This window comes from Taudactylus pleione, unplaced genomic scaffold (genome assembly GCF_031769625.1).
Source record: "Taudactylus pleione unplaced genomic scaffold, aTauple2 ptg000251l, whole genome shotgun sequence".
Taxonomy (NCBI): domain Eukaryota; kingdom Metazoa; phylum Chordata; class Amphibia; order Anura; family Myobatrachidae; genus Taudactylus; species Taudactylus pleione.
In genome coordinates, this window is record NW_028284653.1 from 6,102,653 (window position 1) to 6,174,741 (window position 72,089).

Here is a 72,089-nt window from a genome sequence, read left to right on the forward strand (position 1 = left end):
AACCCTGAAAAGGCACCACAGACTGCTGCGTCACTGGGGTGGACTAAACATACATAGGCAACCCCATATACTGACCAACAGTCTGAGACCCGGGGGGAGACTACAATAACTGCGGAATACCCGGGGAATGGTCGGCTGGGGCAACGCCCTGGCAGGGATAGCAGTTGGGACCGCTGGACGGTACGCAATAGACACCAGCACCTGTGAAAACATCGCCCAAGGAGGGTCCTGCGACGTAGGGGGATGAGAGGGACCAGGCAATAGCTGGCACCGCCCGCACAGACCATCCTGAGATAAATCCTCCCTCTCCACTCCAGCAGAACAGCGTCTGCAGGAGAGCAACACAGGAGCCAGAGCGCTCAATCTCATTAGACATGACAGGATATATATTTAATGTATATACATCACACAATAGAGAAGTATGGTGTTCAACACCTGCGCACTCACAAGTATGCAACACAACAGCCCCCAATATGGTACTGTGTAGCACCCAACTGTATGTGACTGACCTCACAAATACTTCCCCCACACACCTGCCGGGCCATAGAAGGAAATGGATAGGTATAAGCTGACAGGTGAAATTAGCACAGGCAGGCACTAGCAAGTCACATACCATGCAGAAAGATAATACTCACTGCACCTTTTACTACAATCAACCTTTATATAAGAGAAAGAAAAAGAAGTATCTGCTCACTGATTTTATTAGAATGTTAAGCCCCTATATTATCAAAATTAAATACTTAATAAGTGATGGGGGTGCAGCCCTAATCAACCAGGTTACATTGTATAATTTCGGGAAAAGGAAAAGGGGTTGTTAGACGGGCGCACAAAGAGGATGAATAGTAAATAAAATATAACTTTTATTAATTATTGATTTAAAATATATCCCAATTTATTGGGAAATACACAGTGAAATATAAGGATTAAAACTTTTATTTAGACAAAACAAACATGTATTATAAAATGGTAGGTCCACTAATGAATTAATTAATAATATGGGGTGATTGTATACCTCTTGGAATTAGGAATATATTTATTAATAAATGTTGGGAATATTCAGGCAAAAAATGCAATATTGTTATATTGATATCAAATGACCAGTTTCTCACACAAGATAATATTTTCCACAGTGTGAGCCGCTACGCAACATATTCCAATACAGTGTGATATAAGTACTAATGCCCAACAACAATCATAGTGGAGCTGCCAGTGACGCCGACGCGCGCGTTTCACTGTTAACAGCTTTCTCAAGGCTGAGCTCACACTGTGGAAAATATTATCTTGTGTGAGAAACTGGTTTAAATTGACACACAGTCATCCAGACTGCCATTTAAGAATCAAACCAAAATTTCACTGCTATCAGTATTACTGACAAGCAGTGATTTATAGACACTGTTGCCTTCTAGTAGCAATTAGAGTCTTATACTGTGGAACATATTACTTAATAGGGGATTTTTGTCTCAGACTATTATACAGTCAGCTGAATGTTATTTGTGAAATTATATTGTCAATGAGACATTAACAATTGTTGAACAGTCCAATTATATCACACATAATATGAGACATATATAAGGTTTATGGAACCTGAATCATACTAAACTAATATTTCTTGTAAATAATATTATTGTCTACAGTGATTCATGAATATTGCTGCTATTTAACAGCAATGGATTTAATTTCTGAAACCGCTACTTATACACAATAACTATAGTGGATTGGAATTATAAGTACATCATTAATATATTCAGGCAATACTAGTTAGTAATAGTTGATCATTTAATATCAATATAACAATATTGCATTTTTTGCCTGAATATTCCCAACATTTATTAATAAATATATTCCTAATTCCAAGAGGTATACAATCACCCCATATTATTAATTAATTCATTAGTGGACCTACCATTTTATAATACATGTTTGTTTTGTCTAAATAAAAGTTTTAATCCTTATATTTCACTGTGTATTTCCCAATAAATTGGGATATATTTTAAATCAATAATTAATAAAAGTTATATTTTATTTACTATTCATCCTCTTTGTGCGCCCGTCTAACAACCCCTTTCCCTTTTCCCGAAATTATACTACAATCAACCTCCCAGATTCAATGTCTGGAAGGGCTATAGCGCTGCATACACTGGTCCTGATTCAGAGCCGGACGCTCGCTCTGAATCAGGGCTTTATTTATTTATTTATTTGGAGCGGCCTCCCGGCTGCTCGCATGGCTGTGGGTTGCCACCCACAGCTATTGCGAGCAGCCAGGATGATGGTCGCAATGGTCAAGACCATCGCGACCATCGGGCTTGCGACAAGACCCTTGTGGTAGGGTCTCGTGGCCGCAAGCCCGAGAGCTTCTGGCTCTAATAGAGCCGGAAGCTCTCTCACTGACGTCACTGGTGATGTCAGTGGGGCCGCCCACAAACGGCAGGCATTCGCATGGGAACGCCTCCATTTGTGAAGCCACCCCCCCGCCACGCCTACAAAATGGGGCGAGCTGTCGATCAACATCGACAGCCGCCCTTTTGCAGTGAGCCACGGAGCGAGTGCTTTTTGCAAACTCCGCACATATAGGGCCGTGGTGGGTATCCTCCCGTATATATCCAGCAGAGGCCGCAGGGAGGGGGCGGGACACGCCCCCCGGCCAACAGGACCCGCGGCCAGAAGTAGATGATGGTCGTTCAGTGTATGAACAACCATCATCTGCAGATATATCTGTGCATTGTGTACCCACCTTTACTCTGGTCTTTTAGTTATTATGAAACCCATTTCATGGTTTATTATTCACTATTATTTAATATTCATCCTGCCTTTTTATTACAGCTCTCATTCCTTCACTATCTACAAACTGTAATTTCACAAAGTTTTCAACCAATATTACCGACCCAACACATAACCATTATATTTAGCTGCAACCTGGCCTGCATAATGTCCAACAGCATCTCTCAAACTCCAGTATGTTCCATTCATTCCTAAGCTGCTTACACGCCATGCGACTGTGCAACCCAACGATACATTGCACGTGCCGTACACGCGATCCGGTGTACAAGCTGTATTTTTACATGCTGCATGTAACAGCTACGCATCTTTCATTGCATCCCAGCTGCCGTGCAGAATCGCAGATGGGACAATGTGGTGAATATCAGATAGGGCATACACACTATACGATCCACACGATATATATCATTCTGATCCACTAATATATACTTACTCAATTTATACCACCGTACGCATTAAAGTAAAGCTCATTATAGTTTTGTTTATTCTCAGTATACAGGGTGGTCCATAAGTGTGGAAACACCCTTATAAAAAAGGAAATGAGTAAGGAAATATCAACCCAGTTCGTACACATGAAATGGGATTGAGGGGAAAACTTTTTAGGGTATGTCACGTCACCAGTATGGTGGACATTCTGAGGTCAGTCATCTTGGATGCAACTCAAATTTTTTAAATGGGAAGGTAGTCCTAGGACAAATCAAACAGATGCAGAATATCTTAAGAAAAACAATGATGTTCTTTATTTTAACTTATCTTTATTCATTCTTGAGTTTTAACTGAGTTTTCTTTTGTAGGTATAAACATTAATGACAATGGCACTAACAGAACGTGTTGAAATTGTCTTGACATCTGGAAAAAGCACACGTGCTATTGCAAATGATTTTAACCAACATTACCCGAATAGGCCACCCACTCAATCACAGTGTAGTTGCCAAACTCCTTACCAAATTTAAAGGAACTGAATCAGTTGCAACTATATCAAAAAGTGGATGACCAAAAACTGCTGTGCTGACATTTTCAAACAGCCCACAATGTAGCACTTGTCTTCTGTCTGATGAATGTGGGGTTAGTCATATGGCCATTTTGAAAATTTTGTCTACACATAAATCGCACCCCTACAAGATTCAGATGTTGCAACACCTGACTCAGAATGACCCAGACCATCGGGTTTAGTTTGCACTGGGTAACACAGTCACTTCAAATGAACACTTATTTTCCACACCAGATATTGTTTCGTGATGAGGCAAATTTCTTTGTAAATGAAGTAAACAAACAGAACCACAGGTACTGTTCAGAACTAAATCCCTCACTGGATGGAAGCCTGTAGGGTTGTAGCTCGGCAAAACAGTTGGCATGGTGTGGTTTGTGGGACCATTCTTCATCGATGGAACATTAACAGCTGCATGTTACAAAATGTTGTTAGATTAACAGATTTTTTTTTCTTCATTGTTATCAGAGGATGGGTCATATCGTAATTTCTTCCAGCAAGATGGTCCTTCACCTCATCTTGAACTCATTGTCAGGGAATAGCTTGATGTGCAATTTCCGCAAAGGGGGACTGGTCGTACAGGTCCAGTCCAGTGGCCACCAAGATCCCCAGATTTAACGCTGTTAGATTTCTTTCTGTGGGGTTACCTGAAGGAATGTGTTTATGCTGTGAAGATACAAGAAGATGTGAAGATACATCTGCAACAAATTGTTGAATTTTGTGCTCAGATTCAGCCAGACATGTTGATCAAGGTTCATCGGGAAAGGGAAATGAGAATAGCCTTAACACTGCAACATGGTGGACAACACTTCAAACATACCCTATAAACTTTATGTTAAAACTCAAGAATGAATAAAAGGTACGTTAAAATGAAGAACACCTAGATTTAGGAGGAATGTTTTTTCCTGTTCCTCCTGGAGCATCTAAAAAGACAATGGGCCTGATTCAGAGCCGTTCGCTATTTGTGGTCGTTCGTTCAAAAACAAGGGGTGGCTATTCAAATGATCCGTTCGCAAATTGCAGTCTGTTCCCACCTCTAAGTCTGAACGAGCGAGCAAAACATACGCTCGTTTATTTGATAAAAACGCCCCCTGGCCGCACGCACCATACGTCATGTCCACTATTTATTAGATTAATCGAGTACATCGTACAGCGTATGAACTGCTCGCTATTCTTGTGGTTGGTGTTTTCAACCGCTATTTTGCGAGCAGTTCTGAGTTAAAAAAAACCAAGTGACGTGGTCAATGACGCTGCTGTATTAATTATGCACTCCCTTGAAACGCCCGTTTTGACCTTTAAGCACGCCTGCGTTCGGATCTCCACTCCCCGTTTTCAAGCACCTTCCCCTGTTACCACCCACATACGCCTCATTCTGTCACTCAAAATAGCAGGCCCTCGCTATATTGCGTACCAACGATTTTCGGCCGCACTGACTGGTTCGCGCATGCGTACTAAAAACCGTACGCATGCGCAGATGTGCGAACATCGCTCGAAACGAGCGTACTGCCGCTAGCGAGTGGCTCTGAATGAGGGCCAATATCTCCTGTTTTTCTTGCTACCATAGGATTTGTTATATGCAACTTTAGATCTGACACCAGCCTGGGTTCATTTTCTGTCAGAAATCTCTGCAACATTATAGCTTGTTTCACGTAACATCTCTTTACTAGGACTGGAAGGATTACTACTGTCAGGAGTTGGAAGCCCTAGCTCACAGGTTCTCAAACTCAGTCCACAGGACTCCAAACAATGCATGTTTTCCAGGTCTCCTCACAGAATCACAAGTGAAATAATTAGCTCCACCTGTGGATCTTTAAAATGTCTCAGTGAGTAATGAATACACCTGTTCACCTGCTAGGAGATCTGGAAAACATGAACTGTGTTGGGTCCTGAGGACCAAGTTTGAGAACCTCTGCCCTAGCTGATACAGATAAAGAGAACGGAGATAAGGTACCAGCCAGTCAGCTCCTGTCATTTTTCAAACACAGCTTGTGACATGGCAGTTAGGAGCAGATTGGCTGGTACCTTATCTCCGTTCTCTTTATCTCCTAACATAGCTTAGTAAATAGACCCCACAGCCTCTTGTCTACCATATTTTGAATGTTGTCCTCCAAGCAGATGAGAGCTTGATTGAACAATGCAGCCGTGTATTGTAACCTTAGCTCAGAATTGGCTCATCTTACTTCATAATGAATGTGTTAACAAATTTTCAATTTTAAAGTGAAGCCTGTGTTTACTTAGCAACTGTCAGTGCAGGTGCAGTGTGACAGTTGATCCTCTGACTCACTGCTCCTCTGCCTGCCCCCCATTGGTACATATCAGCCTGTTCCACCAGTGCAGTTTTAGGCACTGGAAGACATTCTAAGCAAACTTGCTTAAACAAATTTCAAATCAGAGACTCCACGGCTTACTTGGTGGGCACCATGTAGACCTTCATCATCCTGACAAACTTCAAACATAGCCAAAGCCCTAATCAAGGTCAAACTACACCACCATGCCAAATTTGGTGGAGCTAGGTACAAAATGCTGGCCGTGCATAAAGGACAGATACACACACACACTCTCGCTTATTATATAGATACATATATATACACATATATATGTGTATATATGTATTATACTGTTAAGCGCATTGGTACATTCGTAACCTTCAATCTGATAAAAGATGGAGACCAGGCAACAGAATAAATATGCAAACCACAATTTGAACCATTCAGTGATATTCCCCATTGCAAATAGACAGATATAGTTTATAAACATAACATTATTTTGAACTATGCAACATAAGAACACACATGACTCACCACAATTAGGCTACTGCTGACAAACAGTTCCCACAATAAACCACGCTGTATTAACCAAGTGTGCCAAAACAAGACTGGATAAGAGAGGGAGGATAGCTTTGTCCGGTCTTTAAAAGTATGCAGGCCATTGGCATGAACCTGCAAATATCACCAGCAAATGCATCTGCAAAATCCACTTTAACTCCAGTCAAAGTTCCTGCTACAGACACAAGCTAGAGCTGTGCTCTTCACACAGATGGAGAGAAGCATACTCGATTCCCTAGACCTGACTCTCTGGGTTGTTTGACCATTAATAGTCTACTATGATGGACTTCAAGTTTTCTCAGTTCTGAAACATTGCTCACAAACAATGAAGACCATAAATTTTGCACCCTAAGGTTACAACTAACCTGCATTAGTTATGGTCACCAAGGCATCTGCGGTTGCAGACACTGAACTTGCATTGTTCTTGTTCCATATCTTACCAATATTCCTCAAAAGTTAGTGTTAATAGCTACCCTATCTTCCCCAGGTCCATAGCTAGATCAACGAAGGAAATTGTTTTCAGGTGAGATTTGATATGTATGGGTAATGCTGTTGAGGATTTTGTAGGTAAGGAGAGAAATTTGATTTGGACTCAGAACACAGAGAGCATCTGCAAAGGGGTGAGGCAGATGGGGAACAAGGAGAGAGAAAGATCACACAAAGGGTAGGCGACAACAAGAGATGAGGAAGATGGGGTGAGAAAATGCTGCCTCTTCACAACAGTTAAGCAGATTTGGCAACTTCTTGCATTTGTTAACCATGCCCACAAACTCGCATGAGGGTGTTCCAGGCAGGTTTCAACTTTATTAGAGATGCCTTGTACCTCCAACACCATTACATTAACCCTGATTTACATTACAGCAGTGATAGCTACCGCATCAGAAATAATTTCAGGGCTAGTGAGTATGGATAAAATGTTATGCTTGCAGGTGACATTTAGTTTTTTCTGTAATTTAGCTACATCATTTCCTAATCTGATGACAGAATTCAAGAAGTTTAGCCAAGCTTCAAAACGTCAAACTTAAATACACAAAATCTGAAGCTTTGAGTGTTTTGGACAGACAAATCAAAATATTATGAACAGTAAACTAAAGCCAGAGATGCCATTGTTAAAATAGAAGAAAAGGTACTGCACTATATGTTAAGAAAAACTGGTAGCAAAAGGCATTCATTAATGACTACATATAACCATAAAGTTCTGTTATTTCATATTGTCTGTTCATTTAAACAAAAAAAAAAATGCTTATTGTTTTTGTTTCTTAAGTTTTAGAAGGATAATAATTCTTAACACCATATCAGTGTCCAGAAAAAAAAGCAACAAAGGATAACTACTTATTCAAATGTTCACATGACAATAAGGGTTTCTAATGCACACTTACGTATTCCTAACCATTAAATGTATAAAACAAGCAGTTTCACAAAATATATATTTCTATCAGAAAAATAATTCTCGGTAACAGATTATTTATTTAACCTCTGGTAAAAATACCAGACTACAGTATAACACAACTGTACATCTAAATATACATTCATTTTGAACAGTTTCATAAAAGCATCACAACTGATACCTAAAGATGTGCTGTAACACAAAGCAAGATTCAGAGAAGCAAAATGGTAAAGGACATTAAATTGTTAGTGCTGTGCATTGAAACATATAAAAATCACTTTGCATTATGGATACATAACGTTATGATTAAGAATGTTTTTGGTTAAAGAAGATCAATGCATGAGTAAAACAATATGTATGCACAGGAACCCAAAATAGATTTACAAAGTCGTCTATACATATTAATGTAATTTGCCAATTATGCATAAAAATAAATCTAATAGTCAATACACGCAAATCATTGGTAATATGGCCTGTATCGAGCCTGATCAGGGTGGTGTGGTCCAGGAATAGGGGCTTGGGTGGGAGGACCCTGCATGCGTGGAGGTGGTGGTGGCCCTCTTGGTGCAGGCCATATGCTTGGGCTCATTCCACCAGGCTGTGTGAAAGGTGGGCTGAGAGTTCCTTGCTCTTCATTAAACTGTGGTAGAGAGTTGGGATTATAATGATGTGGAGGAGGGGCATTTACAGGTAGACCACCATGTTGTGGTGGTGGAGGTCCTGGAGGAGGATGATTCATGTATGGTGGCATTTGAGCAATTATATGTCCAGGAGGTGGTGTAATTGGTGGTGGAGCATTTGTCATTGGTGGTGGGGGTCCTTGGCTGTACACCATGTGAGGTGTACCACCTGCTTGAGGTGGGTGTTGCATTGGATGATTTATCGGGGGTGGTGGTGGAGGGGGTGGTGCATAATGTTGCTGTGGAGGCATAATATGGTGAGGATGGGTTACAACTGGTTGACCAGGATACTCAGGATGATGGAGAGATGGACCAGGTGCCTGAGGAGTTTCTCTAGCCCCAGAATTTGAATCATCTTGAATAGGTACGGTTATTAAATTGCTGTGTTTTCTAGTATTAATTCGGAAAGCATCTTGACTAACGGGGCGTGGTGGTGGTGGTGCCATGGAAATTTCTGCAGGAGACGCTCGCATATCTTCGTGTTGCTGATTAAAGTGCTCCTGAGGCACATGCTGAATTGGGGGTGGGGGCATCAGTATGTGCTGCTTTGGAGGCATGTGGCTCAAATGGTGCTTATCTGGAGGCATTATAAAACGATCAGCCATATCTGCAGGAGGTGGAGCCATAGGAGGATGGATTGGTTCAGGGGGTGGACGATTGGTGGGCTTTGAAGCTCTCATGTGTCGATGATTGATATGTGCCTGCAAGTCTCTTTGCGACAAATACGTTCTCTTGCATCCTTGAACAATGCTGCACATAAAAAGGGATCCACGTGCACACTGCTCAATTCGTTGGACAGGATCGTTACAACTGGAAAAGAAAACATTAATCTCATTTAATATTTTAAAATGTAGATGTCTTGGCAAATGTGCAACCATAAATGCAAACATATTCACAATCCATTCCACAAGAGAGATCTCATCTTATGATTAAGAATAGAATTTATTAATTTATGTAACAAAACAGCAGCTAGCATCTGTTCAGCGCTTATTAATTGGCGATAGCTACGAAAGTTTTACATATAATGGGTAAAGTTTAAAGCAAAGACCCCAGTAGAAGTATTAGGTTGTTTTTTATTTAGAATATAAGCATGTGGAAACTTTGACCGTTATATAATTACATATATACTATCCAATTAGGAAAATTATTTAATTAAAAAAGAAATCCACTTTTGTGCAGAATAATGATATTAAAGGAACTGTATAATCACACACTGAGGAATTTAGAAAATGCAGTGTTTCACTGTATGCAAGTTATTGATACAGCAAGATGTTCACAAACACAACTAAAGAGTTTACTGATATCTGACTGCATTTTGCTTCTAAGTAAAGCAATGTTTTGTTTCTAAACATAAAATTATGCCATTCCAGATCAGAGGCATAAATAACACGTGAGCAAGAATAACAAACAATGTATTAAATGACATAACTTCACAATTTCAGCTAAATGTTTGTTAAATCCCACAAAACCACTGAGAATTGGTATGTGACATGTCTACACTGTCTTCAACACAAAAAGAAAATACAATACACCTGCTTTCTATAGCAAACAATGCTTTGCTATAGACATACAAAGAATTTTCATTATGTATATATTTATTAATTATAGACATATCATATTTAACGGGCAAAATAAGTGTTATAAAAAATTGCATGAGTAAATGTAATTGGACAATAAAACCAAGCAAGTTATTCTTATTGCAATTTTATTTAGCATCTATTATTGCAGATATAATATTGCAATGTGTGGAGAAAATCTAGTCTTCTTTTTAAGTCTGCAAGCAAAAAAAAGACAGATCCAAGTGCACACTAACTATGCTGAACCTACTAATAATACTGCTAAATTGCATCCAAGAGGTTCTTAGCATAATGATGGCCATAATTATGGGCCTGCCCACCGCATCCAGGTGACCTCTGTCAGGCAGGTCCCTAACACTCTTATGGAACAAAATACAGGGCACGGGACCCCCCAGGCCAACCCAGCAGAACCGCCCCATGGGATCACACTAGTGTGATATTTAAACACCTTTTATTATAACCTCCTACTTATGTAGGACTTAACACATAGGCTTTCTTCTTTATTATTCTTTAACCCTCACTTTAAATACACACTAGTGTGATACCATGGGGCGGTTCTGCTGGGTTGGCCCCTATGTATTCTTTTTAAGTCTGTCAGCAACAATGATCTGCAGCTTACAAATAGAGAAAAATCAAATTGCCAAAGAAGTAAATTATAACAAAGCATTACCCTATATAGAGCTAGAGGGTATGCTATTCATAAAAAGGGGTGCGTGGATTATTGTACAGAAAAGAAAAAGTTTTGTTCATTATCATATACAGAATGAAGCCAATTCGCACCAGTTTTTATATATTTTTACATGTTTTCCTATCGTCTCTGCAAGCTTAATTTTTTTATATTAAGTTACAGTTGATTTTTTACAAGCTCTTGCAAAATATTGTCTTGATAAGAGCTTTTTATTTAAAAAATAAAGATTGCAAAATAGACTGCTATGTTTAATATATATTCATACAAAGAGAATCTATAAGAAAAAGGAGTTTACTCAGAACAGAATGGCCAATGTAGCCTCTCGCTGATTACAGTGAAGCTGCAAGTACACAGAGAAAACAGCTAAATGTATTGTATGTTTTATCTTCATGTACTAGGAATGTGTTTGGAGTGTACAGGTTATATCACACTGAGCTCCTCTTTGCACTGAGGCATATAGCCCACAAAATGACTACATCTGATCTGAACAGTCTTAGTCTAGTCTTTTTAAAATACACAATTGTTACAAAGATGAACAACATTAATTAGGCATTCCACCACCAACCCGATGTAAGAAAATCACTATTCTGTCAGACCTACCTCACACGTTTATAGGTGTCAGTACTTTCTTCAACAAGTGTTCTTTTGGGAAGGGGAAAGAGAAACATTATACCACAAAACAAAAAGAAAGAAAATAACGATATGCACATTTTTAGGATCCACTGTGTAAGTGGCATAACAAAAACAGTAATTGCTGGGTACAACATTAAAAATGTTAAAACAAAAATAACCCATGTAATGTTTCTATATGGGATTTGAGAAACATGCTCTAACAAGTGTAAATAAAAAAGGGGAATATATTTTCCAATAATTCAAAGTATGACAAATAAAATATTAAATGTGTGATTGAAAAAATAAGTATCTCAATATGATTTCTAATCTCAATGTAAAGACGTCAATATAAGGGAGGGGAATGCATGGAGTATGTAATAAATATAAAATTCCAAATAAACTAATCTATTGGGGCTAAAATACTAAGTTAAACTCACCCTGGGCAAAGCTTATCTGCCTTTTTCTCATGTAGAAGAGCACAATCATAGCAGAACACATGCTTGCAAGGAATCTGGAATTCAGAAAGACAAATACAAGCAGAACATATACAACAGATTATTTTAGTCATCGGCAGCTTCTTTGAAATTGCAATATACCTGCAATTGCCATGACATTGCTACACATTTTAATGGTGCAATTCATTCTCAGATAACAAAATGCCAAACATTATGAAGTGATATTCAAAGCTGCATATTTCTTCAATGGCAACATAAAATGCACAGGCAGCAAAATTCAGGTAACAGAATTCTTCTTACAAATTGAAATTGCAGCCATTTTCAAATAAGATTAAATGTAAACCAGTGTCTCTAAAACAACTGGCAAAACCAGAAACAAAATGACAGGGCGGAATAGAAAGTGAACATGTTTTATGACCGCCAATGTTTGGGCTTGGTACAGTTACATTTTGGGTTCTGATTAATTAGATCTAGGGGCTATATTTATGAAGTGGCAGCTTTTGTAAGCCGCAGCTTCCAAGCAGGTTTGAAGAGAAAATTTAAAGTCGCACGAACATTAAGGATGGAACATGGCGTGGCTTAACCTTAATTTTAGAGATCACTTCAAACCCACTGAGAAGAGGCAGCTGATTCACAAATATAGCAACAGGCAATTATGCTACTATCTGGGATATTCCTTCATCATAATTTAGGATTGGATATTTATGCTGTAATGTAGGTTACCCTTTCCCCTATACTATCACTAATATGTCCGCTAACATTTCCTTACCAAAGCTGTACTCTCTAACATAAGGTGGACAGACAGTGCTAGTACATGGCATCCAGAAAGTATTCACAGCGCTTCACTTTTTCCACATTTTATTATGTTACAGCCTTATTCCAAAATGGAATAAATTCATTTTTGTCCTCAAAATTCTATACACAATACCCCATTAATGACAACGTGTAAAAAGTTTGAGTTTTTTACAAATTTAATGTAAAAAAAAAAAAAAAAACCTAAGAAATCACATGTACATAAGTATTCATAGCCTTTGCAATGAAGCTCAAAATTGAGCTCAGGTGCAATGTGTTTCCACTAATCATCCTTGAGATGTTCCTACAGCTTAATTGGAGTCCGCCTGTGGTAAATTCAGTTGATTGGACATGATTTTGAAAGGTATACACCTGTCTATATAAGGTCCCACACTTGACAGTGCATGTCAGAGCACAAACCAAGCATGAAGTCCAAGGAATTGTCTGTAGACCTTCGAGTCAGGATTGTCTCGAGGCACAAATCTGGGGAAGTTCCTAGAGTTGGCCGGCTGTCTAAACTGAGCTATCGGGAGAGAAGGGCCCTAGTCAAGGAGGTGACCAGGAACCCGATGGTCACTCTGTCAGAGCTACAGCATTCCTCTGTGGTGAGAGGAGAACCTTCCAGAAGGACAACCATCTCTACAGCAATCCACCAATCAGGCTTCTATGGTAGAGTGGCCAGACGGAAGCCACTCCTTAGTAAAAAGCACATGGCAGCCCACCTGGAGTTTGCCAAAATGCACCTGAAGGACTCTCTGACCATGAGAAACAAAATTCTCTGGTCTGATGAGACAAAGATTGAACTCTTTGGTGTGAATGTCAGGCGTTATGTTTGGAGGAAACCAGGCACCGCTCATCACCAGGCCAATACCATCTCTACAGTGAAGCATGGTAATGGCAGCATCGTGCTGTGGGGATGTTTTTCAGCAGCAGGAACTGGGAGACTAGTCAGGATAGAGGGAAAGATGAATGTAGCAATGTACAGACATATCCTGGATGAAAATCTGCTCTAGAGCACTCTTGACCTCAGACTGGGGTAGCGGTTCATCTTTCAGCAGGACAACGACCCTAAGCACACAGCCAAGATATCAAAGTAGTGACTTCAGGACAACTCTGTGAATGTCCTTGAGTGGCCTAGCCAGAGCCCAGACTTGAATCTGATTGAACATCTCTGGAGAGATCTGAAAATGGCTGTGTACCGACGCTTCCCATCCAACCTGATGGGGCTTGAGAGGTGCTGCAAAAAGGTATAGGCGAAACTTCAAAAATACTTGAGGCTGTAATTGCTGCCAAAGGTGCATCAACAAAGTATTGAGCAAAGGCTGTGAACACTTATGTGCATGTGATTTCTTAGGTTTTTTTTTTTTTTTTATTAAATTTGCAAAAATCTCAAAAAAAAAAAAACTTTACACGTTGTCATTATGGGGTATTGTGTGTAGAATTTTGAGGACAAAAATATGAGATATGGTAAGAACTTACCCTTGTTATCTCTATTTCTACGAAGTCCATAGGGTTCCACAGGATACCTTGGGGTATAGGTGTGACGTCAGTCGCAGGGCACCAAAGAGTTAAGCTTTCAGCCTCCCAGGATGCACTAGGTCCCCCTCCTATACCCCGCCCCCGGGCCAAGGCACCTCAGTTAGTTACCAAGCCATAGGCCGGAGGAGGAGAAGGAAGAGAGAGAACAAAGATCTGGACACATACAAGAATCACATTCTCACCAGAGGGAGACGGAAAACCGGTGACCAGAGCAAAGCCCATCTGCAGCACAGGTGCGACAGGGCGGGAGTCCTGTGGAACCCTATGGACTTCGTAGAAATAGAGATAACAAGGGTAAGTTCTTACCATATCTCATATTTTCTACTTCAGGGTCCATAGGGTATCCACAGGATACCTTGGGGATGTCCCAAAGCAGTATCCTTTAAGGGTGGGGACGCTCCTGTGCAGAAAGGAGAATCCGCCGCCCGAAGGAAGCATCCTGAGAGGCGAAGGTGTCAAACCTGTAATACCTCACGAAGGTATGGACAGAAGACCACGTAGCAGCCTTGCAGATCTGAACTGCCGAGGCACCACGTCGAGCTGCCCACGAAGGACCCACAGACCTAGTGGAATGAGCCTTCAGAGAAGGAGGGACCGGTAGGCCTTCATGAAGATAAGCTTCAGAAATAGCCATACGGATCCAGGCTGCCAAAGTTTGCTTTGAAGCAGGCCAACCCTTTTTACGGAAGCCAAAGAGGACAAACAAAGCGTCCGACTTCCTAAACGAAGAAGTGCGGTCAACATAAGTCCTTAAGGCCCGCACAACATCCAAAGAGGCCTCACACACGGAAAGACCCGGTGAGTTAAAGGCCGGAACAACTATTTCCTCGTTAATATGAAACTGGGAAACAACTTTGGGAAGAAACTCGGGCCGAGTGCGGAGCACTGCCCTGTTCCCATAAAAAACCAAGAAAGGGGGTCTACAAGAAAGAGCCCCTAACTCAGAAACACGTCTGGCCGAAGCAATGGCCAGAAGGAAAACAGTCTTAGCTGTTAGCCATTTAAGATCCACTGAGCCCAGTGGTTCAAACGGCGGTCCTTGGAGAGCCCTCAGGACCACAGCCAAATCCCAAGGCGCCACAGGTGGAACAAAGGGCGGCTGAATGCGGAGAACACCCTGCATAAAGGTGCGCACATCCGGGATTGTAGCAATCCTACGGTGAAACCAGACAGATAGGGCCGAAACCTGTACCTTCAAAGAAGCAAGGCGAAGCCCATGATCTAGTCCCGCTTGCAGGAAGGCGAGAATCCGAGACAGACGAAACTCCCGCGGTGCATAACCTCTCGGTCGACACCACTGGAAGAACGTATGCCACACGCGATGGTATATCCTCGCCGAAGACGGTTTCCGAGCTCGCAACATGGTACGCACCACAGAGCTGGAAAACCCCCGGGACCTCAGCATGGCCGTCTCAACAGCCACGCCGTCAAAGACAGCCGAGTCAGGTCCGGGTGAAGGCAAGGACCCTGAGACAGAAGGTCCGGTCGTAGCGGCAACCGCAGAGGAATGTCCACGGACAGACCCTGAAGGTCTGAGAACCAGTGCCGTCTGGGCCACGCGGGAGCTATCAACAGGAGCGTCCCTCCTTCCTGTTTGAATTTCCGGATTACCCGTGGAAGAAGGGAGACCGGAGGGAACAGGTATGCGAACCGGAACGTCCACCGGACGGACAGAGCATCCACCAGAGACGCCCCTTCGTCTCTTGTGCGAGACCCGTACACCGGCAACTTGTTGTTGTGCCGGGACGCCATGAGGTCGATTTCTGGAAGACCCCACCTGTCCACCAGTAGTTGAAAAACGTCCGGGTGCAGGGACCATTCCCCCGGATGAACGTCCTGGCGACTTAGAAAGTCCGCCTCCCAATTGAGCACTCCCGGGATGAAGACCGCTGATATGGCCGGAAGATTGCGCTCCGCCCAAACCAGGATCCGAGAGACCTCTACGAGAGCCGCCCGACTGCGAGTTCCTCCTTGCCTGTTTATGTAGGCCACGGTGGTAGCGTTGTCCGACTGGACCTGCACCGGGCGACCCTGGAGAAACCGCTGTGCCTGCTGGAGAGCATTGAAGACCGCACGGAGTTCCAAGATATTTATTGGAAGCTCCGCTTCTGTCGGCGTCCACCTGCCCTGGAACAAGTGTGGACCCGAAACTGCTCCCCAGCCCCGAAGACTGGCGTCCGTTGTCAACAGGACCCAATTTGGAACCCAGAACGGACGTCCCTTGTTGAGGTGGGTCGTCTGTAACCACCACGTAAGGGACAGGCGAACCTCCTGGGTGAGCACAATCGTCTGGGACTTCAGAGACTGAGTCAGCCCGTTCCACTTGGACAGGATCAGGTGCTGCAGAGATCTGGAGTGAAACTGGGCGTATTCCACCATGTCGAACACCGACACCATGGAGCCCAGTAACCTCATCGCCGAGTGTAAGGACACCCGGCGGCTGTGCAGACAACTGCGCACCCTTGACTGTAAAGCAGAGATCTTGTCCTCCGTCACGAAGATCCTTTGCTGTCCCGAGTCCAATAAGGCTCCAAGATGCAGAATCCTCCGAGACGGGATTAGAGTGGACTTCTGCCAGTTGATTAGCCAGCCGTGCCGTTGCAGCAGTGCAATGGTCAGGTCCAAGTGGCGTAACAGGAGCTCTGGAGATCCTGCCACCAATAACAGGTCGTCCAAATACGGCAACATGCGGACTCCCTGCAGCCGCAGAGAAGCCGCCATGACCGCCATCACCTTGGTGAAAACACGTGGTGCTGTTGCCAGGCCAAAAGGTAACGCCCGAAACTGGAAGTGGTCGCTGCGGATTGCAAACCTGAGGAACTGTTGATGGCGCCAAAGAATAGGGACATGCAGGTAAGCGTCCTGTATGTCCAATGACACCAAGTAGTCCCCAGGTTCCAGCGCCAGAATGATGGACCGTAGGGTCTCCATCCGAAACTTCGAGACCCGCAAAGACTTGTTGAGTGCTTTGAGGTTGAGAATCGGACGATATGACCCATTGGGTTTCTGTACCAAAAATAGATTTGAATAGAAACCCTGGCCCCTCTGGGAGAATGGAACCGCCACTATAACTCCAGCCTGGAGCATAGTGTGCAATACCTTCCGCAGCTCCGTAGCCTTGTTCCGGTCTGATGGGAGACCCGTGGTGAAGAAGCGAGCCGGGGGTCTGTGCTGGAAGGAGAGGGCGTATCCGTGAGAAACCACCTCCAGAACCCAAGTGTCTGTCGTAGTGGTCGACCAACACTGGGCGAACTGTAGCAGGCGGCCTCCCACCCTGGGATCCCCCAAAGGGAGGCCCGGACCGTCAGGCCGCAGGCTTGTCATCTGGCTTGGGGGCCGGACGTCTGGTACTCCATGCCTGCTTCCGGGGCTTGACCGATTTCTTAGGGCCAGCCTGTCGAGGAAACGACTGTGGTTTGGGCCTGCCCTGGGCCCTAGATGACCGAAAGGACGATGGTCCCGAACCAGAAGGAGCAGCGGCCGACGGGAGACAGGCAGATTTGGCTGCCGCCAGCGTGGCCACAATCTTATCCAGATCCGGACCGAAGAGAACTTCTCCGGTAAACGGCAACGCTTCCAGACCTTTCTTGGAATCTGCGTCCGCCTTCCAGGATCGCAGCCACAAGGTGCGACGAGCAGCTACCGCTGCTGAAGAAATTCTAGACACCAGAGTACTAATGTCTAGAGCCGCCTCGTTGATGTAGGTGGCCGAATCACGGAGATTGCCAATCAACTCCGCCTGATCGGCCGGACAGTCGGATTCAAAAGAAGCCTCTAATGAATCCGCCCAGCGCTCCATCGCTCTGGCAACCCAGCAAATGGCCATAGCCGGCCGTGCTGCCCCCCCTGCAAGGGAATAAGCGGACTTCAGGCAGATTTCTACCTTGCGGTCCGTAGCATCCTTAAGGGAGGACATGGATGGCATCGGCAATGTGGCACTACGGACAAGACGGGTCACGTGAGAATCCACCTGTGGAGGGGATTCCCACTTCGCAAAATAATTATCCGCGAACGGATAAGCCACCGCCAGGCGTCTCTGCGGCTGGTATCTTTTGCCAGGTTGTTTCCACGCCTCCTCTAAATGGTCCACCAACTGACCCGAAAGAGGAAAGACTGTGGCATCGCCCTACACATCTTTGAAAAAGGCATACTTAGATTTAGCCGCTGGGGGAACTTCGTCCTCAATCACCAAGGCTGTGCGGACCGCCCGAATAAGTCCAGGAATATATACTTTGGACTTAGCATCAGCGTCCTTAGTATGGAGAGGTTCCTGATCGTAAGGATCTAGAATCTCCCCATCATCAGACGTCCCTTCGTCATCCTCATAAGGAGCGGACAGAGACGCCACCGGCCTTTTATGAGACCGCATCACAGACTCCCCTTGCAACACATCCGACAAGTGCTGTACAGAACTCGTCAGGGAGTTAACCCACGCTGGCTCCTGAGAACCCGGGAGCGGGGAAATAGGGAGACTGTGGGGTACCACCAATTGTCGTGGGAACCCCTGCATGGGTGACGACACCACAGACTGCTGGGACAAACCCATCGGAGTAAACGCGGGCTGCGGAGCTAACTGGCCCACTAAAGCTGTTAACGCCTGAGCGAAACAAGCCCAGGGCGGCTCCTGTACCGGTGCTGTAACCGTAATAGGCCGCGCCATGGACAAACACTGCCGGCAAAGGCCCTCCGCGCTACCCTCCCCCTCCGCTAACGGTACTTTGCACGTGGTACACTGTAGCCGGAGGGGAAAATCACTTTCAGACATGATGGCACCACGTATGTGACCTCTCTCACCAATTAAGTATTAAATAGGCGAGAGACCACCCTGCAGCACCGCACCGCAAGGGCTTTAGCAGAAAGAACAGGGACAGTAATAAAGCTGACAGTTTAGATGAAGAAAAGATTACAGGCAGCAGCGCTAGCACAGTCACATACAATGCAGAGAAATAACAATTCCTGCACTAACAGCGCTGATCACTCAACTACACAGACACAGGGCCTGGTAGGACACAGCGCTGCATACACAGACCTGACCACAGCGGAGGAGAGGTATGCGGGGGGACCCAGACCACGATGCTTCCGTCCAGCGCTTCCAGCAGCGTTCACCATGCGTTCTGGAGAAGATGGCCGCCGAGGAGCAGAGAGGAGGCTGGCCTGGGGGAGGAGCGCTGCCACAGGACCAGTCGGCAGCATGCAGAGAGGGCTGTGTGCAGCGGGGGAGGCGCCGGCTGTGAGACAGGGAAGGCGCGCTCCCCTGGCATGCATTTAACCCCTGGGACGCCGCAGCGCTACCGCTCTGCTGCGGTCCGCTGTCCCAGGGGGTAGTGGAAGCGCAGGTTGGTCGCCTGGCTCCACGCTGCAGCCAGTCCCCAGGGAGCCCCCTGCCTGGGGACTTAGGACCATGTGATCAGCGGGGACCCACCGCGGGACCCCGCTGCTTACCTCTGTCCCCCTTGAATCCGGCCATGGTCCGGAGCATCTGGGGTCACCGCTAGCTGTGACCCCAGACGCCCACCAGCATCCCCGGATCAGTACCGGCGTTCTGGTACCGGCGGGGTGTAGGGAAGACAGCATGGACGTCAGGACTGACTGTCCATGCTGTACATCCAGTTGTGCAGCCACAGCTGCATGAAGAATAAGCTTCAGGGGCTCTTCTAGCCCCCACTCCAACAGGTGCACCCGACTCCGGCCGGGCACCAAACTAAACTGAGGTGCCTTGGCCCGGGGGCGGGGTATAGGAGGGGGATCTAGTGCATCCTGGGAGGCTGAAAGCTTAACTCTTTGGTGCCCTGCGACTGACGTCACACCTATACCCCAAGGTATCCTGTGGATACCCTATGGACCCTGAAGTAGAAAATGAATTTATTCCATTTTGGAATAAGGCTGTAACATAACAAAACGTGGAAAAAGTGAAGCACTGTGAATACTTTCCGGATGCACTGTATACAGTCAAAATCATAGTTTAACAAATGAACGTTAGAGCCCTAATACCTTTTACTAGGGTATAAGAGTACCTGTCTCAAATGCGCAGTTACAGACTGAAGGGGACAGGAAATGAGCTATAAATGTTTTATTAAGGTTTCTTATTCAACTTGATGTAGCAACGAATACAATAGCTCCCATTCATTAATAAATGCAAGTAAACAGTTCTTTATATAGATTTTTTCAGATCATTTATGACAATTACACAGTATAGTCCCACACTTATTTTGATGATCATTATATATTAATTACAAACATACACTTTTTCCCATGCTGCATATAACCATACCAAAATCCCTGTAAAAGGTTTTAAAGGCAGGAAATTTAAAAACAAATAAAAAATAAAGCCAATTACTTACCATACGCCCATATATCTTGATGGGCAAACCACATTTGTCACAGAAGTGAACAGGCGTATCATCCTTTTCTCCAATAAGGTTGGGCTGTGAAAACATGCATGTTGGCAGATTTACATTAATACACTAAGTTTCACAGATAACAGAGAAGATTCAAGGAGTAATGTATGACATTAAGCGATACATGGAGTTCTGTAACCATATAAAAACACAAACATGAAGGTAAAGTGCTCTTTCAAAAGGTCATTGTTCTTAAAATGCAACTTCTCATAGCTTCATAAAGGAAGGGGTGTATTGTTGTCCTTTACACTAAAGTGCTAAAAGTCATGGGATAGATGCCAAGTATCGTGTAGGATTCCCTCTAGCCCGACGAAGTACAGATATTCGACGTGGTATTGATTCCACAAGTGGACAGACGACCTCTGGAAAGATGTTGACCCATGCCGTCTTGATAGCTTCCTACAACTCCCTGATATTTGTAAGTGCAGGATCTTGGGAATGGACCGCTCCGCCACATCCCATAAATGCTCGATTAGGTTCATGTCGGGCGAACATGATGACCACACCATTCGTCAGAATTATCCTGAATGCTCCTCAAACCAATTCTGGACAACTTGGGGCATTATGACACGGTGCATTATCCTGTTGGAAATTCCATCATTGTGGGGGTATATGAAGTCCATGAAAGGCTGCAAATGGTCATCAAGAAATGCAACATTGCAGTTACCGGTCAATGACGTGTTCAAGAGGACCCAACCCATGCCACGTGAACTCACCCCACACCATTATGGAACCACCACCAGCCTGTACAGTGCCTTGTTGACAATTGGGGTCCAAGGCCTCATGGCGTCTGGTGTTTGCGTCACACCCGAACCCTACCATCATCCCAAAACAACTGGAACCACGATTCATCAGATAATGCCATATGTTGCCAGTCTTCAAGGGTTCAATTAGCGACATCAGGAGCCCAGGTGATGCGCGGTGCCTGGTGTCGTAACAGGGGCACTCTGGTGGGTCTTCAGCTCCCATATCCCATGGAAACTAAATAACGCTACACTGACCTGCTGGATATGCAACTGGTACCACCTGTATTGAAGGTGGATGTGATTTGAGCCAGTGTCACTTGTCAGTTTCCACAAACAATTCTGGATCAACGCCGCTGGTCACAATCATGAAACACCCGTGGCCAGCAACTGCGCTGTCCAGAGTGGTTGGTAATGCCTTCTGAGAGGTATTCCCTGTACACACGCAACACCGTAGATTGAGGAATATTGAATGCCCACACTTCATAAATGGAATGTCCCATCCGTCAGGCACCCACTATCATGCACCATTCGAACTCCGATTCATGACGCCTTGCCATGAGCTAGCCTAGCCCGTTTTCAAACTGACTCACAAGATGTCACATTACAACTAATGCAGGTCTGGGCATTTCTAAGATGCCACAGTATGGTGATGCCACCTACCATTACATTTACACACTGCTAGCCCATGACTTTTGGCACTTCAGCATCTTTTTAAAATATACACTATTTATCCTTGTCACAAAGACATGGATTTACACCTACACATACTGCCTTATATTCAAATGGTTTTACTCCTTGTCCCTGAATACCCTTAATGACAGTGAACCTCCAGTCATGGCACCATGGAAACCACAAATGGCTGCATGTTAAACCCTTAAAACAAATCCAGTGAAAACAGAGATTATTTCTTCTCAAGCCCATTATTCTAAATGGCAGACAACAGTTTACCATCTGTGCGGTAATTTTTAAACATTAACAGGCAGCAAATTTGATCCATATGCTTGATTTTTGCCTTATTTTAGCCCTGTCTAACAATAATGCTTAAAAAAATATATAGAAAATACACCAGCGCTTCAAGAATTATTCAGGCAGCAAAGAACTACATAGGAGAAGTCTCTATTCCTCCAAAAAGTCACAAACATATAGAGATATAATTCTTGCGCCACTAAATGAGGTCAACGAGAGTTCCTTTGTACAATATAGGGAATAAATCCGATAAAGTCAGTCACCAATGTTCCTTGTATAATTCGACTGTCTCAGATCTTCTTATGACCCAGGATAACACTTTCATGAATATTTCAAAAGACCATGTGAACGAGAAGAAATAGAATTTCTGTATGGTGAAGTACTTCCAAAAAAGCTTTATTACAACATAAACATATAAAAACACAATCCACAGGATAGGGTAAAAAATAGCAGTGTACCGAGTTGTAGGGGTGTAGTCTTCTAACACCCAAGCAAGCATAAGATAGTAAAACTCCACTGGTCTCACGGGAATGACTCGTGGACTAGCTTCAGTCTTGGAGACGTCCCCCCATGGTACCAGTCACACACCAACGCGTTCCGACTCACAAATGAGAAGAGTCTTCCTCAGGGTATCCCTGAGGAAGACTCTTATTTGTGAGTCGAAACGCGTTGGTGTGTGACTGGTACCGTGGGGGGACGTCTCCAAGACTGAAGCAAGTCCACGAGTCGAAACGCGTTGGTGTGTGACTGGTACCGTGGGGGGACGTCTCCAAGACTGAAGCAAGTCCATGAGTCATTCCCGGGACACCATTGGAGTTTTACCATCTTATGCTTGCTTGGGTGTTAGAAGACTACACCCCTACAACACGGTACACTGCTATTTTTTACCCTATCCTGTGGATTGTGTTTTTATATGTTGATGTTGTAATAAAGCTTTTTTGGAAGTACTTCACCATACGGAAATTCTATTTCTTCTCATTCACATGGTCTTTTGAAATATTCATGAAAGTGTTATCCTGGGTCATAAGAAGATCTGAGACAGTAGAATTATACAAGGAACATTGGTGACTGACTATCGGATTTATTCCCTATATTGTACAAAGGAACACTCGTTGACCTCATTTAGTGGCGCAAGAATTATCTCTCTATATATTTATGTGACAATAATGCTATTCATTAACTTAACCAAATACCAGTGAAGGAGTTTGTCAAGCAGGGTCTGGGAACTATGAAAGCAGTGTTTATCTTTGGCATGTCAGGCTTCAAAATATGATGACCTATAAAACGTTAATATGTGTACCTAGCATAAGACTGAGGCAAGTTTCTTATGTGGGGGCTATAACATGCAACTATATTTACCTTTTCTGGTGCACAATACATCTAAAGAGGACTAACATCATATGATAAGCAAATTTACATTTTAACTTTGTGAGTCAAACTATTAAATAGAACTTAACATTTTACAAACAGCACTATAGTTTATGTTTTATTTTTCTATATGTTGGGTGTAATGAACAGGATTACAAGGTATAGGCGTCTAACATCTTAAAGATAGATGAAATGTCTTATTTCTACTCATTATAAAGTAAGAGTAGTTAATCCTATTATGTGCTTTAACAGCTATATCTGTAGAAGAATCTTATACACTAATATTTCATTTTCTATTTTTGGACACTATGGGCAGATTCAATTAACCAAAAGCTTGGGTGGTGTGTATTTCCGCAAATTACTGTAGGCAAATTCTGTTCGCAGCTCCACAGGCTGACATGGAAGCTGCTGAGACTCTTTCGAACAGCTTCCGTGCCTAATTGACTCTCCCCATAGGGGTGTTTATATTATTTATTTATTATCGGTTATTTATATAGCGCACACATATTCCGCAGTGCTTTACAGAGAATATTTGGCCATTCACATCAGTCCCTGCCCCAGTGGAGCTTACAATCTATATTCCCTATCACATGTACACGCACTTACACACTAGGGTTAATTTTGTGTTGGGAGCCAATTAACCTACCAGTATAATTTTGGAGTGTGGGAGGAAACCGGACTACCCGGAGGAAACCCACGCAAGCACAGGAGGGGTATACAAACTCCACACAGTTAAGGCCGTGGTGGGAATCGAACTCACGACCACAGTGCTGTGAGGCAGTAATGCTAACCATTACACTGTCTGTGCTGCCCACCGTCTTTAGAGCACTAATCAATGGATCTAATACACCATGGTTTTTTTTTTTATTATTTCATATTTTATGTCACTTATCATGAGATGTACAATTGAAAAAAAAAAAAAACTACCCAGCCCTGAATGTGCCCCAGTGCTGAGACAATAACTGGGGAAATGAGTTTGATTCCCTAATTGTGCTGCCAAATAATGCTATAACAAAAGAATAACTGAACAATTATCAACATAGATCTTAAGGCATCATAGTATTCTTCAGCGCTGGACAGTAGGGAAGAACAAGACATACATAAAACAGAGACATACAAGGAGACAAAATAAATGCAGTGAATATTAACTAATACTTGAAAAAGTGATGCTATTTTCAGAAAGTACCTTAAAATCCCAAAACAGAAGTGTTGGAAATCTTCGTTGACTGCCAAACATATCATTTCCTTTATTATCATACCTTTCTTCTTCATTATAATCAAAACCTTCTTGAAAGAAGAAACAAGTTACAACTGTGTTTAAACATCAGACCAGTACAAGTTACACTTCACAAACATTACATGGTTTTAAATTGAATCTATTCTGGGGTGTAATTTCATTGCATCCAAGAAACACCCAAAGAAGTCTCTATTAATAACACTATTAATGTTTGCTTAAAAGCTTAAGTAAAGCAAACACAGATCTCTATAGGTACATATTAATGTAGCTATGAGACAAAGCATACAATGTATATCAATCTGCTAGTTTATACAATGTGTTTGCTCTATGTAAAAGCTAAAATATATTGCCAAATGAAATCCACATCTACAAATGGATTGTCACTATCATAACAGGATGAAAAGTATGCTATAAATAATACACTACTAATGCACATACTACATTATACCTTCTTCACCTTGCTGAGGCTTTGCAGATATTCTGTTCATATTTCTTGGGGGCCGTGGTGATAGTTTACTTTTGTTTGGGTGTTTTGAAATTAGCTTAATTGGAATTCGTCGTCGTACATCCAATCCACTTAGGGATCCCATACTGTTTGTCCCTTGTAAATCATTGTCTGAAATAAGATACAGTATGATTAGAATCTGATCAAGTATGTTGACACCTCTGCATTTTACGGTCAAAGGACATGGACATCTAAGCATCAGATCCTACATCAGCATGTATGAGCAGGATGCCTACTGTGTGTCATTTCTAGCTTCCAGCATTCTTCAATCATCTGGGTCATTCCGTGTCCAGTGGACCAATTTTGAAAATAGTTCCCACTTGACCATCTTCGATTTTGATGAAATTTTGCATGAAGATTGGTATATATGTAGAACATATATACCAAAGTTTCAGTTCATAGTATACAATAGTAGTGTAGTTGTGGCCCTGGTAGTGGAGGTAGGTGAAACAAACTCCGTTGATGCGGATATCAAAAATCAATGCCTCATGGCTTCCAAAAAAGTACTTTTTTACAGTATGAGGCCAAAAAAATCTGTTTATTAAATTTTTTTCTGGAATTCAGCTGCCCATATCTCCAAAGTAAAACATTATTGTAGTAAGACTTTAGGATAGCTAACTATTCAAGTGGACACCATCACAATCAAAAGATAACAGACTTTAAAGTTACTTAGTTCCTGTGCTAATGTCATCTAAAATTGCTTTCACAAATCGTGCATTACATTTTCCACCATTTTTGAAGTCCAATAGTAAAAAAGTAGCATAACCGATTTTCTTGAAACAATATTCATTAAACAGAGCAGACTTTAAACTACAACATATATTTTTTCTGGATATGTGTTTTGCCTCAGAAGGGAGAAAGCAGGCTTTAAAGTTAGGCCACTTTCAGCTTACGCAGTACTAAATATTATGGACAACGAGGCATGTTTAAATGGCTCTCACTATAAGGCAATGAGAGTTTGAATCTTGTAATTAGGCACAGCTATACAACTGTTAGTGCTCATTTTAAAAATATTTATGTGGACATAATAATAATAATAATAATAATAATAATAAATAATAATAGTCCACGGATACATTTGGCACAGCTTTGATTCACTTTTGTAACTTTCAGCAGGTTCCATTTCTTTCTTACTTCCTAATCTGAAAAGTTTAATTACTGGAAATTAGATTAAAGAATACAAGAGATATGGTAAGAACTTAACTTTGTTATCTCTGTTTCTACGAAGTCCATAGGGTCCACAGGGTTGACCTAGGGGTATAGCTGGATCTGGATCCACGAGCACCACGCAGTTAAAGCTTTCACTGCTCCCAGGATGCACTTGGGTCCGTCCTCCTCTATACCCCGCCCCCGAGCCACAGGCACCTCAGTTGGTAAGCAGCCCAGGCCGGAGGAGGAGACTAAACAGAGAGAAGGAAGACTGGAACACACAAGAAACCATACTCACAGAAATGGGAGACGGAAAACCGGTGACCAGCCACACAGCCCATTTGAAGCCAGGTGCGTCAGGGCGGGCGCCCTGTGGACCCTATGGACTTCGTAGAAACAGAGATAACAAAGGTAAGTTCTTACCATATCTCTTGTTTTCTACTTCAGGGTCCACAGGGTTGACCTTGGGGATGTCCCAAAGCAGTTCAACTAAGGGTGGGGATGCTCCTGAGCAGAAAGGAGAATGCTGCGTCCGAAGGAGGCATCCTGAGAGGCAAAGGTGTCAAACGCATAAAACCTCAAAAATGTCTGAATGGAGGACCAAGTGGCTGCCTTGCACAGCTGAACAGCGGAGGCACCACGTCTAGCAGCCCAAGAAGGACCCACAGACTGAGTGGAATGAGCCTTAACAGAGGCCGGAACAGGTAAACATTCCTGTATATAAGCCTCCCTAATAACAGAACAAAGCCAACGGGCTAACGTTTGTTTGTTGGCAGGCCAACCCCTCTTATGAAAACCAAAGAGGACAAACAAGGAATCGGACTTTCTAACCGAAGCAGTCCGATCAACATAAATTCGTAGAGCACGGACAATGTCCAATGAAGCCTCACCAGCTGAAAGATCAGGTGACTGAAAAGCTGGCACCACCAGTTCCTGATTAATGTGGAACTTAGAGACAACTTTAGGCAAAAACTCAGGACGAGTGCGAAGCACTGCTCTGTCCTGGTGAAAAATTAAGAAGGGGGGGGGACTACAGGAAAGCGCCCCCAACTCAGATACCCTCCTGGCCGAAGCAATTGCCAGGAGAAACACCGTTTTTAGTGTTAACCACTTGAGGTCAATAGACTCAAGAGGTTCAAAAGGAGGTCCTTGCAGGACCCGAAGAACCACCGCCAAGTCCCATGGAGCCACAGGAGGCACAAAGGGAGGTTGAATCTGGAGCACACCTTGGAAAAAGGTGTGAACATCAGGCAAGGTAGCGATCCGTCGTTGGAACCAAACAGACAGAGCCAACACATGAACCTTCAGGGAAGCAAGACGTAAGCCCAGATCAAGACCGGACTGTAGAAATGCCAAAATCCTAGAAACCCTGAACACCTGAGGGTCAAAGTTTCTGGACTCACACCACTGAAAGTAAGTGTGCCACACCCTGTGGTAAATCCGTGCCGAAGCAGGCCTACGCGCCCTCAGCATGGTAGCAATGACAGAGGTAGAAAAACCAGCCACGCCGTCAAAGACAGCCGACCCAGATCCGGGTAAAGGCAGGGCCCCTGAGACAGCAGATCCCGACGCTGAGGCAGAAGGAACAGGGCATCTACGAACAAGCTCCTGAGATCGGAGTACCAAGGACGTCTGGGCCACGCTGGAGCCACCAGAAGAAACGTGCCCCCGTCCTGTTTGATTTTTCTGAGCACCCGAGGCAGCAGGGAGATCGGAGGAAACAGGTACGCTAGGTGAAACGTCCATTTCACAGACAGCGCATCCACTAGGCTTGCGCCTGCATCTCTTGTCCTTGAGCCGTACACGGGCTACTTGCAGTTGTGACGAGAGGCCATCAGGTCAAACTCCGGCAGTCCCCATTTGTCCACGAGAAGTTGAAACACCTCTGGGTGAAGCGACCATTCCCCGGGATGCACGTCGTGACGGCTGAGGAAGTCCGCCTCCCAATTGAGGACTCCCGGGATGAAGACTGCCGAGATCGCCGGAATGTGGCACTCCGCCCAAGCCAAGATCTGAGACACCTCCAACATCGCAGCTCGACTGCGAGTCCCTCCCTGGTGATTTATGTACGCCGCTGTGGTGGGGTTGTCCGATTGCACCTGAACGGCTCTTCCGTGAAGAACGGTGCCTGATGACAGTAGAGCACGGTACACTGCCCGCAGCTCTAGAACGTTTATGGGAAGGATGGCTTCCTCCGCCGACCAACGGCCCTGAAGAGACAACGAGCCTGTCACTGCCCCTCAGCCCCAGAGACTGGCATCTGTCATGAGCAGAACCCAGTCCGGGATCCAAAAGGGGCGGCCCTGGATGAGATGAGCTGACTGAAGCCACCACGCCAGAGACCGGCGCATCTGCGGGGACAACACCAGCATCTGGGATCGGATCCGGTGAGGTAACCCGTTCCATTCCGATAGAATCTGCCCCTGCAGGGGCCTGGAATGGAACTGGGCAAATTCCACCATGTCGAATGCCGACACCATGGACCCCAGGACTCTCATTGCCGAATGGACCGACACCCTGCCACTGCTCAGGCAACGGTGTATCCTCAGTTGTAGGGAGGACACCTTTTCCGGAGTCAAGAAAATCCTTTGTTGACAAGAATCCATAAGTGCTCCCAGATGGGACCAGAGAGGACTTCCTCCAATTTATCAACCACCCGTGCGCCTGAAGACAAACAATGGTCAGGTGGAGATGTCGAAGAAGCACCTCCGGGGAGCTTGCCAGCAGCAGATCGTCCAGGTACGGCAACAGTCGTGTACCCTGACCCCGAAGGTGGGCAGCCATAACTGCCATCACCTTGGTGATCACCCTCGGAGCCGTGGAAAGGCAACGCCCGAAATTGGTAGTGATGGTTCAGGATAGCAAACCTCAGATACCGCTGATGTGCCGGTGCTATGGGCACATGGAGATAGGCGTCCTGGATATCGAGGGAGACCATATATTCCCCGGGTTCCATCGCCAGAATGTTGGAACGTAACGTTTCCATCCTGAACCTGGGAACTCTGAGGTATCTGTTCAGAGACTTCAAATTCAGGATAGGGCGATGAGAACCATTGGGTTTCGGCACCAGAAACAGAGTAGAATAGTACCCCGTCCCGCGCTGAGACTGCGGAACGGGAACAATGACCCGTTTGTAGCAAGGATTCTATAGCTACCTGAATCTGGCCAGCTTTTGTCTTGTCCAGAGAAGGACTCGTGCAGAAAAACTGGTGGGGCGGTCTGAACCGAAGAGACAGGGCATACCCCTGAGAGACTACTCCTCGAACCCAGGCATCCGTGGTGGTATTGTGCCAACACTGGGCGAATTGGAGAAGTCGGCCTCCCACTCTGGGGTCCCCCAGAGAGAGGCCCGTCCCATCAGGCAGCAGGCTTATCCTCCTGCTTGGAAGAAGGGTGCAGAGCACTCCATGCCTGCTTCTTGGGCTTGGGTGCGGCTTTGGTCGCCGAATGTCTCGGGAAGGACTGGCCCTTGGCCTTACCCTGAACCTGAAAGGACCGAAAGGCAGAGCTCCTCACTTTAGCCGGTGCAGAGGCCGAAGGGAGGAAAGCCGACTTGGACTTAGCCAAAGTATCCACTATCTTGTCCAAATCCGGACCAAATAGTAAATCACCATTAAAAGGCAAGGCCTCCAGACCCTTTTTTGAATCTGCATCAGCCCTCCAGGACCTCAGCCACAGGGAGTGTCGAGCAGACACCGCTGCAGCCGACACCCTAGAAGGGAGCAGGCTGGCATCCAAAGACGCTTCCCCGATATAGGAAGCTGCATCCCGCATCTGTCCCACTATCGCTCTCTGGATATCCGGAGCCTCATCAGGAAAGGTATCCTCCAAGGCATTGGCCCATGCCTCAATGGCTTTAGCCACCCAGGAGATAGCCATGGACGGGCGAGCCACCGCCCCGGAAAGAGAATAAATGGACTTTAAACAAGTCTCCACCTTCCTGTCCGTGGGATCCTTCAAAGAGGAGATAGACGGCAATGGCAGAGTCGCGCTTTTGATCAAGCGGGTAACGTGGGAATCCACCGCCGGCGGAGTCTCCCATTTCCTGCAATGAGCTTCAGGAAAAGGATAGTTCGCCGCCAACCTCTTCTGTGGATGGAACCTCTTACTGGGTAATTGCCAGGCCGCCGCCATATGATCCGTTAACTGATCAGACAGGGGAAACACAGTTGAAGTCACCTTGGCCTTTTTAAAATTAGGAAACTTCGACCTAGGAGCCGGCGCATCATCCTCAACATGTAGGATAGCCCGCACCGCCCTAACTAAGGCTGGAACATTAAAGGAGGACTTAGCTTCCACCTCCTGCCCCATGGCATCAGAGTCAGAGTCCTCATGGATTTCTCCATCATCTGAGGACACTTCCGAGTCCGACAACTGCGCAGCTAGTGAACTCACAACCGGACGTTTAGACGCCCTTGGTGGCACATCACTTTGCAACATTGACTGAAACGCCGAGGATGAAGCCGCCAGACTCTGTACGGAGCTGGAGAGAACATCCACCCAAGACGGAGGAGCCGTCGGAGCAAAACTCTGCAAAGGCACTACAGACTGACGCGTCACTGGGGGAGACTGCACATACACAGGCAGTCCCGAGTAAGGACCCACAGTCTGGGCCCCGGGGGGAGACCGCAATATTTGCGGAATACCCGGGGAATGGGGGATGGTGGGCTGAGGCAACGCCCTAGAAGGGACCGATAACCGGTCCGCAATAGACGCCAGCACCTGTGAAAACATCGCCCAAGGAGGGTTCTGTGACACAGGGGGGTTGGAGGGGCCCAGTACCAGCTGGCACCGCCCGCACAGACCATCTTGAGATAAGTCCTCCCCATCAACTCCAGCAGCACAGCGTCTGCAGGAAAATAGCACAGGAGCCACAGAGCGCTCAGTCTCCTCATCAGACATGATACCGTAAATACACAAGAAATACGTATCACCAGAGGAATTACGGTTTTAACACCTGCGCACTCACCAGTATGCGACACAACAGCCCAGATATGGTACTGTGTAGCACACAACAGTATGTGACTGACCCCACAAATACGTGATTTATATAAGTGAGGGTATCAGAAAAACGCCCTTCCCCCCCACCCCTGCGGGCCGTAGGAGAAGGAAAGGGATAGTTATAAGCTGACAGTAAGGAGAATAAGTCACAGACAGGCAGCACTAGCAATAGTCACATACAATGCAGAAAAGTTAGTACTCACTGCACCTTTCACTACAATCAACCGCCCAGATTCAGTGTCTGGGAGGACTATAGTGCTGTGTACACTGTCCTTTAGCAGGGGAGAGGTACGCAGGAGGACCGGTCCACTTGATACCGCCTGGGAGTCTGCGATGCCTGCCAGTGAAGATGGCCGCCAGAGACCTCAGAGGAGGAGTGGCCGATAGATAAGAGCAGCTCAGCAACGCCAGACTGCTAGTTGAAAGGCTCGCTGAGCTGAGGGGAGGAGCCGCTAGACAGTGAAGGCTGCCTCCCCTGGCTAGCAATTAACCCCCGGGTTGCCGGTCCCGCTACCAGCCTGTTACCGTGGTGGTCTAGCGGACACGCGGGGTATTCCTCTATAGAGGGGGAGCCCGCCGCCGCCGCTAGCGCCACCGGTCTGTCCCCAGAGACCGGAGGCTTCTGACTGCATATAAAGTATCCACGGGCCGCCGCACGCGGCGACCCGTGGCTTACCTGATCCCCTTCGCATGCGGCAGCAGTCAAGGGAGTCCCCAGAGCCCGGCTAGTACAGGCTCTGGGGTCCCGCCGCGATCCCCAGAGCTGTACTGGCGTCGCGGCGCCAGCGGGGAGAAGGAGCGGCAGCGTGGACGTCCTAAAGGACAGTCTGATGCTGCCACTCTAATAGTGTAAAAAAAGTAGAAAAAAAATTCTCTTTTAAAATAAAGCTTAGGGACTGCTCCTGCAGCCCCACTGCGACAGGGTGACCCGACTCCGGCCGGGCACCAACTAAAACTGAGGTGCCTGTGGCTTGGGGTATAGAGGAGGACGGACCCAAGTGCATCCTGGGAGCAGTGAAAGCTTTAACTGCGTGGTGCCCGTGGATCCAGATCCAGCTATACCCCAAGGTCAACCCTGTGGACCCCCTATGGACCCTGAAGTAGAAATACATTTTTTAATATACAGTATTGAATACATATTTAAAAAATAACAGGCTATTAATAACAAAACATATCAGTGACACAACATATAACAATATGTACAGCATATACAACAATATACAAAAAAAAGCTATGATTTTCACTAACTTATTGTTACATTAAAGTTTTATTGCAAATTAACAATATAAACTAAATCTTGTCAAAGTAGTCGTGACCGATTTTTTTGATAACTCATCTTAATTTAACGAAAAAATATTAGTCTTTATTAGTCCAAATATGCCTAATTACAAGTTTTGTGAAAGCAATTTTAGATGACATCACAGGAACTAAGTAACTTTAAAGCCTGTTATCTTAGGATGTCATACTAAAATAATGTTTTCCTTTGGAGATGGGGGCAGCTGAATTCCAGAAAAAAATTTACATAACAGATTTGTTGGCCCCATACTGTCAAAAAAGTACTTTTTTGTAAGCCTTGAGGCAGCGATTTTCGATATCAGCTTTAAATGTTGTATAAGCATGTGCACTTTCACAACTTTTGCTCTCATAGATCTGCCACAGCAATAACTTGAATATTGCTGATTGTGCACCGCAGACTCGGTGACAGTTTCACTACCTCTAGGTCCAGGGCCACAACTCCACTACTGTTGCATACTGTGAACAGAAACTTTACCAAACTTAGGGCCTGATTCAGACCCACTCGCGAGCGGCTGTCCGCTCGCAAGTGGGTCGATGGTCTGCACTGAGCATGCGCACGACGGAGGGAGCTCCGTCGTGCGCATGCGCCAGACGCGACGAGCGAAGGACTTTCCTTCGCTCGTTGTGTCTGATCAAAGGGGGCGTGCTGTCGATGTTGATTGACAGCACGCCCCCTTTGGTGGGCGTGCCTCCCTGACGGGGGCGTTCCCAAGGGAAACGCCTACCGTCAGAAGCCGGCCCACTGACATCACTCCGGGCCTTGCGGTTGAAATCCTCAACCACAGGCTCCGGCTCGCAGTGGCAATGGTCGCGATGGTCACGACCATCGCGGCCATCAAACTGCACGCTCGTATAGGCTGTGGGTGGTGACCTACAGCTATACGAGCGTCCAGGAGGACGCTCCATAATCATTCAGAGCGTGCGCTCTGCTCAGAGCGTACGGCTCTGAATGAGGGCCTTAGTTCTACATATATACCAACTTTCATGCAAAATTTCAACAAAATCAGAGATGGTCATGTGGGGCCCCTGGTCCCCTTGACAAGGAATGACTCATCTTTCAAGCATACACTGTCAAAACAATCCGAAAAAAAAGAGGATTTGCACCATCCTGCTTGTCAACCTTCTGCCCATCTTCAAATGTTCTTTACACCCAACATGCAAAAATTTTCAGACCTTGGTATTTTATAAAAGTTTCTGTTGTTTATGTGATCTTTCCAGTATAATATAGGGCTATATAATGTGTGGTGCAGATAATACATAGGCAAACAGTTGAATTAGATCATAAAGATAAAAAAATTTAAAACGTATGTCCCTCCCTACACCACATAAAAAAAACATACAGGTTGTTTTGCCAAGAATGGTGAGAGAGAAATCCCATGATCATCAACCAAGTAACTGTATAACAAATAGTAAAATGTATATTGAATATATGACTCAGACTCAAACAACTGATTGACTGAAATTCAGAGCCTAATTGTACTTCTTGATGCAACTGTTTAGTGTGTATTTATTCTATTACTGTGCTCATTTAGATACTGTTTTCACTTCAAAAATTGTTAATGTATTACTAAAACAAGGTGTAAAAATCTAAAATAAAACATTTACTTAAGAAAACAATTTAATAAAAAAATCCTATTTAAATCCAAAAAATCTGATTTAAATCAAATAAATCCAATTTTTTTATTTTTTTTTAAATTTAGTTTTGTGCAACCCTGCTGCGCAGTGACTGACATCTCCTCTACCAAACTTAGGCTGGACCTGGCCCTGCCCTTGTTGCACGTGGTTGGCAGCCAACAGCATGGTCTTGCTCACCTTGGGACTTGACTGGCTGAAGAGGCCATCCTTGCTTGTGATTGGCAGGGGGCTGCTTTTGGTCCGAGCTGTCTGCTCTACTAGTGCACCTATAATGTCCATGGAGCTGCCTCCAGCCATGACCTCTCTTGCAGTAGCCAGGACTTGGATAAACCTTGAGGTGGTGATGAAGCAGGAGCCGCATTTCACTGCCGACAGCGGATAAGAAATGTGACTGCAGACAGGGTCCTGGGACGGGGAAGCAATCGGGAAGCCGACTGCCTAAATACCGGCAGCCGGCTTCCCGACTGTCATATCCTGGCAAGGGTGAAATGCCGGGCGTCTAGATGTAGACGCCTACATTTCCCAGACGCCGGGAGACCGGCGCCCGGCATCCCGATCGTAGTGATGCCGGGCGCCGCGAGCGGACAGCCGCGGGGGGGGGGGGTTTAGGTCTCCCGGGGGGGGACTTAGGGGCACCCCCCCGGGAGGGTTAGGCTAGGGGGAGGGAGGGTTAGGCACCCCCGTGGGGGACTTAAGGTTAGGCACCCCCCCGGGGACTTAGGTTTAGGCAGCGGGGAAGGGGGTGGTTAGGGTTAGGCACTTACAGGGGGGATTAGGGTTAGGCACTTGGGGGGGAAGTTAGGGTTAGGCACCCCTAAAGAGGGTTAGGGTTAGGTTAGTAGATACTTACCTATCCACAATCGAGATTTCCAGCGCTGTCGGGCTTCCGCTGCTTCTAACTCTGCTCTTTTCGGGCTGCAGCTGACGTGAATCCAACCGCCGGCCGTATTTCATACCCATTCCCTGGGACGTGTGTGTCTTGGCTGGGAGAGTGAAGGCATCTAGTACACCAAGGGTGAGCAAGAACTGCAGCCCACCCCCATTGTCCCGTGTTACATAGTGTGGCTTCCTTGCTTCTCCCTGCACCTCCACAAGCCTGTGTACCTCATGTAACAGGGCAATCCCACAACCCTGTGTGCCACACAGCGCGGGACACCACCACAACCCTGTGTGCCACACAGCACAGGGCATACCCAGAACCCTGTGTGCCACACAGCATGAGGCACATGTTTAGTGCATCTACTGTGGAGCCTCATAAATGGCCACATGTATATTCCAGCTTCATACCTGGATACATGTACAGTGCAGCATCCCAGCACTCACTGTGTTGCCACTGTGCTGGGCACGTGATGCTAATGACATAAAAACTATTGTGGACATGCCCCCAAAGTGACTAGGCACAGGTGTGCCCTCAGGATCAGCACTCTGCCCTAAACAAACTAGGCTATTCCAGGGCAGGGAGTCTATCTGTGTGCTGAAGGGGGCATGGCTGGTCAGAGAGGGAGGGGGCGTGTCATTGTGACACCCCCCCCCCCAATTTGTCACTCATGTCACTTTGCCAATTTTTCAATCTTGGGGGCGTGCCCAGCACTTACAGAAGTGCTGGGCTTCCGCCAAGCTTTATCCTAATGGTGGATAAATGCCGTCACCACAACTTAACCCACGGGTAGGGAAGGCACAATGCAGTTTGATTTAGCGAGGTGACGCAGAAAGGCAGGTCGCATTTTGCCCCTTTCATATAGGGCAGGGCGCAGCGCCCCGCTAAAACAGCCTAACGGGAACACATTTATATATACACACACAGATATGGCGCAACTAATGTGCCCATATCTATGGCATGTATATAGCTATTTAATACAATTATGTTAAAGAAGTGAAACTGCTTATGAGCCAGGATAACTATGGTAATAGCAAAACAGTTTAAGATACTAGGGGGGTCAATCATATTCCGTGCGAAGGGTGCAATGTGCAATTGCAACAGCGATAAAACGCCGGCAATGGACCGGCTCATCGCACCTCGACTCTGAATTCGCTAAACTTTGCTCGCTACCCTATAAGGCCGCAAGCAAAGTTTAATGAATCTGGGCTGCCGTAAAGTGCGCCCACTGCCGCAATGACTCGCACCGGCGAGATCATCGCGGCTAATAGGATTGCCCCCTATTGTGTAGAATAGAACCATTTTTTTCTAATATTCAAGTGTTCGTACAGCCTTCACTTGTTTTATGTTCCACTGATGCACTTAGAACGTTTATATAAATAATCAAGTAACTGACAAAAATACTGTCTAAAGACACATATCCACTACACGACATTTCAGGGCACAGACGCCCCTTTATCACTTCTTCACCTTGATAAAGGGGCATCTGTGCACCGAAACATCGGATATCATGTTGTTGTAAATCAATAGACATTTTTCTATACTGAAACACCGAGTGCCACTGCTTGTTTGTACAGAGCTGGTTCACATTTCTTCCAGAAGGCAACGGTGGACATTGCGTGGATCGTGGCAGTGCAGGACTCGAGGGAGATTTTTATATATATATATATATATATATATATATATATATATATAGCCAATTTGGTCTGGCACTCCTTCAAAACAATGTTGCCCCCGTGCCCTCGGATAGATAGCAGTAACAGACAGCGGCACTAGAGGTCTTGAGAAAGTGGTATAAATGGTGGAATAAATAGTTTACCACTTTCTCAAGACCACCAGTGGCACCGTCTGTTACCGCTATAAAATGTATATGCAGTATATGAGCAGTTATGCTAATAGAGGATTATTATTGCTATGGACCAAGCAAGATGCAAGATTGGGCATATTGTTGTGATGGCCTCAATGATAAGTACATTTTAAGTTATGCAGTTTGTTTTTTTGGATATTTCAATAAACTTGTTTACATTTTTTCTAAAGTGCAGCAGTTCCAGATTCTGGTGTCTACACCGGATCATACTATTGACTTGCTTTAAGTGTGCGAAGCGCGCTGTTTGTATTTTATACTTATTTTATGTTTCCAAAACAAAAAAAAACACACGACAGCTGATACAGTAACTTTTCATCATCACTTAGCAAGTCTAGATCCAAAATTAACCACAGGGATTCTTCTGAAGTACTTTTGACATCCACAGGCTCACAGCTCTCAGATACTTTATTATTCACATCATGAAATGTGTCCGCACGTATAAACAGGCATACAGAAGGCTCCTGGCCATGGCTGCACAGCATTACTAACTGTAATGACAATCAGGAAAACGAAAAGAAGGAAACAGACGATAACACGCCCTGACACCTAATTCCAGACCAATGATTTATGGACTGTGTGGGTCTGGGAAAGTGAGCACCCCAATAACAGGCGCTTATGAGGGTACCTTCAGGCAATGTATTGATTTTAGTAGTGAAGTGTTGTGTCTGCCCGCCCCTTTGCATGGTGATGATCCCTGTCACTAGTTACCCACACATCGTCCTATATTACAGCGAGGCAGTAGCATGCGTCTGAGCCCCAGCAGACAGGACACGGAGCCTAGTGCCGGCTTCCCGGTACCGCGTTGCTGTTAGGGTGTAAGGATCAGACTGTACCCCGGCACTAACAGGAAAGCCCGCCCTATAGAGGCAGCGGCGTAACAGGGCCTCGGCCGGAGCTCAGCACACAACTGCGCAACAGAAATTATAATGACTGGTCTAATTGCCGCCATTGTCCAGCGAGTGTAGGGCCAGGGATGCGCGCGTACGGGCGAAGGATGAGCCAGGGCATCACCCCAACCGTACTCACCGCTGTGATCCATGGTGAGGCCCGGGCGGAAGTCACCGAGCGCTGTGAGGAAGAGGAAAGAGCGAGGCGTCACTGTGACTGGCCAGGCCAATGCGCTTGCTCGGAAGGAGCGTGACCAGCGCGATGAAATGACGTCAGAGAAATCGCGTGCACGATCACACACACAGCTCAGAGTTTTGGGAGAGAGCCAGGGCCTTGCAGGCAGTGGTGCGCGACCACGCGAGGCAGGTATTGCATCAAGGAGTCATGTCGCGATCCCGTCACATGTAGTGTTGCCGTTGCGTGCCTTGTTACTAGTGACACAGCCATTCTCCCACCTACAGATCGTTCTGCTCCTGAACTTCCTGGGTTTAGGGCTTTTTTTTTCTTTATAGCAATGAAAGGGAGAAGAGATAAAGGGGTCTACTTACTAAACCTTGGATGGATAGGATATAAAGGGAACGAGGATAAAGTACCAGTCAATCAGCTCCTGTCATGTCACAGGCTGTGTTTGAATAGTGACAGGAACTGCTTGGTTGGTACTTTATCTTCGTCCGCTTTATCTCCATCCAAGGCTTAGTAAATAGACCCAAAAATACCAACAATCAGCCCCTAACTTTCATGTTACGGCTGCGCTGTGCTGGAAGAATGACAGGAGCTGATTGGTTGGTAGTTAATACATCTACCCCAAAATAACAAACACCTTTCTCACTAACCAGTTAACTGACAATTTTTTTTTACCAAAAACTGCCCAGAGATTGTTTTTCTCAATGTAATGAAGTTTGCAATGTATTTTTATCAATATATTTAAATATTTTATTTAAAAAAAAAAAAACATACCTAGAGGGTGTTTTGCAACCCCCCCCAACCATCTGTGTCCATAGGCCCCCATTATTATTTAATCACCTCCCAGCCCCCATCAGATATAGTCCCCCCAGAGGAAAAGATCCCAGCATTATCACCCCCCCCCCCCCCCTCCCATCACTGAGCACTCTTCTTTTTTTTTTACTATATATATATATAGATATAAACATCGGTATGGATGGCACTCACATGTAGTGAAAAAATGGCTGGTGTCCTCCGGAGAAGCTCCTCAGCGGGGGCTCCAATACATGTACGTACCGGCGGCACTCAGTGCAGATAAATAGCCACTCAGACAGCAGATATGATTGTCATATATATATATATATATATATATATATATATATATATATATATATATATCCCCCCCCAAACAAAAAAGTAATGGTGCATATGATACGATATCGCTGGTAGATCGTTATGCACCCTCCCTGGTTTGCTGGATGATCAATATCGATCATCCAGCACACCACCAACTTACAGACAACTATAGCGATCCGTGATAGTCGATCGCGGGTCCCTATAGTAACTTAATCGAAATCGAGCAAATTGACGGGCATGCACGGCCGATGGACGACACCGCTATCGTCCATACATGGTCGCGCATCGCTGGTCGACGGTAAGTTGGTAGGGACCATTTGAAAGATAACGATATCGATCAAATCGTTCTTTTAAATCGCTACGTGTGTGCGCACCATTAGTGGACATAACTCACACCCCAGTGTCCAAGATGACCACCCCCATTACCCTCCTCCCCAGTGGCATAGCCCCCACTCCCTCACCTTTTTGAACAGCACAGAGGAGTGTGGGGCAGAGGGGGGCTGATCATCAGTCATTCCGATGGCTTTGTTCATATTATGTGACTCTTCCAAGAGCTTTGCAGGACTGCTACTTGGTCTTCGGTAAATACTTTACCAAATTTTATTGATTTTACAACTTTGCATCCAGAGATGTTAGCATTTGCTGAAGGCTATTACACACAGCACAACAGCGTTCTCTCCCTTGAGGACTACTTTGGACATCCACTTGTCTCCATGGAAAGAAAGAGACAACAGGATTTTTGTACTTGCCATTAAATTATTTTCTCTGATTCCATGGGTGACACTTGACATGCTCGTCTGTCCTGTTTGCTGGTAATATTTTTATGTGTTCTACTTTTACTGTTTTTGACTGTCTTCTGGTTTTGTTATGAGACATTGGGGATCATTCAGACCCCGTCGTTAGCGCCGATGCGCTTGGACCGGGTCGATGGCCCCCCACAGAGCATGCGCACGCCGGCGCCATAGTGCGCATGCGTGAGACCCGCTACGACCGACAGCGCCGGTCGTAGCGGGTCTCGATCCAAAGGGGGCGAGCTGTCGATGTTGATTGACAGCTCTCCCCGTTTGGAAGGCGGGCCGGGGGGGTGGCAGCCCAAATGGGGGCGTTCCCATGGGAACGCCTTCCGTTTGGGGGCGGCCTCACTGACATCACTAGTGATGTCAGTGGAGAGCTTCCGGCTCTGACAGAGCCAGAAGCTCTCCGGGGCTTACGACAAGGGAGACCCTACCCTAGGGTCTCGTCGTAAGCCCCGATGGTCTTGACCATCGCGACCATCACCTTAGGCGGTCGTAAGGCTGTGGGTGTTAACCCACAGCCTTACCACCGCAAAGGAGGACGTCTTGAAAATTCAAGACGTCCTCCCCTCATTCAGACCGACCGCACGCTCTGTGCGACCGGCTCTAAATGAGGTCCATTATTCTCTCCTCTTTCTATACTCCTAATCTTCCTCAGTTAGTAAAAAACAAATAAATCCTCACCAGCCAATTAAGGTATAGAGGAGAGGAGCAAAATAAGTTATTTTGAAAGTCCCCAGGGTCCTTTTTCCACCTACTATGCCCCATAGTCTCCAATGGAATCAGAGAAAAGAATTTAACTGTAAGTACTAAGATTCTGTTATTTCAGTCAGGTGTCGTCAAATTGCCTTATATTTTTACATTACCATAAAAATCTTCCAAATGCCCATATATCTGGGAAATGTTCTCCTTTCCATTGTTCTGTGTATCAATGAGGTAGAAGAATGAGTAGTCCTATTCTCATTCCTCCATGGAAATAGACATAAATATATACTCTTGGGGGGTGGGATTCAATTGTTTTGGGTGCAGTGATAATGGGAGTCCCTTGGAGCAATTCAATTGTTTTGGGCACCCATTAATTATCGCGCTTGTCGCTTCCAAAGAGACAGGGTTTAGCAACTATACGAGGCTAAACCCTGTCTCTTTGGAAGTGACAATAGCGGCTAAACCCATCTAAAGTCCTGATTAGGGTGCCAAACAGCAGTTTAAATGCCACAAAATAAAACTTTTCGCACATTTCTGCTCGCCACCTCAGGAGGCCGGCACAAGCAACTGGATCGCCCCATACAGTTATAATATGTAAATCAAGTCTGTCACTAATTTATTTCTTACCAGAACACACACACACTGATAAAAGGTATATCCTTTTGCTTAATCATTTTTAACATTAGACCTTTGTAAACAACTTTAAAGTGTGACCTTCCATGAAAAACCTTTAAAAATGTGATTCTATTACCACTTTTGCGATAGTGGTTCTGTATAGCCACTCCTTTAAATTTGTAATTACAACACGATTCAGACGTGTACACTAATGCCACCGCAGATGCACATTTGTATTTAGTGGCTGTGCGAAAATATGCAAATTGCGCAACCACTGGCATTTGTATTGAACTGCAAATCCAAGTGACTGCGTACAAAGACCCAGCTGGGTCACAGATCAGTCAATTATCTGATCACTTACGCAATGGTCTGGATTATGATCCGATGCTGGGTCTTCGGGCTCCTGTGTACGGTACTGCACAGAGAAGCGGCTGTGCGGTACCGTACAACTAAAATGCAAATGCAGCAGGAGGTGTGTGTGTAGGAAATATACGCCTCCTGCATGCTTCTACGATCCCAGTGCTGCATCCGAAAACACAGCATTGGATCACCATTGCGGCCATCAGTCTACGGGAGGTAGGCTGTATCACCAGACAACTTTTACTCACGGATGGCATCTATCATGTCCTGTTCATTGGATGGGGCAACACAAATTATGAGGAATAAAATTCTAGATAGCCCTCAACTACATTTGAAGTCTGCGCTTTTCACAATTTTTTAGCTCACTGACACAGGGGAAAACAGTGTATAATACAGCAGCACTGCTGAGTCAATTAGGTATATTGTAAAAGTCAGGTGTAGCACATCAGAGTCGGTTTGAGAAAATAAAAATAGTTTCAAATGCCGATGCATCCCAGGAGTGTATAACAGGCTTAAACAGACACTTAAACAAATATTTCTAGACTTGTTAAATGCTAGTATACCCAAAGAGCAAATAGATAGGATCTCTATAAATGAATTGTTCAAACACTGGAAGGGATTAAGAGATAAGGGGAAGTTACAAAGGGGTCCATCAGAGAAGGTGGCAGCTAGAGAGCCCACACCCCCAACACCATCTGCCCCACCTTTGTAACCCACATCAACCTTATGTGACAGGTTGAGAGAGGAGTTACAGGAAATGTTGACACAATATTTCGGGGTAGGGAGGGAAGTACCACAGCCCCTCTGACAGGAAGGTGGATAAAACCAAGCAAGGGGTCACTGCCCATATGTATCAGTGTAAATACATTTTCCAGGGCAATCTAAACCACATAGAACCACAGCATCACTAGACACAGGTGCAGAAGTAACACTCCTCCATGTAACTGAAAAACATATACAGTTGATTGGGTTGATGCGGAAGCATAGGAAGCAATCAGACATGGTGCCTGATGCAATGGTGGACAGCCGCAGATGCGTCAAAAGACGTCTTTATGCTAATGCCACTGCTGATGGTCTATATAGGAAAGGTTCCTGGACTGCACACCTTGAATATATATAATGGGAGGTGCTACCTGATAGAACTAATTGCAGGCACAGAAACAGACAAATCTCAGGTGCACAACTCCAAATTACTGAAAATATATAAATGCAATAACATTTTGCAATCAATAGAGGTTTTTTAGCATAATCATGGCCAAGGTTTTCATTCTTTATATGCGGTTGTGGCTGCTCTTAACTATCTCTTTTACACTGCACTTTTCTTATAATGGTGGTGCCCTGGGGTGGCTTAGCTGGGTTAGTTTGGGGGTGTCTTGTGCTCTGGATTTGAACCCTAGTATGTTAGGGACCTACCCTAAAGAGGTTACCTGGATATGGTGGGTAGGCCCATAACCTTGGCCATGATTATGCTAAAAAGCTCTATTGATTGCAAAATTTTATTGCATTTATATATTATCAGTAATTTGGAGTTGTGCATCTGAGATTTGTTTGTTTCTGTGCCTGCAATTAGTCTCATCAGGTAGCACCTCCCATTATATATATAGCCAGGTTGTGCAGTCCAGGAACCTTTCCTATATACTCCATTTAATGTGCTTTATTGCACACCTGAGGGAAAGGAGACGCCCCCAGTCTGGATTAGCACCCCTTCCTTATTGGTTTAAAAGCATGGAGTCTGGTAATGTATCTGCACTCTAGAATTAGGCACAATTGTAGGTAAGTCCTACAAGTTATATACTGTAGTGCAACTTTGGTTCATTTTTGGGGCGTGGGTCCCGCTGGATTGCTTTGGTTGATCTGTTTCAGGGCACCGCATATAACACATTTTTCTTTTATAACACATTTTAACCCTTCACTGTTTGTTTATTATACATGTACTTCACTTTTTTATTTTCGTTCTTTATATGCAGCTGTGGCTGCTCTTAATTATCTCTTTTACACTGCACTTTTCTTACTATGGCGGTGCCCTGGGGCGGCTTAGCTGGGATAGTTTGGGGGTGTCTTGCGCTCTGGATTTGAACCCTAGTATGTTAGGGACCTACCCTAATGAGGTTACCTGGATATGGTGGGTAGGCCCATAACCTTGGCCATGATTATGCTAAAAACCTCTATTGATTGTAAAATTTTATTGCCGATGGTCTGCCTACTGAGATGCCCACCGACTGAGGGCCTGATTCTGACCCGCTCGCGAGCGCTGAGTGCTCGCAAGGGGGTCGATGGTGCACAAGTGCGCATGCGCACGACGGAGGGAGCGCCGTCGTGCGCATACGCGAGACCCGGCGAGCGACGGGGAAGCCGTCGCTCGGGGTCTCGCACCAAAGGGGGCGTGCTGTCGATGGTGAGTGACAGCACACCCCCTTTGGTGGGCATGCCGGGGGCGTGGCTGCCAGACGAAGCCGTTCCCATGGGAATGCCTACCGTCTGGGTCCGGCCCCACTGACATCACTAGTGATGTCAGTGGGAGTGATTTGGGCTCTGATAGAGCCAAAATCACTCCAGGGCTTGCAGCAGCGAGACCCTACCGCAGAGTCTCGTCGCAAGCCCGATGGTCGCGATGGTCATCTTTTTGGCCGCTCGCATATGCTGTGGGTGGTCACCCACAGCTATGCGAGTGGCCAGGAGGCCGCTCCAAGTTTAGGTAGGAGGGCCCTGATTCAGAGCGAGCGCTCTGGTCAGAGCGTCCAGCTCTGAATCAGGCCCTGAGTCACTAATCAGTCGGACCATTGAAGATTGCACCAAGCCTATAGAGGCAAACAACCTCTGTCCGTACATGATGGCCACTGCGTCAGTGAAACTGCTTCTTTAGATGCACTCTCTGACTGTGACACGCCTGCGTCTGTCTAGCCACCAACCTGCTACCACCCAGAAATGCCCACTGAAAATCACTATCTGCGTCCAGATTCGTTTTAGTTCTGCATTTCAGAGTGGTAACCATCTGAACGGATGCACAGTGCGACTGGGATGCATGTGCATACTGAAAAACGTCCACTTACATCGACACTGTATCCACCTCTGAATCAGGCCCATGGGATGCGAACATTCACTGCAGACTTCAAATCGGCAATGGACCAATATTCAAAGCGCAAGTGTTGGTATCTGAATTATCAGACACCATAGTGTCAGATTCAGAGGTGGACTTAAGTGGCATCAGTGCTGCGTCTTTAGTAGCAGCAGATCTGAGAAGTTATGTTAATGCAGCATCCTGTAAAAAGACTTCCATTTCTGGCTTCTCAAATCCGCTGCATGTGTCCGAAGACCGAGCATCGGATCACCATACAGACCATTGTGTAGGTGATCAGACATCTGCACAACCCTAAGGTTGCCCAGAATGTTCAGCTGCCGAGGCCAGTAAAGCTGCGTCCAATGACGCAGTAACTTTCTTTGGCACGCTCAAGAAATGGCGGCAATGTGCATTTATTTTCTGAAATGCACCCAAATACCACCCCCAAAACATCTGCAGCCTGTCAATCAGGCTCTGGCTTCCCCCACACGGCATCCTGAGCCGCAGTATATGCTATCTACGGCTCCAGCTCATGCGCAGTAAAACAACAATCAGACGCTTGCGACCAAATCAGTCCAGTGTCCAAGGCTCAATTAGGCCCATAATTGGAGTGGATATTTTGCATGGTCAGACTTCATACAAAAAAAGTGTGACTTTCGTGTTTTGGTGTTCTGTAAGATCCTTTACAATGTCTGCATTGAAGGCTATTGTTATGTGACACACAAAGGGTTCTTTTGAGTATATCCCTCCACACCCCCATCCAGTGCTCTTAAAGCAATATCATATACAAGGGGGACTGAAAGAAATTATAGACTGTGCAAGTCTTAATGGAAGCATGAGTTTTTAGGCCAGCTGTGAGTCCTTTCAATGCACCTGTATACCCAGTAAGAAACTGGGTGGTATTTACTGAATGACTATTGACTATAGAGGACTGAACAAAGTAGCTGCTCCCTTGTCAGTAGCCATGCTGATATGGTAAGCATTATGGAGAAAATGTCAGAAACTGCTGGGGAATGGCATAACGTAGTTCACTTAGCCAATGTTTCCTTTTCTATTCGCACTGCACCACCAAACCAAGTTCAGTTTGCCTTTACTTGGGCTGGACAGCAGTACACATTAAACACTATTCTGCTATGCACATTCACCAACAATCTACCACGGTATTGTGGCTAGAGACCTGCAGATGCGGACAGATCTTTCCTGTGCAGTATATCACTATATTGAAGACATTGTGCTGTCAGGAGAAACCGAGGCACAAGTGAAGCAAGATTTGGAACTTTGACTAAGCATCTAACCAAAGGAGGCTGGATGATGAATACAAAAGTACAAGGACATGCATAAAGTGTCAAGTTCCCAGGAATGATTTGGGCTGGACCACTAAAGGTTATACTTCAGCTAGTGATGGACACTATTGCCAATTTCATTACTTTTGCAACTGAAAGAAGTGCAAAAGCTATTGCAAGTGTTTGGTTTCTCGATAGCATTTGTACCACATGTTAGGTATCATCTTCAACCTATATACAGTGTCTAAAGTTAAAGACAATTAGTATGGGGCAAAGAGCAAGATAAGGCCTTACAGGCCACCAAGCAAGCAATAATGGCTCCCAATATTTTAGGCCTTTGTAACCATTTATCCTGGATGTCACTGCTACACAACATGGAATGTCTTGGGAGCAGTGGCAGAAAGTAAAACAAGCAGGTGTACAAGAGATTCCCATTGGGTTCTGGGACAAGTAGTTTTCACCAGTTCATAGAAAATATCATTTTGAAAACAGCTATTAGCTGGATATACAGAATTACAACATGTGAAATCTACCACTAAACAGCAACCCGTGACTGTAAAAACTGACATACCTATTGTTGTCCAGAAGCCTACACTGCAGAAATTGAAGTGGTATCTCAGTGAATGAGGTGGAGTTTCCTCGCAAGAGCCAACAGCAATTAGTTACTGACAGACGTGGAGGTGACCAGGAGGTGCAGAGCGGAAGCATGAACACAGGAAGGGGAACATCCAATACCAGAATATATCCCGGAGGGCTGCGATACACAACGTACAGAAAAAATAAATAGTAACAGTACTACACAACATAGCATTATTATGACTTAAATCAGTAAGCAGATAGAATTGAAACCTATTAGGTCTAATACAGAAACTGAGGTATACCTAACTCCCAAACTAAACTTAAAGATAAGCTGAACCACCTACAGAACTAAACAAACCACATACACCCTACCATGTAAGTGTGGAGAGAAGGGGGGGGGAGAGGATCTGTGTGGAGGAGGGAGGGGGACTACTTGAAACGCTATATGTAACCGGGTCTCCCCTAAAATATCAGACATGTTTGCAGGTGGACCCATAAAACATACAACAAAAATGCCAGAAATTAATGTCCAGGAGACTGCAAAAGAGGCGAAACCAGTAAAGGAGCTAGAGGACACAGGCCCAGAGTGTCAAGGTCCCCCTTGAATTCAGCCTCAGGACACTCCTCCAGTGAGGCAACCGCCTCCAATGGTGTGTTGAAGAAGAGTGTCCTGCCATCAGCAACCACCCGAAGCCTGGCAGGAAACGCATGAAATACAACAGTTGCAGCTCCTGAAGCCATTTCTTTATCTGTTGAAACTGAGAATGACTCTTCTGGACCTCCAGAGCAAAGTCCGGAAACACAGAAACATGGTTCTAAAATTAAAGTGGACCTTGAAGTCGCACCTAATGGAGAATGGCATCTAGGTCTTTATAATGTAGAATTTTGGTTCTAAATGTGCATGTAGGTGATCCATGAGAGGGGGGGAGGCTGCGAGGGAATGCGATGTGCCCGTTCCACTGTGAAGTGTGTAGAGAACGCATCCTTGCTGAAAGTGGTTGACATCCAGCTTTCAAGGAAGGCGCAGGGTGCTGGGAGGAGAAGCAGAAAGACACATGCTGGGGCTGAATGGTCAGGAAATCGGGCACCGCAGGTCACCAAGGACGGATCATCAGAGCCCCTGGACCAATGATAATAGGTCCAGTAGCAGGTACAGAATGATTAATCATGGATGGCTGCAGAATATTAGGAGACATACATCCTACTCCATTGTATACTAGACCAGCCACCTCCCCCCTTCTCCTACGAGCCAACAGCAATTAATATTCCGCTTTCTGGATTGGTGACATTTCAATCAGATAAGTACAGATGTGTCCACATACATCTATCCTGTGTACGCTACAAGTCTCATTACACATAACGTGTGAGAGCCGTGTGAATTGGTAGCACCGAGCGTGTCTTCGTGCAACTTATTTTCCTTCAAACGCGTCTTATCAGCACAGCAATGTGAATAGGACACGCAAGCAGCTTTTGCTGATTAAAATGATATGCAGCATGCCTATATTCTGTGTGTGACTGTGGGTGTGTCTGCATGCAAAACGCTACATCAGTGTATCCGGAGATACAGCGGCCTCATTATCACCTGGGGAGTGTCAGCTGATGAGAGTAGGCATGTCTATGCAAATGAGTGAAAGTTTTTCAATGGAGAGGGTGTATATATTACAAGCACCGCCCCCCAGATTACACGAGGAGCTGCTGCTGGAAGAAACACAGTGAGTTACTCTATCTCTGTAATGGCTTCCTGATGAGGAGAAAGGATTGGTGGGTATATAGCCTATGCTACTCGGAGGACCTCAAGGAACATTTCAGTGAAAACCCAATCAAAATCGGTTCAGTAGTTCTCCAGTTTATCGCGAACATGCAAACAAACGAATATATATAATATAGATGTTGACTGTACCATGACTATCAATAACTGGGCGTGTTCTCTCAGTGGGCTGCTTTGTATGGCACAGTGCAAGTGGCGATTCTACCTTTGTTTTAATTTCTCCATGTTAAGTCAGTGGTATTGTGTTCGTTATTTCGTATCTTTGTGAGTAAATTTTTTTGTGCTGTTTATAAGTACATACGAAGTAATGGCAGATACCAAAATTCTTGGGTATGTAGACCGTCCTGAAAATTTTTGTTATATATACATTAAGTTCACATCAAAAAGTAAAATAAAGCATTTTAGCTCTTTTATAAAGAAGACTTACAGTATAAAATGTACTTTGACCAGGATAAAATCTGGGCACCCCATATTTCTTGCATAACCTGTGCAATTAATCTGACAGAATGGTTGAAAGGAAATCACTGTCATGACCAGAGTTGTTGTACCTGGCAGGTTGCGGTCTCTGCCTTTGCAGGTGCTTAGGCGCGGTCCTACTGGTGGGGGTCCTGGAGGTTGGCACGAGGTGCGCGTAGATGTCCGAAGGGTACAGGCCATGAGGTGACAGGTGAGACTGGCAGCGCTAAGGATTGCTGGGCGCCGCCATCTTGGTTTTGAGCATGCGACCTGAAATGGCCAATCAGGTTGGAGCATCTTGTGCGTACTCTCAGCAGCCTATCATGCACTATCCCATGGTACTTAAGGGTGTTCAGCACACCCTCTAGTTGCCAGTGCAATGTATATACACAACGCAAGCTGTGTGAGTTCTCTGTGCTCCATAGTTTGGTGTGATATTTACAGTCCCAGCAGTGCTCTGTTTCCTGCTCTGTCTCCATCACAGGCTGTTCCCGGATACCCGCATCTACCCAGCTATACCCCGTTACTCACCCCACGGTTTGTGTACACTCCAACATTCTGGACTCAGAACCCACTCCAGAATTTCAGACCTCTGTTCCTCAGTCACACCTCCATTGCATTTTGTTTTCTCTGCCAGACATTTGTTTTCAGCCACACACTTGGACTTTTTTTCTGCCAGTTTATATATCTATCACAATACTCCTATTAAACCTGCTGCATTTCAATACTGCAAACCCATTCCAATTTCTTCTCCTGCATCCACCCTGGGTTCAAAAAATAATCCAAACCTAACAGTTTGCACTGGCCAAATGGATTCGGCCACTGGACAGGAGTCTAGAATGAATTTGCTACAGGGTATTGCCAATCGACTGGAAGGCCTGGAGGCCTCGCAGCAGCAATTGGCACACTTCCTCCAGGAGATGTCTCACAGACAAGGCCTTGCAGGCTTCCCTCGTCACTGTCAGTATTCCAGTGACCACCAATCAGGCCGCACCGATGGTTCCGGTTCCCAGTGTCCCACCTCGTCTGTACTTACTTACGCCCACTAAATTTGATAGCAACGCCAAGATGTGTCGTGGTTTTCTTAACCAGTGCGATGTTCACTTTACCCTTCAACCCTCCATCTTCCCTATGTCTAAAACCAAAGTGGCTTATATTGTGTCCCTGCTGTCCGGACCCGCATTGGACTGGGTTTCCCTAATATGGGAACGAAAACCGAGGGAGAGGGGGTCAGGGAGTAATTCTGAGCACAGGATTAATGAGATTAGATTAATTGTAATTTATGTTATTAAGACAGTCCACGTAAAATATAATTATGCCTCTATATGGGAACTGTGAATCTTCGGTGTGGAGGTGCTCCCCTTGAGAGTAAATATGTTAGTGAACAGACAAAAGAAGGAAAAACTCTCTTTTTGGGGGCACTCTGTATGATTATGTCAGTTATGACAAATAAATACTTAACTTTTAATGAGTATGCATTAAAAAGATTTTTTGATCAACTCAGCCATACAGTTCACATGTGGCTTGATATCCGACATACATATATCAATGTGACAATACATACAATTAACATCAAAACACACGAACATATATAATGGATTTATTCTAGGAAAGCTAAGCGAAAATATTCCAAAATAATAACAGAGAACTATGCGAGGCCAAGGCCCTCAATAAGCATACGATATTCAATGGTACAATGACCGATCAGTATCCATGTTCTCTATATTTATATTTGTCAAAATGCCATCATTATCCTCGGCATTATTGTGGTATCATGATCAATTATAGTGTCAGCAGACATACAAAAATTAATTGATTAAAAAATATAGTAAGCTTAATCTTCAGGTATTGGTGGGCTAATCACCGATCATATAGCCATATATTTAGTGGGCTAATCAATTAAACAGATATTTGTGACTCGTTATGCTCATATACTAAACAACATGCGTATTCAATTAAGTCACATGACATTTGAACATGTAGAACGAGAGCATGCTAGTATGGATTCCTAAAGTCGCCAGATAATAGTATGGGGTACCATAAGAGAATATAGAGTGATATAGATAGTAAATAGAATAGTCTATACCCTTCTAATGGATATATAAACAGCAGCTGCTGCACGTCATCATGTGTGAAAATAGCGGATGGCGTGTGAGCGTACTCTTTAATACCACAGGGGTAGGAATAAGTATATTGGGCATCTGCTATTAGAGCCAGTCAGAAATAGAAGGATCCTGATATAATATGGAGCAGGAACCTACTCTGACCGGACCACAATGAAAGTACCCATAGTGAAAAGAGATAATACTGTGTTGTTATTAATAGGTGTAAATACCATAGTACGTGATTGGGGCTGGTGCTGCTGCCACTCACTTACCTCTAGGGCTGTGGTGAATGGTGAGAAGCCCAGCTCCGTATACAATGATTTAGAAGAAAGTAAGTTCCAGCTACACTTAGACGCTACTGGCTGAGCAGCGCTCTGTCTGCCTTCAGGTGTTGCAGAGCTACCTGCACTCGCCAAGTATGGTGGTCATATAGTGTGTTTGGAGAAAGTAGGGGTGAAAGGTACCTGATTCTGTATCAGAGTGGTTTAGATTGTAGGTGGTTGGATCGCATGCAGAGCCCGCTTGTGTGCTGCTGACACGTGTCCCGCTTGTACTTCGCGGGAATCGAGATCTGAGACGCGCGTTTCGCTTCCGCTTCTTCCGTCAGATGCCGGTAATCAGGACACATGTCCTTTAATCTTAATTTCAGCCTATGGGAGAGCCAGTTTCAGAAACTTAGACTGTAAAACGCCATGTGATTGGTCTTACATACCTCTCTTCTTATTGGTTGATGTGGGGAAAATAGACAGAGGTAGATGTCACAGATTTAATGATCTATCTGATGTAAGGTTCTTCCAATAGATAGAAACAATAGGATGTTTGACTAAAAACTGGAATTAACCCATCCCTGTCCTTAAAGGTAAAAAGATGAACTATTATAGCAAACAATTAGTATGACCGAAATCTAATTATTATTCCCGCAGGATAATATTGTCAAAATGTGGTTTTAGTAATAAAAATTAGGAAAAGGGAAAATTAAACATTAGAAAAATATATATATATATATATAGTGAAAGGATAATAGAGAGAATGAGAATGTCGATAAATAAATAAAAAAATTAATAAAATAATAAAAAAATATATATAAAAATATATATGTAAATATGGACATTAATATAAGGGAAGGTGATCAAATATGATAATAAATATATAGAAATTATATTTATAATAGAGAAGGGTATATATGTGTATATAGGTGAAAATCAAAAATTGTATGAATTTTAAAAAATTGATCAGAGTGAAACTAAAAGTAGTTAATGGTGTAAATTGTGTATAAGATAGTGACATAGTTGGTTAGTGAATTATGTTAATTAAAATAAGGTGATGATTATGTAAATTTGTTTCGCAGTGAATAGTGGAAGATGCAAGGAAAATAATATTGTATAATGTCCTATATTTCATAAAAGGATATAACATTTAATATTGTGAATTTTGATCATTATAAAAAAGGGGTATAATTGATCATTTCATTCAGTCCATAAGGGCTGACCGTGTTCAGTTTGAAAGTCCATTCACATTCTCGCTTGAGTAGCGTATTCGTAAGGTTACCTCCTCTAACTCCTAATCTAACATGTTCTAGACCGAATATTTTTAAATCTTGAGTTGTTCCTTTGTGGCATTTTAGAAAATGTCTAGCCACCGAGGTCAGTTTCTTCATTTTGATGAGATCACTTTGGGCGTTTTTAATATTCCCCGCATGTTCAAGAATTCTCTGCTTGAAGGTGCGAGTGGTCATGCCTACGTATCTGAGGTTACAGCTGCACACCAAACAATAGATAACCCTCCACAGAGACAGCACTGACTAAGGTAGTAAATGATTTGGTCACTGCCAAGGCTAAAGGCCATTACTCACTTCTAATTCTTCTAGATCTCTCTGCTGCTTTTGACACTGTTGACCACTCTCTTCTCGTACAAACATTACAATCCCTAGGTCTTAAGGACACAGCCCTTTCTTGGTTCTCTTCCTACCTATCTGATCGCTCTTTTTCTGTTCGTTTTTCTGATTCTGCCTCCTCTTCGCTACCTCTATCAGTTGGAGTACCGCAAGGCTCTGTCTTAGGTCCTTTGCTATTCTCAATCTATACCACCTCTCTTGGCAAACTAATCCGCTCTTTTGGATTTCAGTACCATCTGTATGCGGATGATACTCAAATCTACCTATCCTCTCCAGATTTATCACCATCTGTATTGGTCCGTGTCACTGAATGTATTTCTGCCATTTCATCTTGGATGTCATCTCGCTACCTGAAACTTAATATTTCTAAAACAGAATTAATTATATTTCCACCAGCCAATAACAGTTACCAATCTGATCTCTTTATCACTGTTGATAACTCAACAATCCACCCCACCCCACAAGCTCGTTGCCTTGGTGTCATCCTTGATTCTGAATTGTCCTTTGTTCCCCACATTCAATCTGTCTCAAAATCATGTTACATACATCTAAAAAACATAAACAAAATTCGACCATATCTCACACAAGACACTGCAAAAACTCTAATCCATGCACTCATTATTTCCCGCATTGACTATTGCAATAGTCTCCTTACTGGTCTTCCCAAAAACAGGCTATCGCCATTACAATCCATTATGAATGCAGCTGCGAGGCTTATCTTCCTTGCCAAACGTTCATCGTCTGCTGCCCCGCTCTGTCAGTTCCTCCATTGGTTGCCGGTTTTCTACCGTATTCAATACAAAATACTGTTACTTACACATAAGGCCATTAACCGAATTACACCAACATACATCTCTTCACTCATCTCAAAATATCTCCCAACCCGACCTCTCCGCTCAGCACAAGAACTGCGTCTCTCATCCCCACGCATTACTTGCTCCCATTTACGGTTACAGGACTTTCTTCGGGCTGCACCCACTCTATGGAATGCCTTACCACACACAATAAGATTTACCTCTACTCTTCAATCCTTCAAGCGTTCCCTGAAAACTCACCTCTTCAGACAAGCTTATCAGATTCCAGAACCGACCACATAACCTTCATAGCTTCCATGTCTTATCACATCCCCTCTCACAGTCCACACATTACCTCACATATTGTCTTTCTTTCACATACTCCTGACATTTTGCCGACATTCCTGTGTGACTGGATCATGCAGCCCACCAAGAAACTCTGCATTCTGGCCAGACCAAATTGCAATATATATAGCACCTATCCTTGTGTATCAATGCCTGTTTCCCTATAGATTGTAAGCTTGCAAGCAGGGCCCTCTTACCTCTATGTCTGTCTGTTATTACCCTGTTTTGTTCTATCAATGTTTCCAATTGTAAAGCGCAACGGAATATGCTGCGCTATATAAGAAACTGTTAATAAATAAATAACCCCCATGGCGTTACAGTTGATAAACTGTTTTATTGCAATATTGTGGCCATATCTGTCAGTTATCTGGTCTTTTCTCATGATGTATCCGCAAGCTTTACACTTGCCACAGGGAAAGGTACCCTTTAATTTAAACTGTCTTCTGGGGTTACTCACATAGTGACTCTTCACTAGTTTGTCTTTTAGATTTTGGGATCTGCGCCAACTGAAAATGGGTTTATTTGTAAAAGATTTCTGTAAGTCATTGTCCATCATTAGAATGTGCCAATGTCGTGTGACAATTTTCTGAAGATCTTTCCATTCATTGCAGAAGTTGGTGATGAAACGTACTTGATCCCCATTTTCTTTTGATTTTTTGTTGGAGAAAATCAGGGTTTGTCTATCCGTGTTCAAAGCCTGATATTTTGCAGTCTTGATGATTTTATTGCTATAACCTCTATTTAATAGGCGTTGGGTAAGGTCTTTACTCTTCACAAGGTAGGTTTCCTCCGTGGTGCAGTTCCTCCTGAGTCTGAGGAATTCGCCCTTTGGTAAATTCTGAATGGTTGGTGGGAAGTGGGCGCTACTTCTGTGTAACAGGCTATTTGTCGCTGTCTCCTTTCTAAAGAGTTCTGTTTGGAGATATCCCTCATTATCGCGGAACATATGTAAATCTAAGAAAGAAGCCTCATCTTTACTGATGGTATATGTTAATTTTAATTAATGGAATTCTTATTCAAGTCCTCGATAAAGGTAAGTAGATCTGTGCTATTCCCATGCCATATCATAAAGATATCATCAATGTATCTAATCCATGTTGTTATCTGATTGGTAAAGTGATCATTGGTCTCGTTGAAGACTATCTCTTTCTCCCACCATCCGAGGAACAGGTTGGCGTACGTGGGCGCACATGCCACGCCCATCGCTGTTCCTCGGATCTGCAGGAAAAATTTGTCATCAAAAGTAAAAAAACTCCTCGGTAGGATGAACTCCAATAAATCTAATATAAATTCCTTGAAGTCATCCATTTCTTGGAAGTATCTGGTAGCTAGCATACCAATATTGTGTTCAATACACGTATAAAGTGACTCAACGTCCAGTGTCACCAGGAAGTCATTTTCCTCAAGTTGTATGTCGTTTACTTTTCTTAAGACATCTCTGGTATCCTGGACGTAAGATGGCAGAGTATCCACATGGTGTCGTAATTGTTGGTCCAAGAAAATGCTGGCATGTTCCATTAGTCCTCCTATACCGGACACGATGGGTCGTCCTGGAGGGTTGTTCAAATCCTTATGGACTTTTGGTAGTAGGTAGAAGGTAGGTGTTATTGGTTTGTCTATAGTAAAAAGGCCTGATTTTCTCCAACAAAAAATCAAAAGAAAATGGGGATCAAGTACGTTTCATCACCAACTTCTGCAATGAATGGAAAGATCTTCAGAAAATTGTCACACGACATTGGCACATTCTAATGATAGACAATGACTTACAGAAATCTTTAACAAATAAACCCATTTTCAGTTGGCGCAGATCCCAAAATCTAAAAGACAAACTAGTGAAGAGTCACTATGTGAGTAACCCCAGAAGACAGTTTAAATTAAAGGGTACCTTTCCCTGTGGCAAGTGTAAAGCTTGCGGATACATCATGAGAAAAGACCAGATAACTGACAGATATGGCCACAATATTGCAATAAAACAGTTTATCAACTGTAACGCCATGGGGGTTATCTATTGTTTGGAGTGCAGCTGTAACCTCAGATACGTAGGCATGACCACTCGCACCTTCAAGCAGAGAATTCTTGAACATGCGGGGAATATTAAAAACGCCCAAAGTGATCTCATGAAAATGAAGAAACTGACCTCGGTGGCTAGACATTTTCTAAAATGCCACAAAGGAACAACTCAAGATTTAAAAGTATTCGGTCTAGAACATGTTAGATTAGGAGTTAGAGGAGGTAACCTTACGAATACGCTACTCAAGCGAGAATGTGAATGGACTTTCAAACTGAACACGGTCAGCCCTTATGGACTGAATGAAATGATCAATTATACCCCTTTTTTATAATGATCAAAATTCACAATATTAAATGTTATATCCTTTTATGAAATATAGGACATTATACAATATTATTTTCCTTGCATCTTCCACTATTCACTGCGAAACAAATTTACATAATCACCTTATTTTAATTAACATAATTCACCAACCAACTGTCACTATCTTATACACAATTTACACCATTAACTACTTTTAGTTTCACTCTGATCAATTTTTTAAAATTCATACAATTTTTGATTTTCACCTATATACACATATATACCCTTCTCTATTATAAATATAATTTCTATATATTTATTATCATATTTGATCACCTTCCCTTATATTAATGTCCATATTTACATATATATTTTTATATATTTTTTTTTATTATTTTATTAATTTTTTTATTTATTTATCGACATTCTCATTCTCTCTATTATCCTTTCACTATATATATATATATATTTTTCTAATGTTTAATTTTCCCCTTTTTCCTAATTTTTATTACTAAAACCACATTTTGACAATATTATCCTGCGGGCATAATAATTAGATTTCGGTCATACTAATTGTTTGCTATAATAGTTCATCTTTTTACCTTTAAGGACAGGGATGGGTTAATTCCAGTTTTTAGTCAAACATCCTATTGTTTCTATCTATTGGAAGAACCTTACATCAGATAGATCATTAAATCTGTGACATCTACCTCTGTCTATTTTCCCCACATCAACCAATAAGAAGAGAGGTATGTAAGACCAATCACATGGTGTTTTACAGTCTAAGTTTCTGAAACTGGCTCTCCCATAGGCTGAAATTAAGATTAAAGGACCACATGTGTCCTGATTACCGGCATCTGACGGAAGAAGCGGAAGCGAAATGCGCGTCTCAGATCCCGATTCCCGCGAAGTACAAGCGGGACACGTGTCAGCAGCACACAAGCGGGCTCTGCATGCGATCCAACCACCTACAATCTAAACCACTCTGATACAGAATCAGGTACCTTTCACCCCTACTTTCTCCAAACACACTATATGACCACCATACTTGGCGAGTGCAGGTAGCTCTGCAACACCTGAAGGCAGACAGCGCTGCTCAGCCAGTAGCGTCTAAGTGTAGCTGGAACTTACTTTCTTCTAAATCATTGTATACGGAGCTGGGCTTCTCACCATTCACCACAGCCCTAGAGGTAAGTGAGTGGCAGCAGCACCAGCCCCGATCACGTACTATGGTATTTACACCTATTAATAACAACACAGTATTATCTCTTTTCACTATGGGTACTTTCATTGTGGTCCGGTCAGAGTAGGTTCCTGCTCCATATTATATCAGGATCCTTCTATTTCTGACTGGCTCTAATAGCAGATGCCCAATATACTTATTCCTACCCCTGTGGTATTAAAGAGTACGCTCACACGCCATCCGCTATTTTCACACATGATGACGTGCAGCAGCTGCTGTTTATATATCCATTAGAAGGGTATAGACTATTCTATTTACTATCTATATCACTCTATATTCTCTTATGGTACCCCATACTATTATCTGGCGACTTTAGGAATCCATACTAGCATGCTCTCGTTCTACATGTTCAAATGTCATGTGACTTAATTGAATACGCATGTTGTTTAGTATATGAGCATAACGAGTCACAAATATCTGTTTAATTGATTAGCCCACTAAATATATGGCTATATGATCGGTGATTAGCCCACCAATACCTGAAGATTAAGCTTACTATATTTTTTAATCAATTAATTTTTGTATGTCTGCTGACACTATGATTGATCATGATACCACAATAATGCCAAGGATAATGATGGCATTTTGACAAATATAAATATAGAGAACATGGATACTGATCGGTCATTGTACCATTGAATATCGTATGCTTATTGAGGGCCTTGGCCTCGCATAGTTCTCTGTTATTATTTTGGAATATTTTCGCTTAGCTTTCCTAGAATAAATCCATTATATATGTTCGTGTGTTTTGATGTTAATTGTATGTATTGTCACATTGATATATGTATGTCGGATATCAAGCCACACATGAACTGTATGGCTGAGTTGATCAAAAAATCTTTTTAATGCATACTCATTAAAAGTTAAGTATTTATTTGTCATAACTGACATAATCATACAGAGTGCCCCCAAAAAGAGAGTTTTTCCTTCTTTTGTCTGTTCACTAATATGGGAACGATCAGATCCACTACTGGATAATTATTCACACTTTCTAGCGTCATTCAGGAGAATCTTTGACGAACCCGGAAGGACGATTTCTGCATCCTCTTAAATTATGCACCTCAGACAAGGGATTTGTCCTGTCAGGCAGTATGTTATCCAGTTTCAAACACTAGCATTAGAATGGAACGAGGATGCATTAACATTGGCCTTTTGGAACGGCCTTGCTGATCGGCTAAATGATGAACTAGCCACTCGGGACGTTCCCACTAAACTCGATGACCTCATCTCTGTGTAACAAGGTGGATCTACGCTTTCAGGAACGACAGGCAGAGAAAAGTAGAAATAAGTGATCGTTCCAGGGTTCATCCTGTTATCCCTCCCATCGCTTCAACCCATGGATCCACAGATGATGAATCTATGCAAGTTAACTGGGCTCGCCTCACTAATGAAGAACGGCAGAGGCGCCACAGAGAAAATTTCCATGTATTGTGGGGAGTCTGGCCTTCTTGTAACCTCTTGCTCCCGTCGTCCGGGAAACCTCCGCTCCTAACCACCCCTGGGGACACTCAGGAGTAGTGACTCCGTCCCCAAAATATGCTGAATCAGTTTTGCCTATAATCCTGGACTTGTAACAAGGTCCTGTGTTAGTTTCCTCCCTTCTAGTTCTGGGCCAGCAGAAAATTTTATTACCCTCGAATTTGTAAAAAAACCTCCAAGTATCCTGTATTACCCTCGATCATACTATCACCCTATCTGCAGTCGATGGCAGCCCAAATGTCAATGGCATAATCTCCAAACTGACTCAACCTATGCTGGTTCATATAGGAGCCCTTCATTCAGAGCTCATCATTTTTCTGATAATATCCAAGGCATCTCACGATGTTATTGTAGGATACCCCTGGCTATGCAAACACAATCCCAAAATCGATTGGAATTCCATGCAAGTCCTCTCCTGTGGCGATGCTTGTCAAAAGTCTTGTCTTCCACACATCAAACCTGTAAGAGAAATTCAGACATCAGAATATCTACAACTTCCTATTTCATACAGGTCTTTCTCTGACGTTTTCTCTGAAAGCAAGACTATCATCCTACCCCCACACTGAGACTGGGACTGTCCAATCGATCTAATGCCAGATAAGACTCCTCCTTGAGGCCATGTCAGAATATATCCAGGAGAACCTGGAAAAGGGCTTCATCCGACCATCCACTTCTCCTGCCGGAGCCGGGTTCTTTTTTGTGTCCAAGAAGGAAGGTGTCTCCGACCCTGTATTGATTATCAGGGTCTAAATTATATTACTATAAAAAACCGATACCCTTTGCCTCTCATCACAGAGCTGTTTGATCATGTCAAAGGAGCCACAGTCTTCTCTAAACTGGACTTAGGAGGGGCTTACAATCTCATCAGAATTCGCTCTGACGACGAATGGAAGACCACCTTCAATAATCAAGATGGGCACTTCGAATATTTGGTGATGCCATTTGGTCTCTGTAATGCCCCTGCAGTCTTCCAGAATTTTGTTAATGAGATATTCAGAGATTTACTTTATGTAGTTGTATATCTGTACGATATCTTAATTTTTTCTTCTGACCTCAAAGAATATCAACATCATGTTAAAGAAGTCCTGACTCGGCTGAGAAAAAATAATCTGTACTGCAAACTCGAAAAGTGTGTCTTCGAAGTCCCTTCCATTCCATTTTTAGGGTATATTATCTCCGACCCTGGATTGGAGATCGATCCAAAAAAGGTTGAGGCGATTCTGGACTGGTCTCGTCCCACTTCTCTAAAGGCTGTACAAAGACTTGGGTTTTTCAATCATTATAGGAAGTTCATTAAAAGATTTTCTTCTCTTGTGGCTCCCATCTCTGCCTTAACCCGTAAAGGAGCCATTCCCTCCCAGTTGCCTCCCGAGGCAGAGATGGCATTCAGATGTTGAAGCAGGCCTCCTTCTGAGGCAGTGGGAGCTGTTCTCTTGCAGAAATTCGAGGACAATACGATCCACCCATGTGGGTCCTTTTCTAAAAAAAAAATCTCCGGCAGAGAGGAACTACGCCATAGGCGAACAGGAATTACTGGCGGTCAAGTTAGCCTTGGAAGAGTGGCGTTATCTTCTTGAAGGAGCCAAGTTTTCTTTTACAGTATACACCGACCATCGTAACTTGCTGTTCCTAAAGAATATCCAATGCATCAGTTCTAGGTTGGCCTGCTGGGCCATATTCTTTTCACGTTTTAATTTTACTTATCGTCCTGGATCTCTCAATCAGAAAGCCGATGTCCTGTCACGCTCCTTCTCTTCAGATAATAACATGGAATTCCTCAGAGAAAGACTGGTTCTCGACTCTAGGGTCTTTGCAACTATTCAAGTACAACCTCTTGGGAAAACCTTCGTGGCTCCGGAGTTACGGAAGCAACTTCTGTCTTGGGCTCATTCATCCCGCTTTGCTGGCCGCACAGGTATTCGTAAGACAGAGTTTTTGCAATGCTCCTATTGGTGGCCCACCATGAAAGCAGAGTTGGCGGATTCATTGCCTCTTGCACCCAGTGTGCTCAACATAAAACATTTAGACAAGCTTCTGCCGGAGATCTGGTGCCTCTTCCTATTCCAACTCGTCCTTGGACCCATCTGTCCATGGATTTCGTGACGGACTTGCCAGTTTCCAATGGCTACACCACCATCTGGGTGGTGGTCGACCGCTTCTCCAAGATGGTTCATTATGTCCCACTCAAAAAACTACCCTCTGCTTTCGAACTGTCTCAGTTGCTCAAACGTCATATATTTTGCCTGCACGGACTACCAACTGAAATCGTATTGGACCATGGAGTACAGTTCGTGGCCAAATTTTGGAGAGTTCTCTGTTCTACTCTGCAAGTTAAATTACATTTCTCTACAGCCTATCACCCTCAAAGTAATGGATCTACAGAGAGGGTGAACCAGGACCTGGAGACCTTTTCAAGAACCTACATGTCATACTACCAAGATAACTGGTCTAACTCTCTTCCTTGGGCAGAATTCGCGCACAATTCTTACCATTCCTCATCCGGTCAATCACCATTCTGTATGGTTTATGGTCTCCATCCTAGAGTTCCTGAGTTCAAAGACCTGCCAACCTATGATGTTCCCACAGTTGAGTCTACTCTACAAAAGTGTTCTCAGATTTGGACACAAGTTCATGCAACTCTCCTCAAGACCTCAGCGTTATTAAAAAAAGAGGCAGATAGGAAACGTAGAACTGTTCCCAAGATGCAAGCAGGAGATCAGGTCTGGCTTTCCATCCGCAACCTACGTCTCAGGGTTCCGTCCATGAAATTTGCACCCCGGTTCATCGGTCCTTTCTCCATCATTGAGGTCATTAACCCTGTGGCTTTCCGACTAAAACTCACTTCTTACCTCAAGATTCCCAATTCGTTTCACATTTCCCTACTAAAACCTCTTCTCAATAAATTCCTCAGTCTTACCTTCACCTCCTAAAGTTCTCACTGAGAAAGGAGTAGAATTCGAAGTAAAACAAGTCCTGATTCCCGCTTTTGATATGGACATTTACAGTACCTACTAGACTGGAAGTGTTATGGCCCAGAAGAACGATGCTGGATTAAAGCAGACGATGTTCATGCTCCTGGTCTCATTCGCAAGTTCCAAGCCTTTAACCCAGAGAAGCCTGGGAGGTGGCCGGAGGCCACTCGTAAAGGAGGGGGTACTGTCACGACCAGAGTTGTTGTACCTGGTGGGTCATGGTCTCTCTGCCTGTGCGGGTGCTTTGGCGTGGTCCTACCAGTGGGGGTACTGGAGGTTGGCGCGAGGTATGCGTGGATGTCCAAAGGGTACAGGCCATGAGGTGAGAGGTGAGACTGGCAGCGCTGCCACGCTGGGGATTGCTGGGCGCCGCCATCTTGGTTTTGGGTATGTGACCTGAAAGGGTCAATCAGGTTGGAGCATCTTGTGTGTACTCTCAGCAGCCTATCATGCACTTTCCCATAGTACTTAAGGGTGTTCAGCACGCCCTCTATAGTTGCCAGTGCAATGTATACACAGCGCAAGCTGTGTGAGAGTTCTCCGTGCTCCTTAGCTCGGTGTGATATTTGCAGTCCCAGCAGTGCTCCGTTTCCTGCTCTGTCTCCATCACAGGCTGTTCCCGGATACCCGCATCTACCCTGCTATACCCCGTTACTCACCCCAGGGTTTGTGAACCCTCCAGCTCTCCAGACTTAGAACCCACTCTAGTACTTCAAACCTCTGTTCCTCAGTCACACCTCCATTGGACTTTGTTTTCTCTGCCCGACACCTGTTTCCAGCCTCATTAATTGGACTTGTTTTCTCTGCCTGACACCTGTTTCCAGCCTCACTAATTGGACTTTGTTTTCCTGCCAGACATTTGCTTTCAGCCACACATCACTTGGACTTGTTTTTTTCTGCCAGTTTATATATCTTACACCATTTCATGAATTATAATACTCCTATTAAACCTGCTGCATTTCAATACTGCATCCACCCCGGGTTAAAAAAAATAATCCAAACCTGACAATCGCCATATGATGTCATTCGCTGTCCCAATGGTATGGCATGAACCTAAGGACCACTGTGCTGATTGTTATTTTTGTCCAACTAGTATCGCTGGGCATTCCAGTAGAGCTAAGCACACTATCACGTGTCTTCAGAGCTAAAACCTGTACCTCATGGAGAAGGATTGCCTGATAATTGTACCTTGTGTGTGTACCAGTGAATCAGGAATATCAGAGGAAAGCAAGTCAGAAGATACAGAAATTACAGCGGAGTATCAGCCCAAAACTCATGACAAATTGAGTCACTGTTACGGTCTCCCAGGACTCACTGTGTAAAGCCCCAGAACCACAAAGCGAGGACTTCTGCCAATAACAGCCACCCGCTGTTCCCTTAGAACTGAATACGTTCACCGGTACTTAGGTGGCCCTTTGGACTTAAACTCGAGGTAGTAGCGGTTTATACAGATATCCTAGGAAGACAAGGGTTTACGTGACACCTACAAGAGGAGTGACAGGAGAATAGCATCTGCTAGTTAAAGCCCTGAAGCGGCTGAAGAGTCAGGAAATGGCTGCATCTAATGCTGCGATGCGACACTGACGTGATGCAGCTGGTATAGCTGATAGTAATTGATGTGGCCTGGAGTGACCGTGGTGGGCTAAGTTAACGGTTATGCAGTTGGTATAGCTGGTGGTAATTGATGCGGCCTGGAGTTAGCTGTGATGCGGCTGGTTGCGCTGATGGTATTGATGAGGCCTAGAGTGACTGTGGTGCGACTAGGTTAGCCGTGATGCATTAGGCATAGCTGGTGGTAATTGATGCGGCCTGGAGTGACCATGGTCCGGCTAAGTTAGCCGTGATTTAGCTGGTGGTAATTGATGCGGCCTGGTGTGACCGTGGTGCGACTAAGTTAGCCGTGATGCGGCTGGTACCGCCGGTGGTATTGATTCGGCCTGGAGTGACAGTGATGCGGCTGGTACAGCCAGTGGTAGTGATGTGGCCTGGAGAGACAGTGGTGAAGAACAACAATGCAGAGACAGAATCCACACAGCAGGAACCGGAAGGCACGTTCGGAGACGCTACAGCCGGCAAGGCCGTGATGACGCTGCTAGGCATAAAAAAGGTGAGGAACCAATCGGAACCACGAACAATTATCATGTGTTCCCAGTAATGGGTGATGTCATCCGGCATCCAGATCGCCTAGCAACAGTTGGTGCAGTTCCCGCACGGCAGGCGGAAGTAGGAGAGATCTCCGAAGTGTTGGAGTGTGGCAAATCTCGCCGGTGACTTGTAACAGTCACATTATAAAACAGCAACAATTCAATGATTTGCTTTGTAATTTGAAACTGTCAAAACAACAAGCCGAACTTTTGGGTATGCTGCAGCAGTGGAACTTTCTGGCTCAAGCTACTACAATTTCAAGTTTTAGAAGATGAAATGCTTCATTGGCCACATTTTTTGAAAAGAGAAATTCAACGTGTGTTTTTCCTGATGTTAATGATTTAAAGATTCAGTTTGGTGTTCAGCACAATACTATTGAGTGGCGACAGTTTAGAGATTCCTCGGAGAGTAGTCTGAAAGCAGTGTTACTCCATAATGGGAACAATCTCCATTCAGTGCTTCAGGTCTGTGAAGTGGACATGAAAGTAATTTATGAAAGTACAGTGTATCCAGAAAGTATTCACAGCGCTTCACTTTTTCCACATTTTGTTATGTTACAGCCTCATTCCAAAATGTAAAAAAATAATTTTTGTCCTCAAAATTCTACACACAATACCCCATAATGACGTGTAAAAAGTTTTTTTTGAGATTTTTGCAAATGTAGTTAAAAAAAACAAAACTAAGACGTGGCGAGAGAAAGAAATATCAAGTACACTCCATTGGTTGATCCGGATAAAATAATTTTATCCCTGCTCCATATTAAGTAAGGCCTAATGAAGACTTTTGTGAAAGCTCTGGATAAAGAAGGTCAGGCTTTCAGTTATTTGAAGGAAAAGTTTCCAAAGTTAAGTGAAGCAAAGCTAAAAGAAGACATTTGTTGGCCTCCAAGTAAGGAAACTGTGTACGGATGAAATATTTAACGTTAAATTGAAGGAAATTGAGTCTACTGCTTGGTCCTCCTTCAAGGCTGTTGTGCGCTGATTCTTAGGGAACAGAAAAGAGGCCAACTAGGTGTCCATTTTGAAGGATTTATTGGACAACTACAAGAATATGGGTTGTAGAATGTCATTTAAAATTTTTCCTTTTTGCATTCCGATTTAGACATTTTCCCGGACAATCTGTGTAGTCTAATTAAAGAACGAGGGGAGCATTGTCACCAAGACATTCTGATAATGGAGCATCACTAATACAAAATAGTGGTTGCTCAGATCACCCAAATAGTTTTTCACAGGTGTTTGTAAAGGGAGGGGGGTTTACTCTAGACTAGTAAAAAAAGAAAAACAAATGTTCACTCCAGCACACTGCAAAAAAAAAAACAGCAAAAAGACTTGAATCCTACATAATAGAAATTCAGAGATATTTGTTGCATATATTTGCAAATACATGGTTAAGCACCGGGCCACGTCAAGGATACTCTGTACCAGTGTCCCTAATGCTACATGATAATAGCACCCACTCTGGGTCATATAATTGCATACTGTTGTGCCACATATTAACAGCACATACATAGATATGAAAAAAGAAAAGCAACAACCTCACTTGCGCTACCAATTGTTCCAAATAGTTTGGTAAAGAATGCACCTTAGGGAAATGTCCAAATGGCTCCGACGTTGTCACGGGCTGGGAAATTGGAAGGAGTGGACCCGAGCTGGGTTGAGTGAAGGGAGTTTGAAATTAAATGGTTTAATGTAATTCTTTAACATACAGATGAAAGAGGACTAACTGAGTGATGGTAAATAAAGTCCTTGGTGCAGAGATGCACAACTGCAGATACTTAAAACAAACACAAAAGTCTCTTGAGGTGCAGGGGGTACTGTGGAGGAGAATTGCAGGGTTAAATACTGTAGAACAGTGATTCCCAACCTCGGTCCTCAAGGCACACTAACAGTCCTGGTTTTGGTGATATCCATGCTAAAGCACATATGGTTTAATCAAAATAACTGAGGTACTAATTAAGTTGCCTGTGCTCAAGTATGGCTATCCTTAAAACCTGGACTGTTAGAGTGCCTTGAGGACCGTGGTTGGGAACCCCTGCTGTAGAACTTGTAGAAGAGTTGAATACTGTAGCAGAGTAGAATATATCTCCTGGATGGAGTATGCAGGATTGGGGAAGCACTTTGAATAGAACTCCGGGGTGGAGTGTGCTGGATTGGGTGAGCACTTGGAATAGAACTCCGGGATGGAGTGTGCTGGATTGGGTAGGAGTACTCCTGGCTGGAGTACACAGGAACAGAGTCACAGGTGAACTGGAAACAGCAAGGCTCAGAAGCATAGGTCTGGCTAGAGCAAGAGCACTATTGTACTGGCAATGAGAGAGTCAGGGAAGGGCTTTTATACCCCTGGCCGGATGGTGATTGGCTGGAGTCACTGGAGAGCGCTGCTGACTGGATGGGGTTGGATCACCTGACCTGATCCAAGATGGCCGCACCCATGATCCGGATGTCTGGAATGCAGAAGCACAGGAAGTGCATGGAGAGGCAGCAGGAACAGCTAGGCAACAGTGGGGATGCAAGGAACCATCTTCTGGCATAGGCCCCACTATGGATTCCCCTGAAAGCAGCGGCCGGCGACTCAGGAAGCCGCAATGACACCAGCGCATGGGAATATGCAGGGGTCTCTGATGGGGGTCTCTAGTACGGTTTGTGATAGTACCCCCCCTTTTAGAAGTGGACTCCGGACACTTTTTAGGCTTGTGAGGGAACTTAACATGGAAGGCTTTTAGAAGAGCAGGAGCATGAACATCAGTAGCAAAGATCCAAGTTCTCTCTTCTGGACCATAGCCCTTCCAGTCAATAAGGTATTGAAGTCGTCCATAGCGGCAGCGGGAATCTAGGACCTTCTGGATCTCGAATTCTTGACCATGCTGAGTGTGGACACTAGGTGTCTTAGAGAGAGTTCTTTGAAATTGATTCAAGACCAGAGATTTTAGGAGCGACACGTGGAATGAGTTAGGGATTCGTAAAACAGGAGGTCATTTTAGCTTAACAGCCACTGGGTTAATGACACATTTTCCACAGAGAACGGACCGATGAATCGTGGAGCGAACTTCATGGATAGAATACGAAGTCTAAGGTTTCGGGTAGATAACCATACCTTGTCTCCAGGTTGGAACTTTGGAGTGGCTCATCTCTTACGATCAGCAAATTTTTTGTAGCGTATGGAGGCTTTCAACAATGAGGAATGGACCTTCCTCCAGATAGCCGTCAGATGCTGAAGAGTATCTTTAGCAGCTGGTACATCAATAGTCGGAACCAATGGGAACTCGGGTAGGCAAGAATGTTGACCATACACAGTATAAACGGGTGTATTCTCCGTGGAGGTATGATAGCGATCATTGTGAGCAAACTCGGCCCAAGGAAGCAACTCCAACCAGTCATCTTGAGAAGACGAGACGAACAAACGAAGGAACTGCTCTAGGTCTTGGTTCACCCTCTCCGTTTGCCCGTTGGTCTGAGGGTGATAGGCTGTGGAATATTTAAGTTTTACCTGCAGAGCTGAGCACAAGGATCTCCAAAACTTGGCCACAAATTGCACTCCTCTGTCGGAGATGGTATCTTGAGGAAGGCCATGTAAATGAAAGATCTTCTTAATGAAGAGTTGTGCAACCTGGGACGCAGAAGGCAGACCTATTAACGGCACAAAATGAGCCATCTTGGAGAATCTGTCGACAACTACCCATATGGTGTTATGGCCTTGAGATGGAGGCAAGTCTGTAATAAAGTCCATAGATAAATGGAACCAGTGCTGTCGAGGAACAATCAACGGATGCAGTAGACCAGAAGATATTTTCCTAGAAATTTTATGTTGAGCACATTTCATGCAGGAAGCAACAAAGTCTTTGACATCGGTTCTCAATGTAGGCCACCAATAAGAGCGTTGAATGAATTTGACAGTCTTCTCAACTCCAGTATGTTCAGAAAATCGGGAAGCGTGGGCCCAATGTAACAGCTTCTTACGAAGATCCGGGGCCACGAAGGTCTTTCCCCGAGGAGGATCTGGCGAGAGCCTGACAGAGGCAAAGGACGTGGGATGCAGAATTGGAGAAGGAGGTTCCTGCTTGACCTCTTGTTCAGAATCCAGGGAGCAGGACAAGGCATCAGCCTTTGTATTCTGAGGACCTGGACGATAGGAGAGTTTAAAATCAAATCGGGAGAAAAACAGCGCCCATCTGGCCTGTCTGGAATTAAGACATCTGGCATTCTGTAAATAGAGCAAATTCTTATGGTCAGTAAAAACTTAAATGGGAAACGAGGCTCCTTCTAGCAAGTAACGCCACTCTTCCAGTGCTAGCTTAATTGCCAGGAGTTCCTTGTCTCCGATGGGATAATTCCTTTCTGCTGGTAGGAATCTTTGAGAGAAGAAACAGCAGGGGTGAAGCTTGCCATCATCAGATCATTGAGAGAGAACAGCTCCCACCCCTTCCATAGAGGCATCTACTTCGAGGACAAAAGGACGGGTTACGTCAGGCTGTCTTAAAACTGGCTCAGAGATGAAGGCTTGTTTCAGCTGGTGGAAAGCCGAAGTAGCCTCAGGAGACCAAACACTGGGGTTAGCACCTTTACGAGTGAGAACTGTAATGGGAGCAACAAGCGAAGAGAATCTCTTGATGAACTTGGGGTAGTAGTTGGCAAATCATAGGAACCGCTGAATGGATTTCAATGTAGTAAGTATAGACCAGTCAAGAACGGCTTGCAGCTTCTGTGGATCCATTTGTAGACAGGTTCCCAAGATAATGTATCCTAGAAAGGGAATTGTTGTGGTCTCAAATGTGCACTTCTCGAGTTTACAAAAGATCAGATTTTTTCTTAGACGAAGCAGAACTTCTTTGACTTGGTAGCGATGTGACTGAAGATCTTGAGAGAAAATGAAAATGTCATCCAAGTATACTACGACTGACTTATATAGAAGATCTCGGAAAATCTCATTTACAAAGTGTTGGAAGACTGCCGGGGCATTGCTGAGGCCGAAGGGCATCACTAGATATTCATAGTGCCCACCCCTGGTGTTAAAAGCAGTCTTCCATTCATCTCCTTCACGTATACGGATCAGATTATACGCACCCCTTAGGTCAAGCTTGGTGAAAACAAAAGCACTTTTCACTCTGTCAAACAGTTCTGTAATGAGTGGAAGCGGATAACGGTTCTTGATGGTAATGTTGTTAAGTCCACGATAGTCGATGCAGGGACGGAGGCCACCATCTTTTTTTTTCACAAAAAAGAAACCTGCGGGCGAGCTGGAGGGGCGAATAAACCCTTTCTCCAAGTTTTCTGTTATATACTAGGACATAGATTGGGTCTCAGGTAAACTCGTCCACACGGTGGAGTTTTCCCTGGAATTAAATCTATAGGACAGTCCCATTCACGATGAGGAGGAAGGGTGTCAGCTCCTTGTTTACTGAAGATGTCAGAGAAGTCTTGATAAATCTCAGGAAGGCCTTCTAGAGATTTCACACAGGAGTTTCGTATAGGAACTATTTGAGGAACACAGTTCTGAAAACAAAATGGACTCCAGGAGGCAATCTGCAAGGACGTCCAATCGATACGGGGATTATGTCTTTGAAGCCATGGGAGGCCCAGGATCATTTCATGAGAGGCTTTAGGAATGACAAGGAAAGATAAGGTTTCCACGTGAAGCGCCCCAACTTTGAGCTTCAAAAGGTAGGGTGCGATGTGTAATTCTCCCACCGATGATTTGACTACCGTCTATAGCAGTTAAGGACACTGGTTGAGGTAGCCACTCGGTGGATATGCGATGTCTGTGAACGAAGTCCGAAGTGAGGAAATTCCCAGCTGCTCCTGAGTCAAGCAAGGCGAGAACACTTAGGTAGAATTGGTTCACTTCCAACAAAGCAATGAGAGTAGGATCGGTTTTCTTGTGTGATTCCTTAGATACTCCTAACCTAACCCCTCTGTCATAGGTTAGGAGGGGGCGTTTCCCGGACGGGACTGACAAGACTTAAGGTAGTGGTGCGAGGAAGCACAGTACAGGCAAAGATTTTCCAGTCGTCTCCTTTGACGTTCTTCAGCAGAGAGTCGGGAATGATTTACTTGCATAGGCTCATCAGGAGGGTAGAGAGTGAAGTAACTCGAGGAACAGAACGCCCTTTAGTGCGGTCAAACCAATTTCTTTCCATGGCTCACTCTCTATGACGCAGGTCAACTTTATTACATAAAGAAATCAGGGCATCCAATGATGAGGGCAATTCATGGGAGGCTAGGTCATACTTAATCCTTTCTGATAATCCGTTCCAAAAGGCTGCGACTAAGGCATCCTCATTCCAGGTTAGCTCGTAAGCTATTGTGCAAAATTGAATCACATATTGGCTGACCGTCCTGCTTCCTTGACGGAGACGTAAAACCTCGTTAGAGGCAGAAGTCGTTCTACCTGGTTCGTTAAAGATTCTTCGAAAGGTGGTCACAAACTCAGTATAGTTGAAAAGAATTGGGTCAGCTCTCTCCCAGAGGGGAGAGACCCAGTCCAGAGCTTGACCGGTCAGGATTGATATGATGTATGCTACTCGAGTCCTGAAAGTAGGGAAGCTAGTAGCCTGTAGCTCTAAATGAATCTCACGTTGATTTAAAAAAAACCTCGACATCCCATCCCATCAAATTTATTAGGAAGAGGTAGCTGAAGACGAGACACTGGTGGAGAAACCACTGTGGGAGTGGTTGCAGGAGTAGAATTACTGGACTGGAGATCCGCTCTAGAAATTCCTGAAAGGAGAGCTTGAACATTATCCAGACGAGTAGATATATCTTGAATATATTGCATCAGCTGCACTTGTGCAGACTCCTGTCTACCCAGGCGATTTAGTAGATCCTGGATAGATCCTGGCCCAGGGCTCTGAGAACCAGACGGATCCATGTGGCCAGTACAAATTGTCACGGGCTGGGAAATTGGAAGGGGTGGACCCGAGCTGGGTTGAGTGACAGAGACACCTGGACCAGAAGGGAGTTTGAATTTAGATGGTTTAATGTAATTCTTTAACATACAGATGAAAAAGGACTAACTGAGTGATGGTAAATAAAGTCCTTGGTGCAGAGATGCACAACTGCAGATACTTAAAAACAAACACAAAAGTCTCTGAGGTTCAGGGGGTACTGTGGAGGAGAATTGCAGGGTTAAATACTGTAGAACTTGTAGAAGAGTTGAATACTGTAGCAGAGTAGAATATATCTCCTGGATGGAGTATGCAGGATTGGGGAAGCACTTTGAATAGAGCACCGGGATGGAGTGTGCCGGATTGGGTGAGCACTTGGAATAGAACTCCGGGATGGAGTGTGCTGGATTGGGTGAGCACTAGGAATAGAACTCCGGGATGGAGTGTGCTGGATTGGGTGAGCACTTGGAAGAGAACTCCGGGATGGAGTGTGCTGGATTGGGTGAGCACTTCGAATAGAACTCCGGGATGGAGTGTGCTGGATTGGGTAGGAGTACTCCCGGCTGGAGTACACAGGAACAGAGTCACAGGTGAACTGGAAACAGGGCTCAGAAGCATAGGTCTGGCTAGAGCAAGAGCAAGTACTGGCAATGAGACAGAGTCAGGGAAGGGCTTTTATACCCCTGGCCGGATGGTGATTGGCTGGAGTCACTGGAAAGCGCTGCTGACTGGATGGGGTTGGATCAGCTG

The 72,089-nt window shown here is 44.5% G+C and overlaps 1 protein-coding gene across 4 annotated transcripts; it reads right to left on the reverse strand.

Moving 5' to 3' along the window:
• Positions 1–8,035: 8,035 nt before the first annotated feature.
• Positions 8,036–38,565, reverse strand: CBLL1 (Cbl proto-oncogene like 1). Of its 4 annotated transcripts, none has more exons than XM_088480199.1 (7): positions 38,390–38,565; positions 25,491–25,649; positions 24,983–25,083; positions 20,660–20,743; positions 11,970–12,043; positions 11,521–11,562; positions 8,036–9,465 (listed from the first exon to the last, which is right to left on the reverse strand). In XM_088480199.1, the coding sequence occupies exons 1-7, from the start codon at positions 38,400–38,402 to the stop codon at positions 8,433–8,435; spliced, it is 1,506 nt and encodes a 501-aa protein (XP_088336325.1). In that variant the 5' UTR covers positions 38,403–38,565; the 3' UTR covers positions 8,036–8,432. The 4 variants fall into 4 exon arrangements, with proteins under 4 accessions (XP_088336325.1, XP_088336324.1, XP_088336326.1 ...); XM_088480198.1 differs by having other exon boundaries at positions 24,983–25,080; positions 25,482–25,649; XM_088480200.1 differs by having other exon boundaries at positions 24,983–25,080; positions 38,390–38,564.
• Between the last annotated feature and the right edge of the window lie 33,524 nt (positions 38,566–72,089).

What these genes read in the sequence shown, in the direction of transcription:
- CBLL1 (XM_088480201.1), bottom strand. An exon ending in TTCTGTTTTGGGATTTTAAG is followed by an intron (nt 20,744 to 24,982) that starts GTACTTTCTGAA and finishes ATGTTTTCACAG; the next exon opens with CCCAACCTTATTGGAGAAAA. An exon ending in GACACCTATAAACGTGTGAG is followed by an intron (nt 9,466 to 11,520) that starts GTAGGTCTGACA and finishes TTTCTTTTCCAG; the next exon opens with TTGTAACGATCCTGTCCAAC.